This window comes from Cololabis saira, chromosome 3, assembly GCF_033807715.1.
Source record: "Cololabis saira isolate AMF1-May2022 chromosome 3, fColSai1.1, whole genome shotgun sequence".
Taxonomy (NCBI): Eukaryota; Metazoa; Chordata; class Actinopteri; order Beloniformes; family Belonidae; genus Cololabis; species Cololabis saira.
In genome coordinates, this window is record NC_084589.1 from 46,365,459 (window position 1) to 46,437,547 (window position 72,089).

The following is a 72,089-nucleotide window of genomic DNA, read 5'->3' on the forward strand; positions in this document are numbered from 1 at the left end:
TGTATTCTATTCATGCTGCTGTTTATTTGCTTTGCCTTTGTTTTTAGACTGCAATCATGTATTCTGCATATTTTAAATCTTTGTACAATATTTTGCTGTATTTTACAGGTAGAGGCCTCGTATAAGCCCCTTGGGCTTTTTGCCTCAGCCTAGCACATTACCAATCTCTCTTTTACATTTGTATGTTACTGGTTCTGTTTTTATACTGTGCTGAATAAATGAATAAAAAAAAAAATCTACACGGAGCCAGTGTGATCTATATCTTTTCTACTAAATAAAGGATTAAGTTTAAAGTCTGAAATACCAGTCTGGTCCAGAGTCTGAATGGACCATGAAAGGCAGCACCACTCTTATCCCCCCTGGCATTAAATGAGATTTCTATGTTCTGTTTCAGATATATAATTTGTAAACTTCATGTTTTTGTGAAATAAAGTAAACATAAAGAAAACATAAAGTAGGAACAACAATGTGCAGCATGTGCATATGGAACTGTGGAGACTCTGTGGAACAGTTTGGAGCTGGAAATGAAAAGGTACTAACATAAATCTGTTTAAAAAGAGATATAAAAAATGATTTATAAACAGGTATATGGAAGAGGAAATGGGGGTAACGAGTGTGAGAAACAAATAAAATAGGGAAAAATGGTAAATTATAGTTGCTTAAGATATGTTTAGATATTTATGTGGATATTTATGTAGTATATATTATATGTTGAGAGGGATAGTTATAATTATGTAATATATGTTATATATTTATTAGGTATGTAGCATATATATATTTATAGGGATATTTATGTAGTTATATAGTGTATATTTATATAGATTTATAAAATATTTGTATTTTCTATATTGATATAATATTCATGTAATATTTATATTTTCTATATACTTATATGGATAATTATGTGGTAATAGGCATGTTTTACATAGTATTTATATAGACTGTATTTATATGGATATTGTGTAGATATAATAATAGCAATAATGTAAATTCATAGAGTTATAAAGGGGTAGGAACTAGGAAAAAGTGTAGACTTCTTCCTACTCCTTTTTTCAAACATATGTGAATATGAAGATGTTGATGTTTATTTTTTATTTTTTATATACATGTTCGAAATAAAAATGAATTCATTCATTCATTCATAAAGTGTGAAATCTCAGTCTGGTCCAGAGTGTGAATGGAGCATGAAAGGCAGCACCAAGTAAACAGAACAACAAGTTAGTTCGGGATGTTTCCGAATCCCACATCAGCAGCTGCTTGAGCTGGGGAGTTTCCCATTTAGTTGGTTTGCTTCATCACCACGGCTTTTAACTGGAAACAAAGGGATCTTGTAGGAGTCATACTCATGTGTTCATTCATTCAACTTTCCAGGGTTACGTACCGACTCTGTGGAGTCTGATTTCAGGTTTCCAGGCGAGGTCCAACAGTCTGCGCTGACGGTCGAGCTCTTCTTCATACTCCAAGATGCTTTTTTCAAACACTGACAATATTTCTACAGCAGCTGCTGTTAGTCGCTGACCGATAAACTCTCTCAGATGATTCACCTTAGACATTGTTGAAGAGGAAAAAGAAAGGAAACAACAGAACCGTCCTCTCCTTCTTCTTCTCTAGGATTAATGGCGGATCACAACCAACGTTATTAGGTTCTACCGCCACCTGCTGTACCGGAGTGTGTAACATCAGGATCATTATTACACCAGGTTACAGTCTAACTTAAAAGGGGGAAAAAAGGAAATACCTAAATAAAATAAGATAATCACATTTAAATCTTATTATCTATCCCTGCATCTTTAAGAAAGACAAGGATTTCCTTATAACAATCCCTCATCACCTCACTCCTCCCTAATAACCTACTAAACTCCATTCCCGTCCCAGCTCGTACATCCTGTCTCTTAAAGCGTTCCTTTCTACCTCATACTTGCCACATTTAAGAATCACATGCTCTACATTCTCTGTGACATCACACTCATCACATTTATCACACACGGACTTTGACATTAAATATAGAATAGTTCCGTCTCGCAGTTACAGTAAGTATTTAATTTACCAACGAAAGTAATTAGAACAAAATGCATACAACATTCTTTCCATCACTGGTTTACTACTACTTCTGTCATTTAGCAGACGCTTTTATCCAAAGTGATTTACATCTGAGAAAACAACACAAGCAAGAAGGTTTAGAAAGAGTTTTATTTTTTCCGACACAATGAGAGCTGACACAATTTATACAGGACTGTCTCAGAAAATTAGAATATTGCAATTTTCTGTAGGCTAATGCAATTACAAAAACAAAAATGTCATACATTCTGGATTCACTACAAATCAACTGAAATATTGCAAGCTTTTTATTATTTTAATATTGCTTAAGCTCACAGCTTAAGAAAACTCAAATATCCTATCTAAAAAAAAATATTCTGGGAATCTTAATCTTAAACTTAAGCCATGATCAGCAATATTAAAATAATAAAAGGCTTGTAATATTTCAGTTGATTTGTAATGAATCCAGAATGTATGACATTTTTGTTTTTTTAATTGCATTACAGAAAATAAAGAACTTTATCACAATATTCTAATTTTCTGAGAAAGTCTCGTATGATAAGTTTCTGATTGTTAATATCAATAAAAAAAAGAAAATATTTTTGAATTCATGTGTACTTTATTATTTGTCATGAAACATTTATATTGTTAAACTTTTATTGCAATGGGCCTCAAAATAATACACATGTTAAGTCTTTGAGACATCAAAACATTTAAATATCCAACTTAGTTTAGTTCAGCGCTTCCAGTCGGTGGATTTATTATTGACGTGCACATGCAGGACTCATGAGTCACCGTTTGGCATTAAAATAAAAAAGTAAGTTAAGTCAGAGGGAAGGTAAACTTCGGATGGTACGACCAGAGGGAACACAGGGAAGGAAATGAGGATCAATTAACATGATTTTGGTGTGAAATATATAGATATACAAGACACATTTAAAGCTGCAGTTTCCAACATTTAACCACTAGAGGGAATAAAGATCCCAAACTAACCCCCAAACTCAGAATGACGGTTCATTCATGCATGAATCACCCACAGGTTTTCTGCAGGGGTTTGAAGCCTCTTTTTCCTCGTATTGTGGCAGGTTGGAATTATATAAAGCAAGAAGTTTAATGCGTAATTAGTGGCGTGGACTTTTGATTGGCATTAATTTGTCTAACCTGTAAATAAATACTTTTTCTACGATCTTAGAAAATGTTGGGAGTAAAGAATCAGGCCTGTAATTAGTGAATTGGTGTCTGTCTCCAGAAACATTTTCATTAAACCTTCTCCAGAGACCAACAGAGCAGATCATCTTTTTTTAACCCACATCAACTCCATGGTTCCTGACACAGTGGATTCCTATCAGTTTTCCTACCGTGCCAACAGATCAGTGGATGAAGCGATGGCTTCGGCTTCACTTCACCTTCCAACACCTGGACAGGATGAACACCTATGCACGGCTTCTGTCCCTGGATGTGTCATTTGATGAAGCCAAGACCAGTTAAATAAGAAACTGGATCAAAATGACGTGATTGAGGAAGTTGAGGATAAAGGACAAAAGTGCATCTCCACTTTTCAACTTCATTTGATGACATTTCTCTTTCAACATTGTTTTCTGAGCTAAATGCTGGTTGTACTGATCACGCTGTACCAATAATCTGCGTCACTGACAACTTTCCTCTTGTTGATGCATTGAAGTCTTTTTTTATTTGTGTTTTTATTATTATTACGATAGATTGTTCACTCTTGGGTTTATGTTGAGCTTTTATAACTCACCACCAGGGGGCACTGCTGCTCTTTCTACATATGGAGAGTGTAATATTCCAGAATTATAAACAATAAAATAATTAATCCATCTAAAATGAAAACTTAATTACATTTGTCATGATTGTTTCTGACTAAATATGAGTTGAGATAAAAAGACATTTTCTTGTAAACAGAAGTCTGATATAAAAGGGTTAAATCCAAAGTCTGTCCTCTTCCTGGAATCTGATCCCGATGATCCTCCCTCTTCTTCCTGCTCTCCAACCTGCAGATCTGCAGCTTCAACACGGATCTCAACATCAGCTTTATAATAAATCATGTGTCAGACGAGTTGTAAATCTAGTACAACTTGATTTTATACATGTGATTTAATAATATTGTTAATTTCATATTATTCAAATAATATGAAAAACATACACAAATATGTTGTAACTTATAGTTACAATAACACAGCATGGATCATTTGAATAACATTGTTTTGACTTAGTTTGTCCCATGAATTATCACGATAATCCGATGTACGCGCAGCTCAGATTTTAAAATGTATAAAGACTTTTACAGTTTTCACCGAACTATGTATAACATCACAATATATAACCTCTGAACGGAGTAGATGGAGAGAGTTTAACAACATGGAGCTGCAGATTAATTTTACAAAGAGAATGCGAGTGAAGAGGAAACAGACGGGAAAAAGGACGTGTGAGAGAGGCTTTGTAGATGAACGAAATAAACTGTCACGTTTAAAGAAACTTCAGCACATACTAACAGCTCTTTATTTGCACCGTGGAGATGGCAAGTTACCAACAGCAACAAATAATACGATTTTAAGAAGGAACAGGGATTCAAACAAACTCAATGAAGAACTTAAAAAAAAAAACCTCATCGCAACACAACCTCATCGTTCCCTCTGCGTCAAGTTGACGGAGAAGCATAAATCTGTGTTGAACCTGCAACCCTTGTGGGGAGGGGATAAGGCTCATCAGCCACAGGAGGTGGTGGTTGGACTTCTGCGGGTTCTTCTTCTGTGGGTCAGACAGGAGTGGACAGCTGCCCCCGGAGGACGACAACATGAGCTTCATTTGTCACGAGTAACCAAACTTCTCCTCCGGGTGATTTTTCATGTGACTCAGCAAATAAATTCTGCGGCTAAAACCTTTGTTGCACGTCTTGCACAAATACCGCTTCTCGCCCGTGTGTGTGGTTATGTGGCTTTTAAGATCTGATGATCTAGTATAGGTTTTGCTGCAGGTGTTGCACAGGTACGGCCTTTCGCCGGTGTGGGTCCTCAAGTGAATCACCAGGGTAGAACGTAGCCTGTAACTTTTTCCACATGTTTTGCAGATGTAGGGCTTCTCGCCCGTGTGCGTGGTTATGTGCCGTTTAAGATCCGATAAAAGAGTAAAGGTTTTTCTGCAGGTGTTGCACAGGTACGGCCTTTCACCGGTGTGGGTCCTCGAGTGAACCACCAGGCTGGTACGTTGCCTGTAACTTTTTCCACATATTTTGCAGATGTAGGGCTTCTCGTCCATGTGGATCATTTTATGGTCCTTGAGCATTCCTGAGTTTCTAAACGATTTTCCGCAGGTGTTGCACAGGTACGGCTTCTCGCCCGTGTGTATCATTTTATGGTTCTTGAGCGTATATTGTTTTCTAAACGATTTTCCGCAGGTGTTGCACAGGTACGGCCTTTCGCCAGTGTGGATCTTCATGTGATCCACTAAAGTACTTCTTCTACTAAACTCTTTCCTGCAAGTGCTGCAAGAAAATACCTTCCTCCCCGTGTTTGTCCTGGTCAGCTTTGATTTACAGTTGCTGTCTGACGGGACAGCAGCATCTTCGTGGTCACCGTGTCGTCTCATTGGCTCCGGATCTGCAGTTTTACTGGAGTCTGAGCGTAAACTTTCAGTCCCTTCCTCATCTTTGTTTTGAGCTTCAGGAGAAGTGTGCAACAGCAGCTGGCCACAGTTTGGTCCTGGTTCACCATTTTCAACTTTCACAACAGCGACATTGACCAATGAGACATCCACCTCTACGTCCTCGTGCTTCATCTCCTGACCGCTGGAGTCTTCCTCCAGTTCTGTAGTCTGTGGATGCCCTGGTTCCTCCTGGTCCGGGCTGCAGCTCCTCTCCAGGTTATCCAGGTGCTGGTCACTGAAAACCCCGTCCTCCTCCACCTTACAAACATTTTCTTGTGGGAGTTCTGGAATTACAAAAAGGGACAAAAAATCAAAAGTGCTTCCCAGTGTTGATTGTTTGGTTGTATTTGTGAGGTTTAAACTTTGTCCTGAACCTTCGGTCTTCCACTTCATCTATGTAGTATATTTGAAAACAAGTGCATTACTCTGTGTGACCATTAGGTGGCACTGTGACTGTACTCTTGAGTTACTGCGTTGGTATCGAGACAGTTGAAGAATAAAGTCGTTGTTCTAGAAATGGCTTCTTCCGCGTCATATATAACGATCTAACTACAAGTACTGCATATGAACACCTATATGAACATCCTCCAACCGTCATATTTTTGCCAGTGTCATCTCACATCTTACAAGTCTTTAGTTCTTAGGTATAGAGTGTATAACAACAGAAATGTTGACCGGTTTGAGAAGCAGGTTGATGACATCCTATGGGATGATGGATACACCCATGATGATGTTGAACAAGCATATCAGTCATTTTTCAAGTCTTTCAACTCTGTATTCAACAGGTGCTTTCCTCTTGTCAGCAAAAAAGCAAACAAGGTCTCTGCATTTAGAAAACCCTGGTTTACACCAGATCTCTATAAGTATCTGAAAGCTAAGAATAGATTGTATAAGAAATTCACCAGTAATTCATCCCCAATTAATATAGAAAATTATAAGACATTCCGTAACAATTATAATCATCTTGTTAGAACTGCCAAGAAAAAGTACTTTTCCAACAAATTCAATGAGGCTTCTAATAACATAAAAACTACCTGGGGAGTCATTAACCACTTCTAAATATGGATAAGTCTACAGCTACTCTTCCATCTCAATTTGTTGATGAAAATCGAGTCTACTCTGACCCATCTGACGTTGCATATGTTTTTAACAATTATTTTGTCAATCTTGGTACAGTTCTTTCAGAAAGGATAACTCCTATAGCCGGGTCTCCATCTGAGTTTCTGACAGGTTCCCATCCTTCTATTCAGAGCTTCAAGCCTCCTACAGAGAAGGAAATCTTGGACATAATGATGTGCCTGAAAGACTCTGCTGCTAGTCATGATGAGGTGAGATCTAACTTAATTATGAAAACTAGACATTCAATTGCTAAGCCTTTGACCCATATTTTCACCAAATCTCTAGAAACTGGAATAATACCCAATGACCTCAAAATGGCCAAAGTAGTCCCTGTTTACAAATCTGGAGACCATAGTGTATTTAGTAACTACCGGCCCATTTCTGTTCTCCCATGTTTCTCAAAGATCCTGGAGAAATTGGTCTATAACAGAATGATGAAACATTTGCAAGACTGTAATATACTGTATAAACACCAATATGGATTTAGGAAAAATCCTTCTACAGAAATGGCTTTACTTCAATTGGTTGATAAAATTCACACTGCAATCAATAAAAATGAATACACTTTGGGAATCTTTCTTGATTTATGCAAAGCTTTTGACACAGTTAATTTTGATATTCTTCTTCAAAAATTACTACACTATGAATTTGCTGGAATCATTCATGTGTGGCTTTTCAATTATATTCATAACAGTCAGTAATTTGTCATCATTGACCGTAAATCATCAGAGAGGGCCACCTTAAAATGCGGGGTCCCGCAGGGGTCTATACTAGGGCCCCTGTTGTTTTAGATTCATATAAATGATTTGGCCGCAGCCTTGTACTCCTTGTTTCCTGTACTTTTTGCCGATGATAGAAACGTATTTATTTCACATAATGATTTTCATCTCTAATGGGAAAGGCCAACCATGATTTACAAAACATTTCAAAATGGTTTAATATTAACAAAAATCACTGAATATAAAAAAAATCTAATTTCATTATACTTGCATCAAAAAAAAAAAAGGATATTGTAAATCTTTTTTTTTTTTTTTTTTACCTTGTCTGCACACATATTAATGATTGATACCATGACGGTAGAAACCAAAGGTATATATATGTGCATTATTACTATATTTAATATATATACATATATATAAGCATGCATATTCATACACATACATAAATATACACATACAAACCCAGTCATTTTTTTTATTTTTTTTGGGGGGGGGGGCGGGGGGGTGGGGTGACGACATCCACTGCCAATCCAGGAAGAAGGAACACACGGAAACACACGTCAAGCTCTGGAAATCTGCAACAAAAAACCACAAACAAAAGACGAAACCGGCACGGAGCCGACCAAAACATGAACAGCAATCGACCCAAATCTTGAGATCTGATCGCAGTCTGAGCTAAGCTACCGCTACCTAACCCCAAAAACTACAGAGCAAGCATGCAGGTGAACAAGCCAGTGTGTATGTCTATGTGTGTGTATGCTTGTATGTATATGATCATGCGTGTGTGTGTGTGTGTGTGTGTGTGTGTGTGTGCGTGCGTGCGTATGCTTGTGTATATGTGTGTGACTGAGTGGCTATGTGTGTGTGTGTGTGTGTGTGTGTGTGTGTGTGTGTGTGTGTGTGTGTGTGTGTGTGTGTGTGTGTGTGTGTGTAATAAACCAAACAAAGCTCCACCTGAAGTGTATCTATAGTGGGGGAGGGGGGGGAGCAACCCCGCCACCCGCGAGACCAGAGGCCGACACGGAAGAACCCGGAACCCAGGCCACCAGCAACCCCACAGAGGGGAGAAGTAGGAGGGAGGCAACCCACCGCCTGCGAGGCCGCCCCCGGCGGCCCGCAGGGGATGCCCCCATGGCGCGGAAGGAAGCAGCCAGGCGACCCAGGCAATCCCCGGCCACCCGGTCCGGGCCGGACACGTTCAATTTCAATTCAATTCAATTCAATTTTATTTATATAGCGTCTAATACAACAGAGTTGTCTCTAAACACTTTCCAGAGACCCATACCCAGAACATGACCCCCGAGCAGTTATTACATAAACAATGGCAGGTAAAAACTCCCCTAGTGGGAGAAAAACCTTAAGCCAAACAGTGGCAAGGAAAAACTCCCCTTTAGGAGGGAAGAAACCTTGAGCAGGACCAGGCTCGTAAGGGGGGACCCTCCTGCCGAGGGCCAGACTGGTGGGTCAGGGACGGCAACAACACAGCAGGCAGGTGGAAGCAGCAACAGGATGACCGGGGGTGGGGACCGCAGGCCAGCAAGCAGCTCCCGAAGCTCCGGCCCAATCATCAAGTCCCAGGTTGGGGTGCAGGGTCGGGGAAAGGTTGAAAAGGGGCAGGGCCAGGGAGAGGAGTCTTGAGGGACGAACCTTCCCCCCCGCCCAAAAGGGGCCGTTACCCTGCCCCCCTCACTCCCACACTGCAGGTTTCGGTGTCCGGCAAAGGATGCTGCAACATGGACAAAAGAGAGAAAAGGGAGGAGAAGGGGGGGCCAGCACAAGAAACTACAGGAGCGACTCTGACACACTAAAGTTTACACTACCTAGAGATTTACCAACACCAGCTAGAGGTTTACTAAACACTAACTATAGGCTTTACTAAACAGAAATGTTTTAAGTTTAGTTGTAAAGGTGGAGGTGGTGTCAGCCTCCTTAACCCAGATTGGAAGTTGGTTCCATAGTAATGGTGCCTGATAGCAGAACGCCCGCCCTCCAAATCTACATTTGGATACTCTAGGAACTACGAGTAAACCTGCACTCTGAGAACGGAGAGCTCTGACAGGAACATAAGGCACTATCAGGTCTTGCAAATAATGCGGAGCTAAGCCGTTTTGGGCTTTATACGCAAGTAATACAATTTTAAATTGGATTCTGAATTTTACAGGTAACCAATGGAGCGACGCTAACACTGGAGAGACGTGGTCTCTCCTGCTAATTCCTGTCAGTACTCGTGCTGCTGCATTTTGGATCAGCTGAAGCCTATTCAGCAAATTACTTGGACATCCTGCTAACAACACATTACAGTAATCTAGTCTAGAAGATACAAACGCATGAACTAGTTTTTCTGCATCACTATGCGAGAGGATTTTCCTAATCTTTGCAATATTACGGAGATGGAAAAAGGCTATTTTACAAACCTGATTGACATATGGTTTAAACGACAAATCCTGATCGAAAATAACACCAAGGTTTCTCACAGTTGCACTGGAAGCCATCGCAACACCATCTAGTCCCTTCCTAAGATGCTCTGGACCAAGAATGATAACCTCTGTTTTATCTGAATTTAGAAGCAAGACATTTCTGGACATCCAGTCCTTGATGTCCCTAAGACATGCCTAAAGTTTAACTAACGGTTCTGTTTCATCCGGCTTCATAGACAAGTAGAGCTGCGTATCATCAGCATAACAATGAAAGTGTATGCCGTGATTCTGGATTATACTTCCCAATGGCTGCATGTATAAACTGAACAAGATTGGCCCTAGCACTGAACCCTGCGGAACACCATAACAGACCCTTGACTGTTCTGAAGAAACCTCATGTACATGAACAAACTGGAACCTGTCAGATAGATATGATTTAAACCAACATAGAGCTGTCCCTTTAATCCCAACAACATGCTCTAACCTGTGCAGTAAAATGCCATGATCTATAGTGTCAAAAGCAGCACTGAGGTCCAGTAGAACCAGTATGGAAACTAATCCCTTATCTGAGGCCATAAGGAGGTCACGCACCACACGTGGCCAGGAGGCCCTCACCCTCCAGGCCAACGACCCCCACCCGGCAGGGGGCCAGCCTGCCCGGAGAGACAGAGCCGCCCCGGCCGCCGACGCGGGCAGGCGCACCCGCCTCCACGAAAGTGGCCCTCCAAGACCAGAGGGGCGCCCCGCCGCAGAGGCAGCGGGGGGGACCGGAGACGGGCCCGGAGAGAGGGAACCCCCCAACAGAGCGACACCCGCGCAGGCCCGACAACGGATGGCCCCAGACCCAGGCATCCCATTCATTCATCCATTCACCTATCTGTTACCTATACTAATAATAAGATATACTATACATAATAATGATAATAATGATAATAATAATAATAATAATAATAATAATAATAATAACCATCTTTGTATAATATAATGTAATAATTGTAATAAATTTATATATTATATTAATACATTTGTAATAATATAATTGATGAATTATTAAGTTTTGTTGTCCTGCCAATGGAGGCTCAAATCCTCCATGGCAGGACACTTCCACACCGCAGTCTCACCGACACAGACACACAATCACGCACCGTTTCCCCCTCCCCGGGGGGGGGTCCAGCACCGCCAGAAGGCACCCCAGGCTGCACGGCGGGCCCCGCCGGGCCCGGGTACCCCGACCCACCTATCCCAGGCCGGCGAGGGAACGCGGGTGATGTGGGACCCCCTCCCCCGCCCCTGGTGTTGAGTGCATGTGATCAACAACAAAAACAGGGAGAGGGAGGGCCAAGTATCGATTTGACACCGACCCCCCCCTCCCGAACTACGTGTCATTGTCAAATGTATTTATTAAGTGTTGAATGTGCAGTGTCTACTTTGCTGTTAAAACCGTGAGGCGGGGAGTGCCGGGCCACACGGGACAATGTCCCCTACGACTCGGATCCCCCGTCCCTCGCCTATGTGCGTATGAATCGTGTAGGGGGGGAAGGAGGGGGAGCGGAGGCCGAAGCCAGGAAGCAGGACCAGCAAAGCCGGCCCTGGTAAGACACCCGCGCCCCCCCACCGGCCATCCAGTAGATGGGGGCCGGCCCTCCGAGCCGGGCCAGGGCCCCACCGTACCTCCACGGGCGCCCTCGGCGCCGCTGGAGCCCTCAGACGGAGGGGGAAACGGTCCAACATCCCCCCATCCATACTGACAACATAAGACATAGACACCTGGGAATGGTGCCACCCCGCCGCCGCGCCCGCCCGTGCACCCCCCGGTCAGGGGAGGCCCGATCCCCGGACCCGCCCGCCCCCCCCCCCGGGGCCACCCCGGCGGACACCCCAAGGGTCACGGAGTCCCCACATCCGCAGGGGCACGCGGCCCCCGCCCAGCTAAAGAGGACCAAGGCAGCAATGCCCCCCCAGCGCAGACAGCCTACCCCCATCAAGGCAGGGCCGGGCCCTCCGAGTGGGACCCCCACGTCCACGGCCCAGCCCCCCCCGGGAGACCCGGGGACGCCCTAGCCACAGCCCCTCGCCCGAGCCCCCCCCCCACTGCCATGAGGTAACCCCCCCCATAGGCCCCCACCGGCCAGGGACAGGGCCCCACCGCCCAACCCACCGCCCCCCAGGGGCCACCAGAGGCCCGCGCCCCAGATCCCCCAAGCCGACCCCCAACCCCAAGGGCCACGAGATCACCACACCCCCCCCCCGCCCCCACTAGGTAACGAAGCCAATAATCGGGGACCAGAGAAAGTTCAATTCAGCCGAATGTTGTTCAGTGGAGGCAGACATTATCTCACTACTAATATGATCTGATAAAAGATTCCTAAAATGGTTGATACATAAACTGGATTTTTGTTTCCAATTTACTAGAATGGTTTTCTTTGCGATACATAAGGCAGTGAGGACCCGGTTTGTCCAATTAGGTTCTATTTGAATGTCTCCCAGTTGACCTAATATACACACCGTGGGGCACACTGGGATTTTGTAGTTGATCCATGTGGATAAATCCTCACAAATCTCCTTCCAGAACCTCTGTACCGGTGTACAGAACCATAAAGCATGCATATAATTATCTGGGGTGTTCTCTGTGCACTGTGAACAGATATTAGAGGTGACAAAGCCCATCTGGAACATCCTTTGTCCAGTATAATGTATTCTATGAAGAACTTTGTACTGTATAAGTTGTAAGTTTGGGTTTTTAGTCATAGTAAACGTATTTAAGCATATTTGTGACCAAGAAAACTGGTCGGTATTAAGAGAGGATATTATTAAATATGTAAATCTAACACCGTCTGTCTATAGGAGACGACCCACTCACTCAGGTTAACAACCTTCCTTGGAAAAACCACATCAACCATGTCTGTAAAAAATATCTAAATCTATTGGTATTATTGGCAAATTCCGTTGTTTGGTTAATGAAAATTGTCTCCCAACTCTTTATTATAGCTTGATATATCCATATCTCATTTACTGTAATATTATTTGGGGAGCTAGCTACAACACACATCTTCATAAACTTCATGTTGCAAAAAAGATTCTGTGGGATTGCCACTAGGGGTGGGCGGTACACCGGTGTCATAGTCATCACCGGTGTGACACTGCGCCACGACATGGATTTTGCAATACCGTCAATACCGTAATAAATCAATTATAAAATAATAAGCCTAAATAAGGCATTAAATTTTCTTCAAACGTTCAGCTGTGGTCTGAATTATCTGAAAAGAGATGAGTGGAATGGAGACCGAGGCCGTGGGAGAGGAAACTCTCGTTCCAAAACGGAGGAGGCACCTCCGTTATTTGGAACTGGTTCAGTTTTAAATCATCCGACACGGCGCAAACTTCGGTGATATGTAAGGTTTGCCGCCGTGTTGTGACAGCAAGAGGTGGAAACACAAGCAACCTGTTTCATCACTTAAAAAACACGCACGCCCGTGAATATGAAGAGGCAACCCGGGCCAAAACGAGCGCAAGTGGGACCAGCAGCACCAGTGCCAGCGGAGCACATCCCAAGACTACACAGCTTTCACTGCAGGCATCGTTTACTGCTGCTACACCTTACGACAAGAGTAGTAAGAAATGACAGGGCTTAAAGTATTCCGGCACTGTGCCGGATCTCCGGCGTACAGAGTTTTTTTTCTCGGCGTGCGAGTTTGACTGCTTTAAAAAATAAGAGTTTGAGAGAAAAAAAAAGTTTGAGTCAACCGAGTTCGTATACCAATGGAATGAGAGGAAAGCAGCTCTGGCTCAACCAAACTAACACTAGCCAATCAGAAGTAGAGCTGGGCGGGTCTTTGACGGCAGCAGAGCGCAGAGCGCTGTTTCAACCTGCTGCAATACGAATCACCGACTTCAAGATGGAGAAAAAATTAATGAATGTCGGTTTATAAGAAACTTTTTGCCCAGAAGAAAAAAAGAGTGACAAAAAAATACCCATAACCATGTTCTTCTCTCGAAAAAACACACCTGCACCGCGGGCTTTAGAAGAAAAAGACATCAGCGGCATCAGAAAAGCAGTGAAATATGTGCGAGGCGGGGCTGATCTCCGCAATTTGAAGCTTTGTATAATAATTATTAAAAAAAAAAAAGGGTTGCTACTATGTGAATATCACTTATCATGGGTTCTTTTTGGAACGTAATCCTCACGAAAAAGAAAGGGATTTCTGTATATGAATACTCATGGCATACCTGTCAAGTTTTGGATTTAAAATTAAGGGAAATTTTCCACCACCCGCTGTCCAACCAGCCCAACCGAGGTCCAGTATTACATTTTAAGACAGGTTTACAAAATATTTAAAATATCTACCTGTCAATCACTTACAAACTACAATTATGTGCTCTTTATGTACCTTTGTTGACACTGAAATGCTGTGGACATTCCTATGTATGTAGTTCCTATAATAGAGTCTAAATGAAAACAAAGGGGAAATAAAGCACATTTATTTATACTAAATATTTTCAGTTATATACAAATTGATTGTATATATATTAATATTAACCTTATTCACATAAAAGGGACAGGACAGGCTACTCCTCCCAAAACGTACCAAAAAAATACCATGATATTATACCGTCACCGTTCAAAAGATGAAAAATACCGTGATATTAATTTTAGTTCATATCGCCCACCCCTAATTGCCACACACAGTAATTGGTCTGCTCATTCTGCCTCTCTTTTCAAACAACTCAATATTTTACCCATCTTTAAGTTAAATACATATCAACCCTGCAATTTTATTTTCAAAGTATTGTTCCTTCCACTTTCATTTTCTTTGCCATGTAAAGATTTTTTTCAGTTCAACAGTGATATGCACCATTTTAATACAAGACAGGCTAATCATTTAAATCTCCTGAAGTTCCGTACTGGTTTGTGTCAGTTCTCCATCAGATACAGTTATGGAACACCTATATGGAGCTAAAACAGTCTCATAATTCACAAATGCACAGGACAAGTTTTACAAATGCACAGACCGATTTGCAAATACACACACCGTTTCACACGTGCACAGAACAATTCACACGTGCGTAGGACAAGATACACAAATGTATTTTCGATGCACACACAAATATAACCTGATTTACAAACGTTTTTTTGTCTGTGAGCTGCGCTGGATTTGCGTGTGACTTTTGAGACTCCTCTGACGTGAATCGATTCACAAATGCATTTTTTTTAACACGGAAGGATCTGCAACCAATCAGATGTCTTCCTTTGTTTCAGCCAATCATAAGAGCGCACCCACGTGGGGGACGCAGAGCAGTGGATAAAACACGATTTACTCTAAACCAATCAGATTAAAGAGGCGACAAAAACTGTGTGCATTTGCAAATCGGTCTGTGCATTTGTAAAACTTGTCCTGTGCATTTGTGAATTATGAGACTGTTCTAGCTCCATACACCTACAGCAATCTCGTCTACCTCTACTTCATTCAATCATTTTAAACGTAAGCTCAGGACACATTTGATTGATCAGGTTATCTAATGATATTTCTAGATGTGTTATTTTTTTCTTTAATCAAAAAAAGATACCATGTATTCTATTCATGGTGCTGTTTATTTGCTTTGTCTTTGTTTTTAGACTGCAATCATGTATTCTGCATATTTTAAATCTTTTGCTGTATTTTACAGGTAGAGGCCTCGTATAAGCCCCTTGGGCTTTTTGCCTCAGCCTAGCACATTACCAATCTCTCTTTTACATTTGTATGTTACTGGTTCTGTTTCTTATACTGTGCTGAATTAATGAATTAAAATAAAAATCTACACGGAGCCAGTGTGATCTGCATCTTTTCTACAGAATAAAGGATTAAGTGTAAAGTATGAAATACCAGTCTGGTCCAGAGTCTGAATGGACCATGAAAGGCAGCACCACTCTTATCCCCCCTGGCATGAAATGTGATTTCTATGTTCTGTTTCAGATATATAATTTGTAAACTTCATGTTTTTGTGAAATAAAGTAAACATAAAGAAAACATAAAGTAGGAACAACAATGTGCAGCATGTGCATATGGAACTGTGGAGACTCTGTGGAACAGTTTGGAGCTGGAAATGAAAAGGTACTAACATAAATCTGTTTAAAAAGAGATACAAAAAATGATTTATAAACCATAAAAGGTATATGGAAGAGGAAATGGGATAACGAGTGTGAGAAACAAATAAAATAGGGAAAAATGGTATATTATACTTGCTTAAGATATGTTTAGATATTTATGTGGATATTTATGTAGTATATATTATATGTTGAGAGGGATAGTTATATGTAATATATGTTAAATATTTATTAGGTATGTAGCGTATATATATTTATAGGGATATTTATGTAGTTATATAGTGTATATTTATATAGATTTATAAAATATTTGTATTTTCTATATATTGATATAATATTCATGTAATATTTATATTTTCTATATACTTATATGGATAATTATGTGGTAATAGGCATGTTTTACATAGTATTTATATAGTCTATATTTATATGGATATTGTGTAGATATAATAATAGCAATAATGTAAATTCATAGAGTTATAAAGGGGTAGGAACTAGGAAAAAGTGTAGACTTCTTCCTACTCCTTTTTTCCCAACATATGTGAATATGAAGATGTTACTGTTTTTTTTATATACATGTTCGAAATAAAAATTAATTAATTTATTTATTGATTCATACATAAAGTGTGAAATATCAGTCTGGTCCAGAGTGTGAATGGAGCATGAAGGGCAGCACCAAGTAAACAGAACAACAAGTTAGTTCGGGATGTTTCCGAATCCCACATCAGCAGCTGCTTGAGCTGGGGAGTTTCCCATTTAGTTGGTTTGCTTCATCACCACGGCTTTTAACTGGAAACAAAGGGATCTTGTAGGAGTCATACTCATGTGTTCATTCATTCAACTTTCCAGGGTTACGTACCGACTCTGTGGAGTCTGATTTCAGGTTTCCAGGCGAGGTCCAACAGTCTGCGCTGACGGTCGAGCTCTTCTTCATACTCCAAGATGCTTTTTTCAAACACTGACAATATTTCTACAGCAGCTGCTGTTAGTCGCTGACCGATAAACTCTCTCAGATGATTCACCTTAGACATTGTTGAAGAGGAAAAAGAAAGGAAACAACAGAACCGTCCTCCTCAAAGGAATCACTGCTCTTCTTCTTCTTCTTCTTCTTCTTCTTCCTCTTCTTCTTCTTCTTCTTCTTCTTCTTCTTCAATGGTGTTTATTGGCGGTTGGCAAACCAACTTGAAGGTGCATTACCGCCACCTACTGGACTGGAGTGTGGAACAGTAGACTAGCAGACAAAATAATAAAAAAGTAAAAAATAAAAATAAACAAATAAAATAAAACAAAAACTAGATAAGGAAATCAAATCCTCTCCAGTAGCCCTGTATCTTTCAGATATCATCAAATGCTTGAGCATAACTCCTGACTCTGCTCCTAGCAAGTTCCCCACATTTAAAGCCATCCTGGCTTCCTCTGCTGCTGCTGCTAATGTCCTTCTTTCCACCTCATATCCTCCACAATCCAACAACACATGCTGAACACATCCAGCCTGCCCACATTGGTCACATCTGCCATCAGGGGGTTTTCCTATTTTGTGCAGTGTCTTGTTCAGTCCTGTGTGTCCTATCCTGAGTCGTGTAATGATTGCCTCTTCCCTCCGGTTCCTGCCCCTCCTTCTTCCCAACCCAACTGTTTTCTGTATATTGTAAAGGTGTTTTCCCGTGTCTTGGATGTCCCAGTATTCTTGCCGCACTTTCCCCACATGTTTCTTGATTATTGATTTACCCTCTGCCCTACATAATGGAATTTCTGTATCTACAGTGTGTGATTTGAGTGTTTGTTTGGCCAGAATATCCACTCCTTCATTCCCTTCTATCCCTACATGGGCAGGAACCCAAATGAAGCAAACTTTCAACCCCCTCTTGTGCATTCTGTGAAGTAGATTATGTATTTTATATATGAGATCTTGCCTACATGACTTCATGGTTTTAATACTTGTAAGAGCTGCCCAACTGTCTGATGCTTTGCTGTATTGCTATGGTTGTTTTCTTCTATCCATTCCAAACCTAAAATGATAGCTCCAAGTTCAACTGTATATACTGATAAATGGTCTGTGGTTCTTTTCTTGATATGTGTTTTGTAGTGTGGAATGAAAACTGCAGCTCCTGTTCTTCCAGTATCAGGGTCCTTTGACCCATCAGTGAAAATTAATATTTAGTCTGAAAAGTGTTGTTCCAGATAACTTTCAGCTACCCTTCCCTCGGAAATCTGCCTCTTCCTTTTCTTCAATTGTTGCTGTATGTCAAAGTTTACTGACGGTTCTATGAATACCCAGGGAGGAGTACATGAATATGGGACTGTCGGACTGAAGTGTATATGACCTAAACCTGCTTGTACTGCTTTTATGTTTCCTACCCACCCAAAACTCATAATATTTGATTTATTATGTTCCCAACAGTCCTCCAGGATGGCTTTAGCAGGATGGGAATCACTGCTCACGTGTTCCGGCCATCTTTTATGTTGTGTCTGCTGGAGCAGCAGCATCACTGCAGCAGAGAGGAAGAGACTGGACAAGGTGGTGAGGAAAGCCGGCTCTGTCCTGGGCTGCAGTCTGGACCCGGTGGAGGTGGTGGGGGAGAGGAGGATGGTGTCTAAGCTGTCCTCCATCATGGACAATGTCTCCCACCCCCTTCATGAGACTGTCAGAACCCTGGAGAGCTCCATCAGAACCCTGGAGAGCTACATCAGAACCCTGGAGAGCTCCATCAGAACCCCGGAGAGCTCCATCAGAACCCTGGAGAGCTCCATCAGAACCCTGGAGAGCTCCATCAGAACCATGGAGAGTTCCATCAGAACCCCGGAGAGCTCCATCAGAACCCCGGAGAGCTCCATCAGAACCCTGGAGAGCTCCATCAGAACCCTGGAGAGCTCCATCAGAACCATGGGGAGCTCCATCAGAACCATGGGGAGCTCCATCAGAACCCTGGAGAGCTCCTACGTTGTTTTCTGAGCTAAATGCTGGTTGTACTGATCAGCCTGTACCAATAATCTGCGTCACTGACAACTTTCCTCTTGTTGCTGCACTACACTGCAAAAACTCAAAATCTTAACAAGAATATTTGTCTTATTTCTAGTTAAAATGTCTCATTTTTAGTCAGAAAATCTCATTACACTTAAAACAAGAGTGACAGTCATTATCAGAAAAATAACTTATTTGACAATTTTCACCTGTTTCAAGTAAATTTTCACTTGTATAACATCACAATATATAACCTCAGATCGGAGTAGATGGAGAGAGTTTAACAACATGGAGCTGCAGATTAACTTTACAAAGATGGTAGTGAAGAAGAAACAGACGGGAAAAAGGACGTGTGAGAGGCTTTGTAGATGAACGAAATAAACTGTCACGTTTAAAGAAACTTCAGCAAATACTAACAGCTCTTTATTTGCACTGTGGAGACAGCAAGTTACCAACAGCAACAAGTAATACGATTTTAAGAAGGAACAGAGATTCAAACAAACTCAATGCAGAACTTAAAAAAAAAGTACACAACCACATCGTTCCCTCTGCGTTAAGTTGACGGAGAAGCATAAATCCGGGTTGAACCTGCAACCCTTGTGGGGAGGGGATTAGGCTCATCAGCCACAGGAGATGGTGGTTGGACTTCTTCGGGTTCTTCTTCTGTGGGTCAGACAGGAGTGGACAGCTGCCCCCGGAGGACGACAACATGAGCTTCATTTGTCACGAGTCACCAGACTTCTCCTCCGGGTGATTTTTCATGTGACTCAGCAAATCAAATCTGCGGCTAAAACCTTTGTTGCACGTCTTGCACAAATACCGCTTCTCGCCTGTGTGCGTGGTTATGTGCCGTTTAAGAGCTGATAATGTAGTAAAGGTTTTTCCGCAGGTGTTGCAAAGGTACGGCCTTTCGCCGGTGTGGATCCTTGAGTGAACCAGCAGGCTGGAATGTTCTTTGTAACTTTTTCCACATGTTTTGCAGATGTAGGGCTTCTCGTCCGTGTGCCTGATTATGTGGCGTTTAAGATTCGATAATTTTGTAAAGCTTTTGCTGCAGGTGTTGCACAGGTACGGCTTTTCGCCGGTGTGGATCCTCAAGTGAACCACCAAGGTGGAACGTAGCCTGTAACTTTTTCCACATGTTTTGCAGATGTAGGGCTTCTCGCCCGTGTGCGTGTATATGTGGCTTTTAAGATGTGATGATCTAGTAAAGGTTTTGTTGCAGGTGTCACACAGATAGGGCCTTTTGCCAGTGTGGATCTTCATGTGATCCATTAAATTACAACTTCTACTGAACTCTTTCTTGCAAGTGCTGCAAGTAAATACCTTCTTCCCCGTGTGGGTCATGGTCAGCTTTGATTTACAGTTGCTGTCTGACGGGACAGCAGCATCTTCGTGGTCACCGTGTCGTCTCATTGGCTCTGGATCTGCAGTTTTACTGGAGTCTGAGCGTAAACTTTCAGTCCCTTCCTCATCTTTGTTTTGAGCTTCAGGAGAAGTGTGCAACAGCAGCTGGACACAGTTTGGTCCTGGTTCACCATTTTCAACTTTCACATCAGCGCCATTGACCAATGAGACATCCACCTCTACGTCCTCGTGCTTCATCTCCTGACCGCTGGAGTCTTCCTCCAGTTCTGTAGTCTGTGGATGCCCTGGTTCCTCCTGGTCCGGGCTGCAGCTCCTCTCCAGGTTATCCAGGTGCTGGTCACTGGAAACCCCGTCCTCCTCCACCTTACAAACATTTTCTGGTGGGAGTTCTGGAATTACAAAAAGGGACAAAAAGATATGATTTTAACAAGTCAAAAGTGCTTCCCAGTGTTGATTGTTTGGTTGTATTTGTGAGGTTTAAACTTTGTCCTGAACCCTCGGTCTTCCCCTTCATCTATGTAGTATATTTGAAAACAAGTGCATTACTCTGTGTGACCATTAGGCGGCATTGTGACTGTACTCTTGTGTTACTGCGTTGGTATCTAGATAGTTGAAGAATAAAGTTGTTGTTCTAGAAATGGCTTCTTCCGCGTCATATATAACGATCTAACTACAAGTACTGCATATGAACACCTATATGAACATCCTCCAACAATCGTGTTTTTTGCCAGTGTCATCTCACATCTTACAAGTTCTAGTTCTAAGGTATAGAGTGTATAACAAAATAAATGTTGACCGGTTTGAGATGCAGGTTGATGACATCCTATGGGATGATGGATACACCTATGATGATGTTGAACAAGCATATCAATTATTTTTCAAGTCTTTCAACTCTGTATTCAACAGGTGCTTTCCTCTTGTCAGCAAAAAAGCAAACCAGGTCTCTGCATTTAGAAAACCCTGGTTTACACCAGATCTCCACAAGTCTCTGAAAGCTAAGAATAGATTGTATAAGATATTCATCAGTAATCCATCCCCAATTAATATAGAAAATTATAAGACATTTCGTAACAATTATAATCATCTTGTTAGAACTGCCAAGAAAAAGAACTTTTCCAACAAATTCAATGAGGCTTCTAATAACATAAAACTACCTGGGGAGTCATTAACCAGCTTCTAAATATGAATAATTCTACAACCAATCTTCCATCTTAATTTGTTGATGAAAATCGAGTCTACTCTGACCCATCTGATGTTGCATATGTTTTTAACAATTATTGTGTTAATATTGGTACAGTTCTTTCAGAAAGGATAACTCCTATAGCCGGGTGTCCATCTGAGTTTCTGACAGGTTCCCATCCTTCTATTCAGAGCTTCAAGCCTCCTACAGAGAAGGAAATCTTGGACATAATTATGTGCCTGACAGACTCTGCTGCTGGTCATGACGAGGTCAGATCTAACTTAATTATGAAAACTAGACATTCAATTGCTAAGCCTTTGACCCATATTTTCACCAAATCTCTAGAAACTGGAATAATACCCAATGACCTCAAAATGGCCAAAGTAGTCCCTGTTTACAAATCTGGAGACCATAGTGTATTTAGTAACTACCGGCCCATTTCTGTTCTCCCAGGTTTCTCAAAGATCCTGGAGAAATTGGTCTATAACAGAATGATGAAACATTTGCAGGACTGTAATATACTGTATAAACACAAATATGGATTTAGGAAAAATTATTCTACAGAAATTGCTTTACTTCAATTGGTTGATAAAATTCACACTGCAATCAATAAAAATGAATACACTTTGGGAATCTTTCTTGATTTATCCAAAGCTTTTGACACTGTTGATTTTGATATTCTTATTCAAAAATTACTACACTATGGATTTGCTGGAATCACTCATGTGTGGCTTTTCAATTATATGCATAACCGTCAGTAATTTGTCATCATTGACTGTAAATCATCAGAGAGGGCCGCCTTAAAATGCGGGGTCCCGCAGGGGTCTATACTAGGGCCCCTGTTATTTTTTATTCATATAAATGATTTGGCCGCAGCATTGTACTCCTTGTTTCCTGTACTTTTTGCTGATGATACAAACTTATTTATTTCACATAATGATTTTCATCTTTAATGGGAAAGGCTAATCACAATTTACAAAACATTTCAAAATGGTTTAAAATTAAAAAACTATCACTGAATATAAAAAAAATCAAATTGTACTATATTTGCATCAAAAAATAAAATATATTGTAAATGTAACACCGGTCTGTCTATAAGAGATGATCCGCTCACTCAGGTTACATCAACAACCTTCCTTGGTGTAATTATCCATGAAAGTTTAAGCTGGAAAAACCACATCAACCATGTCTGTAAAAAATATCTAAATCTATTGGTATTATTGGCAAATTCCGTAGTTTGGTGAATGAAAATTGTCTCCCAACTCTTTATTATAGCTTGATATATCCATATCTCATTTACTGTAATATTATTTGGGGAGCTACCTATAACACACATCTTCATAAACTTCACATTTTGTAAAAAAGATTGTGCGGGATTGCCACACACAGTAATTGGTCTGCTCATTCTGCCCCTCTTTTCAAACAACTCAATATTTTACCCAACTTTAAGTTAAATACATATCAAACCTGCAATTTTATTTTCAAAGTATTTTTCCTTCCAGTTTCATTTTCTTTGCCATGTAAAGATTGTTTTCAGTTCAACAGTGATATGCACCATTTTAATACAAGACAGGCTAATCATTTAAATCTCCTGAAGTTCCGTACTGGTTTGTGTCAGTTCTCCATCAGATACAGTTATGGAACACCTACAGCAATCTCGTCTACCTCTACTTCATTTTAAACATAAACTCAGGACACATTTGATTGATCAAATTAGCTAATGATATTTCTAGATGTGTTCTTTTTTTCTTTAATCATGTAGATACCATGTATTCTATTCATGCTGCTGTTTATTTGCTTTGTCTTTGTTTTTAGACTGCAATCATGTATTCTGCATATTTTAAATCTTTGTACAATATTTCGCTGTATTTTACAGGTAGAGGCCTCGTATAAGCCCCTTGGGCTTTTTGCCTCAGCCTAGCACATTACCAATCTTTTTTTTTACATTTGTATGTTACTTCTTCTGTTTTTTATACTGTGCTGAATTAATGAATAAAAAAAAAATCTACACGGAGCCAGTGTGATCTGCATCTTTTCTACTAAATAAAGGATTAAGTTTAAAGTATGAAATACCAGTCTGGTCCAGAGTCTGAATGGACCATGAAAGGCAGCACCACTCGTATCCCCCCTGGCATGAAATGAGATTTCTATGTTCTGTTTCAGATATATAATTTGTAAACTTCATGTTTTTGTGAAATAAAGTAAACATAAAGAAAACATAAAGTAGGAACAACAATGTGCAGCATGTGCATATGGAACTGTGGAGACTCTGTGGAACAGTTTGGAGCTGGAAATGAAAAGGTACTAACATAAATCTGTTTAAAAGGAGATACAAAAAATATTTATAAACAGGTATATGGAAGAGGAAATGGGGTAACGAGTGTGAGAAACAAATAAAAAAGGGAAAAATGGTATATTATACTTTCTTAAGATATGTTTAGATATTAATGTGGATATTTATGTAGTATATTTATATGTTGAGAGGGATAGTTATAATTATGTAATATATGTTATATATTTATTAGGTATGTAGCATATATATATTTATAGGGATATTTATGTTGTTATATAGTGTATATTTATATAGATTTATAAAATATTTGTATTTTCTATATATTGATATAATATTCATGTAATATTTATATTTTCTATATACTTATATGGACAATTATGTAGTAATAGGCTTGTTTTACATAGTATTTATATAGACTATATTTATATGGATATTGTGTAGATATAATAATAGCAATAATGTAAATTCATAGAGTTATAAAGGGGTAGGAACTAGGAAAAAGTGTAGACTTCTTCCTACTCCTTTTTTCCAACATATGTGAATATGAAGATGTTAATGTTTATTTTTTACATGTTCGAAATAAAAAATTGATTGATTCATTCATTTATAAAGTCTGAAATATGAGTCTGGTCCAGAGTGTGAATGGAGCATGAAAGGCAGCACCAAGTAAACAGAACAACAAGTTAGTTCGGGATGTTTCCGAATCCCACATCAGCAGCTGCTTGAGCTGGGGAGTTTCCCATTTAGTTGGTTTGCTTCATCACCACGGCTTTTAACTGGAAACAAAGGGATCTTGTAGGTGTCATACTCATGTGTTCATTCATTCAACTTTCCAGGGTTACGTACCGACTCTGTGGAGTCTGATTTCAGGTTTCCTGGCGAGGTCCAACAGTCTGCGCTGACGGTCGAGCTCTTCTTCATACTCCAAGATGCTTTTTTCAAACACTGACAATATTTCTACAGCAGCTGCTGTTAGTCGCTGACCGATAAACTCTCTCAGATGATTCACCTTAGACATTGTTGAAGAGGAAAAAAAAGGAAACAACAGAACCGTCCGTCCTCCTCCTCTGTCCGTCCGTCAGGAACCAGACTCTGATCATCAGTTCCGCTGCTGTTGCGTGGCTCTTCGTGGGTCTTCGTGTGTTTTCATCTGCAAAACTGAAAGTAAAAACTCAGAAACAGACGATCGGGTTTTTACCAGCAGTCTAATAAATATGTTTGTTCTCAAGCTGATGTCGGGGTTTCTGCTCCTCCACCTGGTGATGAGTTCAGGTAACAAATACTGCTGGAAACAGCTGTGTTTCTTTATTTACAGTAGGATAAAGTCCTTGTAGGAACTAATCGCCCCCCCACGGGCCAAACCTCAGACACAAATGCAATTTTACAATTTTAAAATTATAGTATGCTTATAGTTTATAAAAAAAGTAAAACTAGTGTTGTTTACCTAATTCAGAGTAAGACTAACTGTAAAAAGGCTGTTCTCACACAGACATGTAATGTTCTAGATGAGAGCTGCACAGAGCTAGATAATAGCCTGTTTTTACACTGCTTTATGTGTCAATATGCATTATCCCATCTAAATAAATTTAAAAAAACATTTTAATATAATTTCCAGTGTAATGTTATGTGTGTGTTCTGAGACAGTAAAGTTTAACATTATTTAGTTAGTTGGCCCTTAATTCTGTCAATAGCCTGCCCCTCTTTTTGGTTCTGCTGCTGCTTCCTCCCTCCTTTCTTCATCTCTAACTTCGGAGTCGCTCTCCCTTTTTCTCTTAAATATGTCCTAAATCTTTCTCTGCATTTTGATGGCGATTCTGTATCGTACCTGTCAAGTTTTGGATTTTAAAATAATAATAATAATAATCTGCCGCTGTCCCGCCGGTCCAACCGAGGTCCAGTATTATATTACATTTAAAGACAGATTTATGAGAAATCTAAAATAACTACCTGTCAACCACTTACAAACTACAATTATGAGCTCAGAATCTGCTAATTCTACCTTTGTTGACACTGAAATGCTGTGGACATTCCTGTGTTTGTAATTCCTATAATAGAGCCTAAATGAAAACACTAGTGAATTATAGCACACTTATTTATTTTAAACATTTTTAGTTTATATATGCATTGATTGTCTTCAAGTGAAACATTTACATTTTATTTTAATTCGTCATTTTCACTCATGTGGCTCTCTGCCATCAATGACTGATGACACAGACGCATGTTTCTGTGTCTCCAGCTGAAATAACTTTCAGAACTCGTAACTGTTCATGGTCCTGCTCCTCTTTAGGAAAGTTTTTTTTAGAGATATTTACACAAAGTTTGCTTTTTTGTCAGAAATGTCTCCTCTCTCTGGTTACATCCATCCATCTCTGATTTGTTCCGAGTTTGTTCCCGTTGTTTCCACTAACCTCGTGAGAACTGCCCCCAGGCTGCAACAGGAGGCAGTTTCTGGCGAGACTAGTGACAATTCAGTTTGCGGTTTAAAAATGATTATATTATAAAACGGGAAATTTACAGGAAAATACTAATACGGGAAGACAGCGGGAAAGAGGGGTGAAATACGGTAGTTTCCCACCTAAATGGGAGACTTGACAGGTGTGTTCTGTATATGTTCACTGTATATTCCTGTGTTCTGCCACCAGGAGGCGCTGTGGGCAGCTCGTTACATTAGAGCGGTGTAAATGTAACGTTACACCGCTGTAGTGTAGTTTGCTCGTCTGAAGGGACAAACTGTCAGCGTTAGATAAAGGGATACGTTTGTCTTCTAGTTAACATTTGATTAGTTTCTGCTCGTGTTGTGAGCATCAGTAAACTGGGAATAACAGCTGGATCATCTGTCCTCTCCACTCTTCTCTCTCCTCCCACTCTGCTCAAAACGCCTTCCTGTGGGATCCGGGTCTATATTTCTTTCCAGATTCCTGTTCCGGACCGATCCGGCTTATATTCACCCCTGGTCTTACCCATAATTCTGTGCATTGTTTTAGGCTCCGGGCACTCGCTGTCGGTGTTGCTCACCTACATCTCAGGACCAACCCAGTTCCCAGAGTTCTCTGGGGTCCTGATGCTGGACGACATCCAGGTGGGGTACTATGACTCAGAGACGAACAGAGTGATGAAGGTCGGTGCTGGAAGTGAGAAAGGGGAGGAGCTTGACGTGGACCAGTTCGCCTTGGATGGGCTGAAGAACAATATGAAGGGGATGAGGATCAGGTTGGACGTAGCCAGAAAACAGCTGAACCTGACCTCTCCAGGCATCTACGTTCAACAGAGGATGGTGGTTTGTGGGGACCAGGAAGACGATCAGCATAATTTCCTCATGGTCAGGGATGGTGTGAATGGTCATGATGCCGAAAGCGTAGTGTGTAACCCGACCCACTTCCTGTACGGCGGCGGTGATGGTTGGGAGTTCCAGTTGGACACCATGTAGCAGATTTACTTTCAGATGCGCTTCTCAAACATCTACCTGCCCTTCTGTGCCCGGACTCTGCAACACCTGCTGGAGATCAACAAGCACCTGGTGATGCGTCGTGTTCGACCTCGACTACGCCTCCTATCACAGCCGGGGGGGAAGGGGGGCAGATCACCTGTCTGGCCACAGACTTCTACCCTCGCCACATCAACCTGACGCTGCTGCGGGACGGTGAACCCGTGGACGAGGAGGAAATGACCGTTGGCTCGGTGCTGCCCAACGGCAACGGTCTCTACCAGCTGAGGAAGACGCTGGTGGTGGATGAAGAGGAGCTGCAGAGGAAGTACAAGTACACCTGTGCAGCGTCTCACCTGAGTCTGGACAACCGGCTGGACGTGAGCTGGAGGGCGGAGTCTTTCCGCTCATTCAGAGTCCACGTCATCTCTGCTCCGTCGTCCTGATGGTTGCTGTCATCCTGCTGCTGTGCTGATGATGAAGATGAGGAAGAGGTCAGGGTCAGAAGGCATCTCCATGGAAACACAGGAGAGTCCCGGAACAGACACCTGAATCTTGATGACACGGTTCCTGAAGTTTGCTGGTTCGTCCAGATGCAGTTTTGTGATCTTCAGTCCTGCTTCCAAGTTCTCTCTGCTCAGTTTAAATTCCAGTAAATGTTGAACTGACGACAAGTTTGATTTTCAAGTGTCAGTACTGGATATTTACAGTAGTAATCATGTTCTACATCGTAGCCCAGTCGTCATATCAGGTGGGAGTGTGGGGTTCAGTGTCCTGCTCAAAGACTCCTCAGACTGGGGTCAGTCCACGACCTTCAGGATGGAGGACGACCTGCTCCACCCAACCACATGTCCAGACGGCTGCAGCGTAGTTAAGATCATTATTATCTGAAGCTGTTCAAGACACCTTCAGAAGATGCACGGTCCTTCCTTGAGCCAGCAATAGTGCATAAATGTTATTTATATACAACTTAGGTTTTTTTTTTAACAATAAAGTTGCCATTTGTGAAAATTCAGTGTTGTGATTTATTTACAGTTAACATGATTCATTTGTCTTGTAACATAATAAAATGAAATGATGAGGAATCGGAGTAAATAACTGTGGTGTACCTGTTTAGAATTCAATTAAATCTTCCTGTGTGAAGACGAGGTGACTAAAGGCTGATTTATGGTTCTGCGTTTCACCAACGCAGAGCCGCAGCGTAGGGTAGCGAGGCTTTGTTCCCTCCCTTGCTACACGTCATTCAAGCAGCCAATCAGCACAGAGCCTCATTATCATAACCCCGCCCCCCCTCATAATCCCTCACAGAGAAGGAGGTTAGAAGCGGTAAAACTAGAGACATGGCCCAGAGGCTGAATTTCTGATTTATGTAGAAAAAACTATCTTTAGATTGTTTTTAAGACATTCAATGCCTGTTTAAAATATACATTAAATGCCATAATAGGTCCCCTTTAACGCACATCCTAAGTCACTTTTGCACAGACTCATATCCGGCACTTTAAAAACCTCATATTGTACATTTTTGCTTATACATTTTCTCTCTTATATATTTGCTTTTATATTTTATATTTGTATTGTATTGCACCAATCACCACAACAAATTCCTTTTGTGTGTTTAACAAACTTGGCAATAAACCTTTTTCTGATTCTGATGAGCTTTTATAACTCACCACCAGGGGGCACTGCTGCTCTATGGAGAGTGTAATATTCCAGAATTAACAATAAAATAATTCATCCATCTAAAATGAAAACTTAATTACATTTTCATGATTATTTCTGACTATTTATGAGTTGAGGTAAAAAGACATTTACTTCTAAACGGATGTCTGATATAAAAGGATTAAATCCAAAGTCTGTCCTCTTCCTGGAATCTGATCCCGATGATCCTCCCTCTTCTTCCTGCTCTCCAACCTGCAGATCTGCAGCTTCAACACGGATCGACATCAGCTTTAGAAGAAATCATGAGTCAGACGAGTTGTAAATCTAGTACAACTTGATTTTATACATGTGATTCAATAATATTGTTAAAATCTCATTATGTAAATAATATGAAAAACGTACACAAATATGTTGTAACTTTAGCTTGTACAGGACTGTCTCAGAAAATTTGAATATTGTGATTTTCAGTAATGCAATTACAAAAACAAAAAAGTCATACATTCTGGATTCAATACAAATCAACTGAAATATTGCAAGCCTTTTATTATTTTAATATTGCTGATCATGGCTTACATATAAAGAAAAACTCAAATATCCTATCTCAAAAAAATTTGAATATTCTGGGAATCTTAATCTTAAACTGTAAATGGTGACGGATGATTGGCTGTTCTGTTTCTGACGTGTTGATGGTTGCATTTCTTCTTTTGTCCTCGTTTCTCTGAAGTTTCTTCGTGTTTTTCAGAGGAACGTTGTAAAAACTGAACATGTAAATATATCAAACTTGGACTAAACTCTGAATGGAGTAGATGGAGAGAGTTTAACAACATGGAGCTGCAGATTAACTTTACAAAGAGAATGTGAGTGAAGAAGAAACAGATGGGAAAAAGGACGTGTGAGAGGCTTTGTAGATGAACGAAATAAACTGTCACGTTTAAAGAACCTTCAGCACATACTAACAGCCCGTGGAGACGACAAGTTACCAACAGCAACAAATAATACGATTTTAAGAAGGAACAGGGATTCAAACAAACTTAATGCAGAACTTTAAGAAAAAAAGTACACAGCCACATCGTTCCCTCTGCGTCAAGTTGACGGAGAAGCATAAATCCGGGTTGAATCTGCAACCCTTGTGGGGAGGGGATTAGGCTCATCAGCCACAGGAGGTGGTGGTTGGACTTCTGCGGGTCAGACAGGAGTGGACAGCTGCCCCCGGAGGACGACAACATGAGCTTCATTTGTCACGAGTCACCAGACTTCTCCTCCGGGTGATTTTTCATGTGACTCAGCAAATCAATTCTGCGGCTAAAACCTTTGTTGCACGTCTTGCACAAATATCGCTTCTCACCCGTGTGCGTGGTTGTGTGGCGGTTAAGATGTGATGATTTAGTAAAGGTTTTTCCGCAGGTGTTGCACAGGTACGGCCTTTCGCCAGTGTGGGTCCTCAAGTGAACCACCAGGGTGGAACGTAGCCTGTAACTCTTTCCACATGTTTTGCAGATGTAGGGCTTCTCGCCCGTGTGCGTGGTTATGTGCCGTTTAAGATGTGATAAATCAGCAAAGGTTTTGCTGCAGGTGTTGCACAGGTACGGCCTTTCGCCGGTGTGGGTCCTCGAGTGAACCACCAGGTGGGAAGATAGCCTGTAACTTTTTCCACATGTTTTGCAGATGTAGGGCATCTCACCCGTGTGTATGGTTATGTGGCTTTTAAGATTTGATAATCTAATAAAGCTTTTGCCGCAGGTGTTGCACAGGTACGGCTTTTCGCCGGTGTGGATCCTCAAGTGAACCACCAAGGTGGAACGTAGCCTGTAACTTTTTCCACATGTTTTGCAGATGTAGGGCTTCTCGCCCGTGTGCGTGTATATGTGGCTTTTAAGATGTGATGATCTAGTAAAGGTTTTGTTGCAGGTGTCGCACAGATAGGGCCTTTCGTTAGTGTGGATCTTCATGTGATCCATTAAATTACAACTTCTACTGAACTCTTTCCTGCAAGTGCTGCAAGAAAACGCCTTCTGCCCCGTGTGGGTCCTGGTCAGCTTTGATTTACAGTTGCTGTCTGACGGGACAGCAGCATCTTCGTGGTCACCGTGTCGTCTCATTGGCTCCGGATCTGCAGTTTTACTGGAGTCTGAGCGGAAACTTTCAGTCCCTTCCTCATCTTTGTTTTGAGCTTCAGGAGAAGTGTGCAACAGCAGCTGGACACAGTTTGGTCCTGGTTCACCATTTTCAACTTTCACATCAGCGACATTGACCAATGAGACATCCACCTCTACGTCCTCGTGCTTCATCTCCTGACCGCTGGAGTCTTCCTCCAGTTCTGTAGTCTGTGGATGCCCTGGTTCCTCCTGGTCCGGGCTGCAGCTCCTCTCCAGGTTATCGAGGTGCTGGTCACTGGAAACCCCGTCGTCCTCCACCTTACAAACATTTTCTAGTGGGAGTTCTGGAATTACAAAAAAGGGACAAAACGATTGGATTTTAACAAGTCAAAAGTGCTTCCCATTGTTTATTGTATTTGTGAGGTTTAAACTTTGTCCTGAATCCTCGGTCTTCCCCTTCATCTATGTACCGTATTTTCGCGACCATACGACGCACATAAAATTCTTTTTTCCTTTTATAAATGTGCTGCGCACCCCATGAAACGGTGCGCCGTATCTATTACCTGTATTACGGTAATGTAAGGCGGACGGCCATCATGAGAACGGTAAAGGGAGAAGGGGGCCTGTGAAGCACCCGTGAGTTGCGGACGTGAATGAGACCATCCTCAAACTGAAGCAGTAGCGCTGGCGGAAGAAATTAAAATTGAACATTTTCATGGAGGTCTGTCTTGGTGCTTTCGCTTCATGAAATGGTGCCTGCGCCAGGGAAAGACGGGATCCGCGCCGGGGAAAGACGGGGTCCGCGCCGGGTAAAGACGGGGTCCGCGCCGGGTAAAGACGGGGTCCGCGCCGGGTAAAGACGGGGTCCGCGCCGGGGAAAGACGGGGTCCGCGCCGGGGAAAGACGGGGTCCGCGCCGGGGAAAGACGGGGTCCGCGCCGGGGAAAGACGGGATCCGCGCCGGGGAAAGACGGGATCCGCGCCGGGGAAAGACGGGATCCGCGCCGGGGAAAGACGGGGTCCGCGCCGGGGAAAGACGGGATCCGCGCCTTTGAAGGGTTTGATTAATGTAAAAAAATTAAATAAAATACAATCAAACTAAGTTTTGCTCCCGCTCTATTTTTAAATAAGCACACTTGTGTGCTTGTGTGTGTGTTCTGCAGCGGGTGTGTGTGTTTTGCGGCACGCGCGTGTGTGCAGCTCCGTGTCTGTAGACTGCGCCTTTTGGGTCGTTGCGCCGTATGTGTGTTTTTAATCTAAAAATGAGACTGCGCCTTTTCACACGGTGCGCCGAATGGTCACGAAAATACGGTAGTATATTTGAAAACAAGTGCATTACTCTGTGTGACCATTAGGCGGCACTGTGACTGTACTCTTGTGTTACTGCGTTGGTATCGAGACAGTTGAAGAATAAAGTTGTTGTTCCAGAAATGGCTTCTTCCGTGTCATATATAAAGATCTAACTACAAGTACAGCATATGAACACATATATGAGCATCCTCCAACCATCACGTTTTTTGCCAGTGTCATCTCACACTGTGACCTGCATCTTTTCTACAAAATAAACGATTAAGTCTAAAGCAGTGATTCTTAACCATAGGGCCGCGGCCCACACTTGGGCCGCGAGCGCCATCTAGTGGGCCGCCAAAAGAATTCAGTTTTGTACGTGTGGGCCGCCGGACTGCATAGCAACTCTCGACCAAATGAGGAGAAGAAGACACTCAGCTAGCTGTACGTGTAATAGTAAGAGAAATGGTGTGTAGTTACAGAGAAAATCCTTCATTTTGCACAGAGTAGGTTTAGATCCGCCAGGATCAGGGATCGATTAATTGGGTCTGCGCCCAGAGCAAGCGAGCGCGGCGTGATCATTTATCCCGACGCGTCCCCGCGGCCGGGGAGGTCGGTGCCGCTCGGGCGGCTCCGTCGTTACTGGTGAAAGATGCTAGATGTAGATGCGTGGGCTGTCGTGTGTGCTGGACTGGACTGTTCGGGCTTTCGCAAAAGCATCGGAAAGTAACTGCTGCAGCGACCAGAGAGCTGCGGTGCTGGCTCTGCCCGTCGCAGCTGATCAGGCTCCGATGAAACCCGACACACTGAGTCAACTGACAACTTATTAATGTAAATAACTTAAAGTAAAATCAAACTAAGTTTTGTCCTCAGTGTATTTTTAAATATGCAACCCGGAATGGACAAATTCATCAGTCTTCCCACTGGGACAAAACCAGTGTCTCATACGTTCAGGGACCGGGGCGTTCAAAGTGCGAAAGTGAAACGCCACTGAAACAAAACACAAAGTTTTTCATCAAACATATCGACTCAAGTCTGAACTGAAGTCACAGAAAAATAAACTGACCATCTTAAAACATCCTGTTTGGGTCCAGATACAGCTGTGAAGCAGCTTTCTCCACAGTGAACATAATTAAAACTAAATATCGTTTCAGGCTCAACAATGAGCACCTTCACATGTGCATGAGAACCTGACACCATCCAGCCCAGATTTAAGTCCTGACAGGAGAAGTTAGAGCTCAGTTCTCTCACTGAACAACAGAAAGTGGGGGCATAAGATTATAAGAGGGGAAGAAAGAAAAACTGTTAAATTGTTAAGATGTGTTTATATTAATTTAGTATAAAAATGTGTTGAGACAATTAACAAAGAAAAGGGGAAATTCAAACTGCTGGTAGAGAAATAAAATAAGATAGCATTTGAAAAATAAAATAAAATCTACTTTATTTTTAAGAGAAAAAAATGTTTCATTCAAGTTAAACATGTTAATTGGCAAATATGTACTTTTTTTAATATAACAGTCAGATGCAGATGTTGATACAACTATGAGGCTACTTGAATATACACACACACACACACATAGACTTTTGTATTTTGTGATATCCCTGTCCTTTCTGGTCTTCCTCCCACCTTTTCTGCCATATTTCCATTCCTTTCTTATTTATTACTGCTTTACCTTCTGTATGTGTGGGTGTATGTATATATATATATATATATATATATATATATATATATATATATTATATATATTATGATGTTCTGGACCTTCGCTTGAGTAAATTTTCTCTAAATGGACCTCTTAAAGTTTTAGTTGAATACCCCTGCTATACAGTGTTTATATTTAATGGGCCCCGGGCCACTCTGTACTGAAAAAATTGGGCCCCAAGGTCAGAAAGGTTAAGAACCCCTGGTCTAAAGCATGAAATTTGAACGGTAAAGTTGCATCTTAGTAACAGTTCAATGCCTCCCAGTTTATTAAAAATGACTCTGAACTGAAATGATCTGAATCATCTACTGTATTAATGAATGTGTTTACACAGGACTTGATTATATTTATTATTCATTTTTGTTCTAGTATTAATAGACATATGTTAAATGATTTTGAATGATGTAATTTATTGACCATGTGACGGAGGGGAGAGGGTGTGCTGTTGTTTTTATTTTTATTTACTTATTTATTAATTCCTTTTTTAATCTATTTTTTCTTTTTCTTATTTTTCTTTTTTCTCTTATTATTTATTTATTTTGGTTTAATTAATGTTATGAAAAGTAAAAAAAAAGGGGGGAAAATATTGATAATTATATTGTTATTGTAAATCTTCTTTTTTTCTTTTTTTCTTTTTTTTAATGCCCTCAATAAAGATATCTATAAAAAAAAATTACTCTGGGGATATGATACCAAAAGCTCTTATTGTGTAGAAAAGATTTCAACCAGTTCCTTTTTTAGGTTTCCATTAATAAAATCTAAATCTATAACTTGCAGGCCTCCATCTTTGAATTCTTTGGTCAGTTCAGTTTTCCTAATGCAATTCATTTTCTTTCTCCATGTATAATCAAAGTTAACCTGATTAATCTTTTTGATTACGTTATTATTATTATTACTGAGTCGAAAGGCGAAGCTCTCGATTTACCGGTCAATCTATGCACCTACCCTCACCTATGGTCATGAACTTTGGGTAGTGACCGAAAGGACAAGATCGCGGATACAAGCGGCCGAGATGAGTTTCCTCCGCAGGGTGGCTGGACGCTCCCTTAGAGATAGGGTGAGGAGTTCGGTCACCCGGGAGGAGCTCGGAGTCGAGCCGCTACTCCTCCACATTGAGAGGAGTCAGCTGAGGTGGCTTGGGCATCTGTACCGGATGCCTCCCGGACGCCTCCCTAGGGAGGTGTTCCAGGCATGTCCCACCGGGAGGAGACCCCGGGGAAGACCCAGGACACACTGGAGAGACTATGTCTCTCGGCTGGCCTGGGAACGCCTCAGACTCCCCCCGGAGGAGCTGGAGGAAGTGTCTGGGGTGAGGGAAGTCTGGGCATCTCTGCTGAGGCTGCTGCCCCCGCGACCCGGGAACGGATAAAGCGGCGGACGATGGATGGATGGATGGATTACGTTATTGGGAATAGACAATGAGTTTGCTGGATAAATACATCTGGAGAGACTTTCCATTTTGGTTAAGAAGATACAACCTAATAAACTGATGTCTCTTAATAACCAGGAGTTAAGTTTGGTTTGGCATTCATTAATTACCCTCCAGACATTTTTATTTTCACGTTCTGCTGAATCTTCAGAGATGGAAATGCCAAGATATTTGACAACAGATTTTATCATAATAGGCATGTTTTACATAGTATTTTTATGGACTATATTTATATGGATATTGTGTAGATAGAATAATAGCATTAATGTAAATTCATAGAGTTATAAAGGGGTAGGAAATAGGAAAAAGTGTAGACTTCTTCCTACTCCTTTTTTCGAACATATGTGAATATGAAGATGTTACTAGTGATGCACCGATTGTTCGGTAACCAAAATTGTTCGGCCGAAACTGGCAAAAAAACACTTTCGGTGTTCGGTGGAATAAGTGGGAAAAAAACCGAACAATTATGCCGCGTTCCATTTGTCCTCGGAAGTCGGAATTTCCCAGTTCCCAGTCAAAATTTTCAACCGGAACGCCCCTCGAAGTGGGATTTCCTACTGGGAAAGTGGGAGAAGCTTCACCACCCCCGAGTTACCATTCCAAGATGGCTGCCATTCCCAGTCCCCAGTTCCGATTTCCGAGGTAAATGGAACGCGGCATTAATAACGGCGTTAATATAAGGAAATAGACTGGCCGCTCCGTAACTGTTGCGCAGCACATAATTCGTTGGCCAACCAAAAACTAACCACATAACGCTCCCGTAATGGTTGCGCACCACATAAATCGTTGGCCAACCAAAAACTAACCATATGAGAATTGTACCTAACATTCACCAGCAAGTGGAACCAAAACAACATAAATCAATCTATTACAGGCGCGTTTAGATGACGAAATCAAACAGTGAAGAGCGTGGAGTGAAGTGGTGCGGTGCAAACATGTCAGCAGTGTGGAAGTATTTTAGAGTGGCAAAGAATAATACAAGAATGGCTGTTTGCAATGAATGTTCTGCTCAAATATCCAGAGGGGGCACATCTGCAAAGTCTTTCAGCACTACAAGTTTGATTTATCATTTGAAATCAAAACACCCTGAACAGCATGCCGCGTATGAGACAGAGACGACGGGAGTGAAAAGGAAAGCTGTCACTCCATCCGTGGCCGACGTCTTTGAAAAGATAAAAAAGTTTGCCACTGACAGTGCCAAAGCAAAAGGCATTACTACCAAGATAATGGAATTTATCGCTTTGGATGATCAACCTTTTACGGTTGTGGAGGACCTTGGGTTTCGGAGGCTTGTAGAGCACATTGAGCCCCGTTACACCATGCCTAGTAGACGGTATTTCTCAGATGTGTGCTTCTCTGAGATGTATAATGTCGTTGCAACTCAGGTCCACGAGCTCTTGGCTACAGACATTGCAGCCCTCAGCTTCACTACAGATATGTGGAGCTCAGATGTCAGCCCCACCAGTATGCTGAGTTTAACCGCACAGTGGGTCGACGCAGATTTCAAGCTACAAAAAAATGTGCTTCACTCACAAGAGTTCAGGGGGTCCCATACAGCAGTAGCCATCTCCGAGACATTTTCCAACATGTTTCACACTTGGCATATCGACCGATCCAAAGTTCATGCAGTAGTCAGTGATAATGCAAGAAATATGGTAAAAGCGATGGAAGACAGCGACCTGAAAGGCATACGGTGCATGGCCCACACTCTTCAATTAGCAGTCAATGAGGGAGTGTTAAGTCAGCGTAGTATAGCGGATGTCATAGCAACAGGGAGGAAAATTGTCGGCCACTTTAAGCATTCTCCACTTGCTTATTCGCGCCTACAGTCTATCCAAGAGCAGTTAGGAATGCCACCAAAACGGCTCCAACAGGATGTGAGTACACGGTGGAATAGCACCTATTATATGCTGGAAAGCCTTTTTTCACAAAAGCGAGTCCTGGCTGCGTACGTAGTAGATTTTGATCTACCCGCAACATTCACCTCATACCAGTGGCTGTTAATTGAGAACACGCTCTCTCTCCTCGCCCCTTTTGAGCAGATAACAAAGGAGATCAGCTCATCTGATGCATCTGCGGCAGACGTTATCCCCTTACTTGCTGCACTAAAGCGTCTTCTCATCAAAGAAGTTGAAACAGACCACGGAGTAAAAACAACTAAACGTACACTGTTAGAGGCTGTCAACACACATTTTAGTCAGGCAGACTCCGAACCTCTGTTCTGCATTGCAACTGTGCTTGATCCACGATACAAAAATCATTATTTGGATATGGGGAAGAAGCAGACGACACAAGAAATGATCCAGGCTGAGCTGGATCTGGGAAACCCACTTGGTGATGGAGATGGTCACGAGACGCACAGCGCAGGAGATCGGGGAGAGAGTGCAGAAAAAAGGGCCCGTAGCACAGATGCGTTGCGCGTGCCCTCACTCTCAGATATGTTCGATGAGATTCTGCATGAAAACAACCCAGATGCCAGCCAGACGACAAGTGCAACTACTTAACAATTGGATGGTTATCTGTCAGAAGTCCCCATCCCCAGGAGCGAGAACCCTCTCGCATATTGGAGGACCAATCAAGGCCGCTTTCCTGACTTGGCAAAGATGGCACGCAGGTAATGATAATAATAATAAGCTGTATTTAACATAAAAGCAATAAAACAAATAAAAGTACTGAAGCGTGCATAAGACAAATGGAGATATGATACAATAATATTTAAAACAATAATATAAATAATTAGGTAGACTACTTGTATGGGAAAATGATTAATTTCCTTTTTCTTTATTTTGTTATTGCTAAGGCATTGATAAAACAACTGAACCTACAATGTTGTTCCCATCCCAAGGTACCTGTCTGCTCCATGCACAAGCACCGACAGTGAAAGACTGTTTAGTGCTGCATCTCATATCATCGATGAGAGGAGGAACCGACTTGCCAGTGAGAAAGCAGAGAAGCTACTGTTCATGAAGAAGAACCTGCCACTTTTCCTGAAGAAGTAGGATAAGCAGACTTATGCCGAGGATAATTATTCATTGTTATCCTTCATTATTTTCAATTTTTTTTTTTACAATGTGCTTTAATGCATTATTATTGTTTTAAGGCCTATGTTACAATGTTCAATCAGTTAAGCCTAACGTAAGCTCAAAGATGGCAAAAAAAAATATTTTGCTAATTTATTTGTTTTAAGTTATTGTTCTTTGCTGGTATTATATTTGCTGGAATATTTAAAAAATGCTGGGAAATTTAAAAAAAATGTTCAGTTTTTTATTTATGTTCAATAAATATTTTCTTCTACCTTGTAATTTTGTAAAATATTTTTTTCTTTTGAAAGCATGCCTAAATCAAATTTATTTGATTAATGCAATGGTGAAAAAATTGGCAAAATAAATGAAAAACTGCGAAGAACCATGTTCGGTATTCGGCCAAGTGTTTATTATTATTTTCGGTTTCGGTTTCGGCCACAAATTTCCCTTCCGGTGCATCACTAGATGTTACTGTTTATTTTTTATATACATGTTCGAAATAAAAATGAATCCATTCATTCATTCATAAAGTGTGAAATATGAGTCTGGTCCAGAGTGTGAATGGAGCATGAAAGGCAGCACCAAGTAAACAGAACAACAAGTTAGTTCGGGATGTTTCCGAATCCCACATCAGCAGCTGCTTGAGCTGGGGAGTTTCCCATTTAGTTGGTTTGCTTCATCACCACGGCTTTTAACTGGAAACAAAGGGATCTTGTAGGAGTCATACTCATGTGTTCATTCATTCAACTTTCCAGGGTTACGTACCGACTCTGTGGAGTCTGATTTCAGGTTTCCAGGCGAGGTCCAACAGTCTGCGCTGACGGTCGAGCTCCTCTTCATACTCCAAGATGCTTTTTTCAAACACTGACAATATTTCTACAGCAGCTGCTGTTAGTCGCTGACCGATAAACTCTCTCAGATGATTCACCTTAGACATTGTTGAAGAGGAAAAAGAAAGGAAACAACAGAACCGTCCTCTCCTTCTTCTTCTCTAGGTTTAATGGCGGATCACAACCAACGTTATTAGGTTCTACCGCCACCTGCTGTACCGGAGTGTGTAACATCAGGATCATTATTACACCAGGTTACAGTCTAACTTAAAGGGGGAAAAAAAGGAAATAGCTAAATAAAATAAGATAACCACATTTAAATCTTATTATCTATCCCTGCATCTTTAAGAAAGACAAGGATTTCCTTATAACAATCCCTCATCACCTCACTCCTCCCTAATAACCTACTAAACTCCATTCCCGTCCCAGCTCGTACATCCTGTCTCTTAAAGCGTTCCTTTCTACCTCATACTTGCCACATTTAACAATCACATGCTCTACATTCTCTGTGACATCACACTCATCACATTTATCAGACACGGACTTTGAGATAAACGGAGTTTTCAAAAATCTTCACTTTGCCCGGAGTTTTTTTAAACCTTCGTTTATTTGCGTTTTCGTGTGGATGACAGGTCAAAACGTAGGAAAATATCTCCGGTTTAGCAGATATCCGCAGATATCCGGCTACGTGTGGACGGGGTCTAAATATAGAATAGTTCCGTCTCGCAGTTACAGTAAGAATTTAATTTACTAACGAAAATAATTAGAACAAAATACATACATTTTTTTCATCACTGGTTTACTACGACTTCTGTCATTTAGCAGACGCTTTTATCCAAAGTGACTTATATCTGAGAAAACAACACAAGCAAGAAGGTTTAGAAAGGAGGTTCCGGCTGATGGCGGAGGGAACAGACGCACGGTAAACTGCTCCGAGTAGCGAAGCCCTAAAAAAGCGGAAAACTCATTCAAAAAAAATCTATTTTCAAAGTAAACACTACCGAAGACAAATTACAGCCACTCACCGTCCTGTAAGTAATCCCATATTCCTAACAACACGCAAGAATATGGCTAAAACGAATACTAACACTAATGCACGTGCACGTGCACTCCTACAACACGACTACTGCGGACCAGAGAACATGGAGACAAACGCCAAAGGCACTAAAAACTCTTTGACATCACCTTCTAAACCACCAGCTCCACAGAAAAAACAAAGAGGAGTCGAAAACACGACTGCAGAAAGCCATGCTGGAGATGATTCAAATGCTGCAATCCTAGCAGCAATTGGGACACTTCAAAGCATGATGGAGGACTTCAAAAAAGAACAAAAAGAAAACACACTCACCATGGCCAGCATTGCTAAAGCGGTCGAGTTTAACTCGGCTGAAATCAAAGAATGCAAGGGAAAAACCAAAGAGCTGGGAATGGAAGTGAGACTGCTCAAGGAGAAAAACACAGAGCTGGAAAAAAGAGCTGCAGAGTTGGAAAGGTATAAAAGGAGATGGAATCTAAGAGTAAATGGGCTGAAAGAACAGAAAGAAGAAAACACGCGTCAGATGATGGTGGATATCGTCGGAAAAATCGCCCCACATTGGAAGGAGAAAATGGATTTCATAATAGACTCGGGGTTTTGCTACTATTCAGGTTCAGGTTAACTTGCGTCTACTCTTGTTAAATCAGTTCAGTTCCGTTAATTCATCTCAGTTCTTATTTGTATGTTGTTTGTTATATGTTTTTGTTAAAAAATGACATTTCTCTGATGTCTGTTAATGCAAGGGGTCTAAGAGACATAACCAAAAGGAAAAGCTTTTTTTTGTTTTGCAAAGGGAAAAATGTTAATTTTATTTTTCTACAAGAGACTCATTCCAAGGCTGAAGATATCACTTTCTGGTCAAAACAATGGGGAGATGAAATGTATTTCAGCCATGGCACTTCAAGATCAGCAGGGGTCGCCATTCTACTGAAAAACTTTAAGGGTCAGATTATCTCTCATGTGGCAGATGTTAATGGTCATTGGCTGATACTTATAGTAACTATTGATGATTTCAAATTCATCTTAGTAAACATTTATGGCTACAACGGGATCACTGAAAATAAAAACCTATTAGAACAAATAGGCTTACGATTAGATAATATTAAATCAACATATTCAACTGAGAACGTCATTATAGGAGGTGATTTGAATCTAGTCCATGATGAATTCCTTGATAAATGTCCGACTAGATTTTCTTCAAGTCATCCAAACAGTACTTTCACTAACTTCTGTAATGACCATGGATTAACTGATGCTTGGAGACATTTAAATCCAGGAATACTTAAATTCTCATGGTTTAACTCCTATTATAAATCCAGAATTGACAATTGGTTAATTGCAAACAACCTCCTAAATTATAATCTCAGCTCTGATATCTCTGCCGCTCCACTCACTGATCACAGTGTTATCCTTTTATATGTAAAGCCTAACAACAGGAGAACCTGTTCCAACAAATATTGGAAGTTTAACTCTAGTCTAATTAAGAATGATGTTTACTGTCAAAAAATTCAATCACTAATTACAGAAATTATAAATTCAGAAGAACTAACAACACCTGTCAAAAAATGGGAATTTCTGAAATATAAAATACGCCAATTTACCATCTTATTCAGTAAAAAAAGTAAAAAAGATTTTGAGAAAAAAGAACTAAACATTATCAAACAATTAAATGTTTACTGCAATAAACTTAACCCTACGGAAGATGATAAACAGAAAATACTAAATCTTCAACCTGAATTGGATGAAATGTATATTCAAAGAGCACAGGGAGCCTTTATTAGATCTAGAGCTAAATGGATAGAGGAGGGGGAAAAAAACTCTGCATACTTTTGCGGCCTTGAAAAAAGAAGACAAAAGAAAAATAACATTAATACCTTATTAGTAAATGATATAGAAATCACAGAACCAAATTCAATCTCCTTAGAAATACTCAAATTCTATAAACAGCTTTACAGTTCTAAATTCTCTGAGGAAGACTGCCATACATTTTTAAAGGATATAGAAGAATATATTCCCAAAGTTGGGGATAATTTCAAACAAACATGTGATAATCAAATAACCATGGCTGAACTGGATGGAGTGATTGGCCGCCTCTCTCTTAATAAGGCGCCTCTCTCTTAATAAGGCACCTCTCTCTTAATAAGGCACCGGGCTCGGACGCCTCACAGGAGACTTTTATAGACATTTCTGGGAAGACATAAAAAAATTACTTCATCAAGCTTTTGTGGAAATATTTGAAACTTGTATACTTCCACCCACAATGAGACACGGGCTTATTATTTCAATTCCTAAGCCTGGCAAGGACCCCAGATTAATAGAAAACAGAAGACCTATTACTCTTAGAAATTCTGATTATAAACTACTCACCTATATTTTCTCCACCCGTCTTCAAACAGAAATTTCACATCTCATTGCAGAAACACAATCTGGTTTTTTAAAAGGGAGATCAATCCACAATAACATAAGGTTGGTAATGGACATTATTGAATATAGAAATCAAATTGAAAATGATGGTTTTCTTTTGTTTTTGGACTTCTATAAAGCATTCGATTCAGTAGAGCACCCATTTATCTTCCAGGTTCTTGAACATTTAGGTTTTGGAATCAAATTTAGGAATTTAGTTGGTGGATTGTATCAGAATATCAACAGTTGCGTCGTACTCCCTCATGGCACCACCCCCAGCTTTAATATTAGTGTAGGGATTCCACAGGGTTGCCCCATTTCACCATATTTATTCATATTGGTCACAGAAATGTTAGCAATATACATTAAAAATTGTAATGAAATTAAACACCTACATGTCTTAGGTACCGACATTGTAATCAGCCAACTGGCGGATGACACAACAATTTTTGTACAAGACAGACATCAAATTCCAATTACCATTGACAAAATAAAAAATTTCTCTAAAGCCTCAGGGTTAACCTTAAACTTAAATAAATGTGAACTTTTTGCAATTCACGATACAACACTTAAAGACATTTGTAATATCCCTATCAAATCAGAAATCAAATACTTAGGAATGTACCTTACTAAAGACCAAAAACAAAGTCAATACTTGAATGTAGAACAAAAAATAAAAACGAGTAAAGCCATACTGAACTCATGGCTCCAAAGAGACCTCTCAATACTCGGCCGGATTTATCTAACCAAGATGGAGTGTTTATCAAGATGTATTTACCCCGCCTACTCTAGTGCTATCCCAAATAAACTGATCAAATCTATTAATCAAATAAATCTAAATTTTATTTGGAGAAACAAGCCACACTATATGAAAAAAAGTGATATGATTAAGGAAATCAAAGATGGTGGCCTGAAAGTTATTGATTTTGATTGCCTTAATGGAACTTTAAAAATTAATTGGCTGAAATTTTGGATCAAACATAGCAACTCATTTCGGTACTGTATCCCAAATGCCTTATTCAAGAAGATTGGAGGTTTGAATTGTCTTCTTACGACTGATTTCAATGTTAATAAATTACCAGTATCATTATCAGAGTTCCACAAACAAATCCTATTATATTGGAAAATGTTATATGTGCATAATTTTTCACCCCACACCACTATGATTTGGAATAATAGATATATTTTATACCGAAATAAATCTTTATTTTATCAAGATTGGTATGAGAGGAATATATGGTCTATAGTTGATTTAATGGATGCCAATGGTAATCTCTTGAATTATGAACAATTTTGCTCTAAACATAAATTCAACCCCTCAAAATCAGATTTCACTAAATTACAAAAAGCACTTCCCCATGGATTTGTTTTTCTAACAAAAAACATATTGGCACACCAACCTATAATGCCACAACTGGCCCCATTGTCACTACAGGGGATCTCAGTCCTGGACAAGAAATGCAACAATAAATTCATTAGAAACTGCCTAAGTGGAACTTTGTTCCCCAACAAACAAAACAAAAATGATATACTACATAAATTTGATAAAAAATCAATTGATAAATTAAGAACTATGTATCTAACATTTCCTATACCCCCCAAAACGAAAGAAACGCATTTTAAAATTATGAACAACATTTATCCTTCTAAAGAATTACTTAGATTACGCTTTAATATCGGTGACAATATGTGCACATTCTGTGAAAATGAAATTGAAACTACGGACCATATTTTCTTCTCTTGTGATGCAATACAAACATTCTGGAATAACCTTCACAAATTTATTAAACGGAAAATTGCATCGTTCCCATCCTCTATTTCTAGAGATAATGTAACTTTTGGTATGATCTTGAAAAACAAAAATGATGAACTCTGTTGCAATGTAATCCTCTGCTTGGCAAAATTTTTTATCCACAAGAATAGGACACTAAAATCATCCCCCAAATTTTGTGTATTTATGAACGAATTTAAAATGTATTTGAAATCTCTAAAACGTATAACAACAATTAAGGCACGAAATTTATATGATCTCTTAAAGAATTTTCCCTACTGAATTGGATAAAATCAGTCTGAATTTCCCCTTATAAAAGCGGCTTTTTTTCCTTACTAGTTTTATTACTTTATTAATTTAATTACTTATTTATATAAGTTCCTTTTATTTCATTATGTCTGTTTATTATTTATTTTATTCAGTCTGTTGCACCTTATGTTAAAGCATTTTAAAATATGTCACATTAGGGTCAGTTTTATGTTCCCTTGTTACTCTTTCTGGATTTCTAATGCTGTTTTATTCGTCATGCTCAATTCACTCAGCTGTTATAATCTTTTCTATCAATAACGTCATGCCATTATATATACCACATTTGTTTAATTGTTGTTTATTATTACTGTTGTAATGGGACATGTACATTACTACCTGCATTGGGAACACCTGAATGTGTTTCACTAATTGTAACGTCTGACCTTTCAATAAAGTTTCTTAAAAAAAAAAAAAAAAAAAAAAAAAGAAGGTTTAGAAAGAGTTTTATTTTTTCTGACACAATGAGAGCTGACGCAATTTATATGATAAGCTTCTGATTGTTAATATCAATATATATATGTAAAAAAATGTTTTAATTCATGTGTTCTTTATTATTTGTCATAAAACATTTATGTTGTTAAGAAACTTTTATTGCAATGGGCTTCAAAATAATACACATGGTAAGTCTTTGAGACATCAAAAGATTTAAATATCAAACTGATCAAACTATCAAACTATCAAACTGATTTTGGTGTGAAATATATAGATATACAAGACACATTTAAAGCTGCAGTTTCCAACATTTAACCACTAGAGGGAATAAAGATCCCAAACTAACCCCCAAACTCAGAATGACGGTTCATTCATGCATGAATCACCCACAGGTTTTCTGCAGGGGTTTGAAGCCTCTTTTTCCTCGTATTGTGGCAGGTTGGAATTATATAAAGCAAGAAGTTTAATGCGTAATTAGGGGTGTGGCCTTTTGATTGGCATTAATTTGTCCAACCTGTAAATACATAGTTTTTCTAAGATCTTAGAAAATGTTGGGAGTAAAGAATCAGGCCTGTAATTAGTGAATTGGTGTCTGTCTCCAGTTCTGTACAGTGGGATGACTTTTGAAGTTTTCTTTTTTTTTTTTGGAAATGTCCCAGTTCTGAGTGACTGATTACAGCTGTATGTCAGTTAACAATCCATCAATAACCTTTTTGACTATTGTCATATCACCACAGTCAGTTGACACCTTGTTTTTACATTTACTTACAATATCTATGATTTCTCTCTCCTCCACAGCTGTGAGAAACATTGAATCTGGATTTCTACTTATTAATGTTTCCTTCCATCCATCAGCTGATCCAAGATCACACATTTTTCTGCCAGCTTTGGTCCAAAACTCACAAAATACATTTGTATACACAAATTCATATCATTAATGACTTCATCGTTATTGGTTAAATATTGTGGATAATTAGTCTGTCTTGAACTTTTCCTAATGGCATCGTTCAATATATTCCAAATACCTTTAACGTTATTTTTAGTCCTTATTCATGAAGGAATTCATGTCCCTCTCCATGAAGGCAAGTGGTCTCGGCCCTGAAACAGCAAAGCCCTCCCTCCATTATCATATTATTATTTTTATTATTATTGTAATTATTATTACAAAAGTGCATCTCCACTCATTGAGTTTGCACTTTGAAAGAGATGGAAAATGGACTGGTACCAAAAGCCAGGCTTGTTGCACAAGGTTTTGAGGAAGTGCAAGTTTCTGCTACAGAAGGAATCTCCAACCTGTGCTTCAGTCTCTGAGGCTCCTTGTGGCAGGAAGTTATCAAAAACAATGGACACTGCATTTGATGGACATAAAATCTGCCTTCTTTCATGGACTAGAAATGTGGAGAGACATTTTCATTAAACCTTCTCCAGAGACCAACAGAGCAGATCATCTTTTTTTAACCCACATCAACTCCATGGTTCCTGACACAGTGGATTCCTATCAGTTTTCCTACCGTGCCAACAGATCAGTGGATGAAGCGATGGCTTCGGCTTCACTTCACCTTCCAACACCTGGACAGGATGAACACCTATGCACGGCTTCTGTCCCTGGATGTGTCATTTGATGAAGCCAAGACCAGTGAAATAACAAACTGGATCAAAATGACGTGATTGAGGAAGTTGAGGAAAAAGGACAAAAGTGCATCTCCACTTTTCAACTTCATTTGATGACATTTCTCTTTCCACATTGTTTTCTGAGCTAAATGCTGGTTGTACTGATCACGCTGTACCAATAATCTGCGTGACTGACAACTTTCCTCTTGTTGATGCACTGAAGTCTTTTTTTATTTGTGTTTTTAATGATTATTATTACGATAGATTGTTCACTCTTGGGTTTATGTTGAGCTTTTATAACTCACCACCAGGGGGCACTGCTGTTCTTTCTACATATGGAGAGTGTAATATTCCAGAATTATAAACAATATAATAAGTCATTCATCTAAAATGAAAACTTAATTACATTTTCATGATTATTTCTGACTAAATATGAGTTGAGGTAAAAAGACATTTACTTCTAAATGGATGTCTGATATAAAAGGGTTAAATCCAAAGTCTGTCCTCTTCCTGGAATCTGATCCCGATGATCCTCCCTCTTCTTCCTGCACTCCAACCTGCAGATCTGCAGCTTCAACACGGATCTCAACATCAGCTTTAGAAGAAATCATGTGTCAGACGAGTTGTAAATCTAGTACAACTTGATTTTATACATGTGATTCAATAATATTTCATTAATTTCATAATATGTAAATAATATGAAAAACGTACACAAATTTGTTGTAACTTTAGCTTGAACAGGACTGTCTCAGAAAATTAGAATATTGTGATTTTCAGTAATGCAATTACAAAAACGTCATACATTCTGGATTCAATACAAATCAACTGAAATATTGCAAGCCTTTTATTATTTTCACATTGCTCATCATGGCTTACATATTAAGAAAATTCAAATATCCTATCTCAAAAAGTTCGAATATTCTGTGAATCTTAATCTTAAACTGTAAATGGTGACAGATGGTTGGCTGTTCTGTTTCTGACGTGTTGATGGTTGCATTTCTTCTTGTGTCCTCGTTTCTCTGAAGTTTCTTCGTGTTTTTCAGAAGAACGTTGTAAAAACTGAACATGTAAATATATCAAACTGTAAATATATCAAAATATATCAAACGAAAGTTTAACAACATGGAGCTGCAGATTAACTTTACAAAGAGAATTTGAGTGAAGAAGAAACAGACGGGAAAAAGGATGTGTGAGAGAGGCTTTGTAGATGAACGAAATAAACTGTCACGTTTAAAGAAACTTCAGCACATACTAACAGCCCATGGAGACGACAAGTTACCAACAGCAACAAATAATAAGATTTTAAGAAGGAACAGGGATTCAAACAAACTCAATGCAGAATTTAAAAAAAAAAGTACACCACCACATCGTTCCCTCTGCGTCAAGTTGACGGAGAAGCATAAATCCGGGTTGAACCTGCAACCCCTGTGGGGAGGGGATTAGGCTCATCAGCCACAGGAGGTGGTGGTTGGACTTCTGCGGGTTCTTCTTCTGTGGGTCAGACAGGAGTGGACAGCTGCCCCCGGAGGACGACAACATGAACTTCATTTGTCACGAGTCACCAGACTTCTCCTCCGGGTGATTTTTCATGTGACTCAGCAAATCAATTCTGCGGCTAAAACCGTTGTTGCACGTCTTGCACTAATATAGCTTCTCCCCGTGTGGGTGATTATGTGCCGTTTAAGATGTGATGATTCAGTAAAGGTTTTTCCGCAGGTGTTGCACAGGTACGGCCTTTCGCCGGTGTGGATCCTCGAGTGAATCACTAGTTGGGAACGTAGCCTGTAACTTTTTCCACATGTTTTGCAGATGTAGGGCTTCTCTCCCGTGTGCGTGGTTATGTGCCGTTTAAGAACTGATGATCCCGTAAAGGTTTTTCCACAGGTGTTGCACAAGTACGGCCTTTCGCCGGTGTGGATCCTCGAGTGAGTCACTAGGTGGGAACGTAGCCTGTAACTTTTTCCACATGTTTTGCAGATGTAGGGCTTCTCGCCTGTGTGCGTGGTTATGTGGCTTTTAAGGTTTGATGATTTAGTAAAGGTTTTTCCGCAGGTGTTGCACACGAATGGCCTTTCACCGGTGTGTATCCTCGAGTGAGCCACCAGGTAGGAACGTATCCTGTAACTCTTTCCACATGTTTTGCAGATGTAGGGCTTCTCGACCGTGTGCGTGGTTATGTGGCGTTTAAGATCTGATAAATTAGTAAAGGTTTTGCTGCAGGTGTTGCACAGGTACGGCCTTTCGCCAGTGTGGGTCCTCGAGTGAATCACTAGCTGGGAACGTAGCCTGTAACTTTTTCCACATGTTTTGCAGATGTAGGGCTTCTCGCCCTTGTGCGTGGTTATGTGGCTTTTAAGATTTGATGATTTAGTAAAGGTTTTTCCGCAGGTGTTGCACATGTACGGCCTTTCGCCAGTGTGGATCCTCGAGTGAACCACCAGGTTGGAACGTTCTGTGTAACTTTTTCCACATGTTTTGCAGATGTAGGGCTTCTCGCCCTTGTGCGTGGTTATGTGGCGTTTAAGATTTGATGATTTAGTAAACGATTTTCCGCAGGTGTTGCACAGGTATAGCTTTTCACAAGTGTGGATCTTCATGTGATCCATTAAAATACTACTTTTACTGAACTCTGTCCTGCAGGTTCTGCAAGAAAACGCCTTCTTCCCCGTGTGGGTCCTGGTCAGCTTTGATTTACAGTTGCTGTCTGACGGGACAGCAGCATCTTCGTGGTCACCGTGTCGTCGAATCGGCTCCGGATCTGCAGTTTTACTGGATTCTGAGCGTAAACTTTCAGTCCCTTCCTCATCTTTGTTTTGAGCTTCAGGAGAAGTGTGCAACAGCAGCTGGGCACAGTTTGGTCCTGGTTCACCAATTTTCACATCAGCGACATTGACCAATGAGACATCCACCTCTACGTCGTTGTCCTTCATATCCTGACGACTGGAGTCTTCCTCCAGTTCTACAGTCTGTGGATGCCCTGGTTCCTCCTGGTCCGGGCTGCAGCTCCTCTCCAGGTTATCGAGGTGCTGGTCACTGAAAACCCCGTCCTCCTTCCCCTTACAAACATTTTCTTGTGGGAGTTCTGGAATTACAAAAAGATAGGATTTTAACAAGTCAAAAGTGCTTCCCAGTGTTGATTGTTTGGTTGTATGTGTGAGGTTTAAAGTTTGTCCTGAACCTTCGGTCTTCCCCTTCATCAATGTAGTATATTTGAAAACAAGTGCTTTACTCTGTGTGACCATTAGGCGGCACTGTGACAGTACTCGTGTTACTGCGTTGGTAACGAGACAGTTGAAGAATAAAGTTGTTGTTCTAGAAATGGCTTCTTCCGCATCATATATAACATGGTGTCAGAGTAAAAACTTGAAGGAAAACAAAGATAAGAAGGCAAAATGGAGCAGATGAAACCTCCAACCTCATTAAATCTAGGAGGAAATCTAGCAGAAATTTGGAGAGTCTGGATCCAGAGATTTGAACTGTTTCTTGTCGCCAACGGAATCGACGAAAAGTCTGATGCAGTGAAAAGAGCCACGTTCCTACATGTGGCCGGGGACGAAGCATTTAAAGGTATATAAAAATTTTGACTTCGATGAAGACGTAGATGACTATGATACACTGAAAGAACTTTTCCGCCAACATTGTGAGCCAAGGAAAAATGTGACGTATTTGAGACACCTATTCTTTATTCGAGTGCAAGGAAAATCAGAGACTTTTGATGCATATGTGACTGGTTTAAAAAACAAAGTGAAAAACTGATACGAGATAGAATCGTCTGTGGAATCACAGATGACCAAGTGAGAGGACGACTACTGAGAGACCTGGACCTCGCGCTAAATAAAGCAATAGACATGTGCAGAGCCAGTGAGTTGACTCAAGGAAACTGCGCAAGATGCAGCTACAGGCATGAGCCAAGGAAGTGCCCTGCCTACGGACTAGAGCTGGGTATCATCACTGACCTCCTGATACGATACGATTCCGATACACTAGGTCCCAAGACGATACGATTTCCGATCCGATACGATTCGATATCGATATTCTGGTTACAATAAGGGAATAACATGATCCTTCCACGCGCCACGTCCGGCCAGGGAAACCCCACCCTGCCTGGTGAAAAGAAGCAGCCTGCTCACTCCTCAAGTAAGGAGGAGACTTGAGCTCAGTGCAGGGCCTCCCGGGGTTGGTAGATGGAGCAATGCCCAGGACTGACTTAGGTAGGAGCACTGGGTGATAAAATGGGGGATAAAATCGGGATTAAAAAAAAAATAATAATAATATATATATATATATATTTTTTTTTTTAAATCGATACTTGGATTTATGTATCGATAATCGTTCCTACACATGCATATCGATAAAATATCGATATATCAATATTTTTAACCCACCCCTACTACGGACAAGTGTGCAAAGCCTGCCACGGGAAAAATCACTATGCCAAAATGTGCAACTCACGCAAGCACACAAATAATCATAAAGTGCATCATATAAACAAGGCCGAGGGAGATCAGGACTTCTTTATTGGCACAATCCAAGCAGAAAAACAAGTCTCACAAATCGATGTAGGGGATGCAAAGAAAAAAAAAGTGGCATGAAGATCTGAGTGTCTTCTTTTTTTTTTTACCTTGTCTGCACACATATTAATGGTTAATATCATAATGGTAAAAACCTAAGGCATATATATGTGCATTGTTACTATATTATATATATATATATATATATATATATATATATATATATATATATATATATATATATATATATATACACATATACACACACACACACACACACACATCACATATACACATACAAACCCGCTGCTGAACCAGGAAGCAAGAACACTTGTGTGTAAGTAAGTAAGTAAGTAAGTAAGTAAGTAAGTAAGTAAAATTTATTTATAGAGCACTTTTCGTAGATACAATCACAAAGTGCTTTACATCAGGGATAAAATGCAGTAGAATATAAAACACACAATAGCACAACAGGTAACTTCACAGATGTGTGTGTGTATATAAATGTATGTGTGTGTGCGCAAGTGTATGTGTGGCTATGTGTATGTATATGTGTGGCCATGTGTATGTATGTGTATGTATATGTGTGGCCATGTGTGTGTATGTATGTGTGTGTGTGTGTGTGTGTGTGTGTGTGTGTGTGTGTGTGTGTGTGTGTGTGTGTGTGTGTGTGTGTGTGTGTGTGTGTGTGTGTGTGTGTGTGTGTGTGTGTGTGTGTGTATGTATGTATGTATGTATGTATGTATGTATGTATGTATGTATGTGTATGCATGAATATGTGTGCCAAACTGCCTGGAGAGTCAGGGCTGCCCCGGGCGCCGACGTGGGCAGGCCCACCCGCCCCCACAAAAGCGGCCCTCCAGGACCAGAGGACCGTCCCCCGCAGAGGCAGCGGGGCACTTCTCTGATTGTCAACAAGTTTTGAAAGTCAAGCTGGACACTGGGGCTGATTGCAACGTAATTTCTAAGAAAGACCTCAGAAAGCTGAGACTGGATAAAAAAGTGAGCAAATCTCACTCCAAGCTTGTTGTTTATGCAGGACACCACATTCCAGCCAAAGGTAAAGCAGGGCTCCAGACTGCGACCAATTGGTCGCATTTTGCGACCTTTTCTGGAGGCGGTGCGACATAGTTTTTTAACTAGGAGCACCAGCGCGACTTACAAATCCACCCTTCTCCCCCATTTCTTTATTTTTTTTTCATAATAATGTGGAGGAGCCGAAGCAAGCGTCTGTGTCTGTGTCTGTGTGTGTGCGTGCGTGTGTACGTGCCTGTCATGTGTGTCTGGATGCGCACTGCGAGGCGGGGGGGGCGCGGCGCGCGCCAGTGCCAACTCTTTGCCAGGTGTCATGCGGTTCTTGCGACTTTATTTGATGGTGCAGTGAAAGACAGACCCGTAGGAAGTGGGGGCAAAATATCCCGCGACTGGAATCGAACATGCGTCGCTGTACAGGGGAAGGTTTACATAAGTCTGCTCAACCCGTTGAACCAGACGGGCGCGCGCTCCCATTGAATTTTGCGTTTGTGGTGCACACTCAAAATGGCAGGGAAAACTGCACGGCCAAACGAAAATATGAGGATAAACACAGGACGATTTTAACGGAGTGGGAGAGTTTACAGCTCCGCATGTCGTCTTTTTTTTTCGGAGACTGGCACTCGTCAATCCATTCATCCATCGTTAGCTCCTCCCCGAAGATCAAAGTTTACCGGCAACATGCCAAATTACTTGTTCACGAAAATAAAAAATAAACTTTAACACCAGCTACTTTTTGCTACCTGCTGTAACCGTCAAAAATATGTAACAGTTGGTTGTTGTCACGGATACATTGTTGCTTCCCTGACGCGGAATGATCTGCTGTGATGAGGCTGTAGAATAGAAGCCGTGGTTTTAATGAAAAAAAAAAAAAAACCCTTTCCGTCTGAACAACCGCAAGGTCCTGAGGTCCAAAGGCCTGCGCAAAGTCGACAAACTAATAACAATACCATCTATATAACTTAAAGACAAGACTACCTCCCAATGTTTCAAACCAAAAGCAAAATAAAATTGGATTAAACTGGGCAGGCATGTCATATTTGCTTCCATGAAATCCAGCTCTCAAGTGAATTATAGCTTCTGCAAGTTGTGAGGTATCTGCTTAAAGGAGCTTGAGGCCGGATTGTGGCAGGATTTATGAAAAAAATCCGTATACGTTTTAAGTTTTCTAGTAATAATGTCAGATGAAGCGTTCCAAACCCAAAAGAATGAGCCCTCTAGTGTATCTCTCCTTTGCCTTGAACAGGCTGTGTGCTGCAAAATGTGCTGCAATTCGGTCCCGAATTTCCCGTGCTGTCCTGCGGATGTGACGTTACATGACGCTGCATGCACGTTCTCCCCGTTCTCCAGTGCCGGCTTCACTGTTGGCTGCAGTACCCCCGACTGCCGTCGTGGTGAAGGGTGGCGCTAGAGAGTCTCATTTTTTAAAAGGAGCTTCAAGCTCCTTTAATTCAGAAAAAGCAGATTTTTTTTTTTCATTAAAACTTCTCAGAATTCTGAGATAATTCTCGTTAATTCAGAAAAACAGAGCAGATTTATTTTTTCATTAAAACATTTCTCAGAATTCTGAGATAAATATCTCTTTAATTCAGAAAAACAGCAGATTTTTTTTTTCATTAAAACTTTTCTCAGAATTCTGCGATAATTATCTTCGTTAGTTTTTTTCTCATGTGAATGGAATACGCTGTTCGCAGTTCATTGGTGTTATTGCTGATGCAATGAAAAAGCAGTACATTGCTATTACTGTAAATTGCCTGTGTTTATTGCTAAATTATCAGTAATGCAGTTAATATAGACAAAAAATGAATATGTTGTGTTGATATGGATGCTCCTAAATTTTGTGCTGGTGCTCCTAAAATTTTCAGTAAGGAGCACTGGTGCTCCTAGTGGAAAAAGTTAGTCTGGAGCCCTGTAAAGTCATGTTGACATGTCAGTACAAAGATAAAAAAGTATGACATGGAGTTTGAGGTCATAAAGAACAATGCACCTGCATTTCTAGGAGGAGAGTCATGTGAGAAAATGGGGCTTGTCAAAAGATTGCATGCGCTTAGAAAAGAGAGTGACATTCTAAGTGAATAAGAGGATTTATTCACTGGATTAGGCTGCATACCAGGAGTATATCACATTTAGACGAATCCAGATGTCACTCCAGTAGTACACGCTCCCAGGAAAGTACCTGTCGCGCTAAAAGATAAAATTGAAACAGAGCTGAATAGAATGGAAAACTTAGGGGTGATAACCAAACAGAAATAAACTACAGATTGGGTCAATAGTATGGTGACTGTAACAAAACCCAACAAAGTTCGGATCTGTATCGATCCACAGGACCTGATACTTTTCAGTTGTAGACGCTAACCACGGATTTTGGAAAATCAAGTTGGACCAAGAAAGCTCTCACCTGTGTACATTCAACACGTCATGTGGGGATACAGGTTTGAAAGGCAGGTTTTTTCTATTGCATAGCCAGACATCTAGAAGGGCTAGAGGGTGTAGTCAATGTAATAGATGACATCCTGGTCTGGGGAGAGAACATAGAGCAGCATGATCGCCGCTTGAGACAACTGCCGGACCGCCTAAGAAGCGTCAATATGAAACTGAAAAAAAGTAAGTGGAAGATAAGGATGACAGAAATCAGTTACATTGGACATGTGCTCAGTGAGAAAGGACTCAAGCCTGATCCTGAAAAAGTTAGAGCCATACAAAACATGCCTGCACCAGAGGACAAAGCTGCCCTCCAGAGATTCACAGGGTTACTGCAGTACCTCTCTAAATTCATCCCTAACCTTTCAGATCTGAGTGCTCCACTAAGGAAGTTGGAAGGGAATGTGAACTGGCACTGGGGGTCACAGCAAAAACAGAGTTGTGACAAACTGAAAGCTCTCGTCGGCAAAGCATCAGTACTCAAGAACTATGATGTCAGAAAGCCAGATATGGAAGACATGTCAGTGAAGAAAGTGATCATAAGCCGCTGGAGGTGATATTAAAAAAAGAAATAAATAAATCACTCCTCAGCGCCCCAGCCAGTCTACAAAGAATGCTCATGAGACTATAAAAGTACAGTCTTGAGGTCAAGTACAAGCCAGGCAAGGAGATGCATATTGCTGATGCTTTAAGCAAAGCATTTCTAAAAGAGCCCCATGAGAAACTCCTTGATGAAGAGCTGGAACTCAAGGTTAGTAGTACCACACACATTGAGAAGTGAAATGCTCAGGAAAATCCACAAGTCCCATATGAGCATGGTTAAGTGCAAGGAGCGAGCCCGTGATGTACTGTACTGGCCGGGCACGACCAAACAGATAGAAGAAGTCGTGGCTCAGTGTGCTGTACGTAACACACACAAGAACAATAATCCCAGAGAGCCACTTATACCACATCCAGTGCCTGAGAGAGAATGGGCAAAGATAGGTGTGGATTTGTTTCACTTCAAGGATGCAGAGTATTTATTGTGTGTGGATTATATTTCAAAGTTTCCAGAGATCATAAAACTGACTGGAACCACAAGTAAACACATCATCATTGGGCTGAAGTCTATATTTGCAAGGCATGGTGTGCAAGATGAGTTGTTCTCCGACAATGGCAGACAGCTGGTGAGCCAAGAGATGGTGGACTTCAGTGCTGAGTGGGGTTTCAAACACACCTCTTCAAGTCCCACTTTCCCACAGTCAAATGGCCAAGTTGAGAGAGCAGTTCAGACAATAAAAAACATGCTGACAAAAGCACAGGACAGTGCTGGTGACCCGTACCTAGCACTGCTTGAATACCGGAACACACCACTGAGTGGGGTTGGACTCTCACCTGCTCAGATGCTCATGGGAAGAAGGCTCAAATCAAAGTTACCTGTGACAAAGACATTATTGCAGCCAGCTTTCTATAAAGATGCCAGGGGCCACCTCGTGCATAGAAAACAAAGACAGAAACAATATTTTGATCAAGGAACCAGGACACTGTCTGACCTCCAAGTTGGTGAAAATGTGCGGGTTAGACAAGGCAACAAGTGGGAACCAGCCACTGTGGTAGAGAAACACATTCAGCCCAGGTCATACATTATCAAAACCACAAGAGGAGAAATGTACAGGAGAAATCGCAGACACCTGCTCAAAACTAGAGATGCACCGATTGATCGGCCACTGATCGGGATCAGGCCTATAATGCCCCTATCGGTTTTGATCGGAGATCGGAAAATAGTTCAGAGCGGGTCAATCTGATGACGTTTACAACAACAAACACCGCCCGCTCGGGCATTCCTGCATCTCGGACCGAGCGGTCCTAAGGGGGCGTGGCCGGCCTCGCCGGTATAGCAGTTTTACAATGTCCAAAAAGGACAACAAATTTTGTTGTCCATTAAGCATTCTGATAAAACATCAATTTGTAGTGTCCCAGTCAAAAATTAAGTTGTTTACTTGGGTATTACAATAACTAAGGACCAACAAAAAATAACTGAATTTCAATCCTATTATCCAAAGAACTCAAAAAAAGTTAAACCAGTGGCTATTACGGGATCTCTTTCTTAGAGGTAGAGTTCTACTCACCAAGAAGGAAGGAATATCACGTTAACATATGCATCTCTGTCTCTGTTCATGGACAACAAACGTATTACTCAGATTGACAGGCTGCTTCTCAACTTCTTGTGGAAAAATAGAACTCATCATCTGAAAAAAATCTGTTCTAATGAATGACTATGAAAATGGTGGACTACATTTTCTAAATTTCTGCACCCTAAATAACACATTTAAGATAAAATTGGTTGAAACAATTCTTCAAAAATCCTAACTCTATCTGGAATGTCTACCCTTCCATATTCTGTCAAAACTGGGTGGATTAAACTTTTTTTTTTCCTGTAACTACAATATTGATAAAATCCCGATAAAAATGTCTTCCTTTCACCATCAGGCCTTCCTGTCATGGTTTCTTATTTTCAAACACAACTTTTCACCCCACAAATACCTCATATGGAACAACAAAGACATACTCTTTAAACATAAATCCCTATTTATTTGAGTACTGGTTTAATAACAACATTGTATATGTAGCTCAGTTGTTTAACAGGGACGGTCTTCTCTACTCCTATAATGAGTTTCTAGCAGAATACAATATTCCTGTGTCACCTGGCGACTTTGCAAAAGTATTTGGAGCAATCCCTTCTGGTGTTTGCATGTTTTTTAGATCTCAACCAAGAGTGGAAACCCAACAATTATCCCTGTTATCATTGACTGATACTCCAATTGGCAAAATCTGTTTGTCCTGTAACCATGGTAAGAACAATAAGTTGATTAGATTCTTGTTTAGACATGATGTCACCACAGTTCCTTACGTGGTCTCACACTGGAATAGGTACATGAATCATATTGGCTGGAAAAAGGTCTGGCTCTTACCCAACCGATACCTGTTGACCAACAAAGTTAGAGAAATATTGTTTAAAATAATTCATAGATTTTATCCTTCTAATGATGATATTGTTAAAAGGTGCTGTTTGGACTCTTTGACTTTAACAAAACCCAATGAAATGAAACATTCATTATTAACCTCGTCATACTGTTGGCAAAATTTCACATTCACAAATGTAAATTTACACATAGAAAACCCTCTTTTGTTGCTTATTACAATGAGCTCAAACATCGACTGCATTAAATTTTCTCCTAATCAAAAGGCGATCAAAACTATTAATATCTATGCTCATTTTAATGTTTTCTTGTAAACTCTCATCCCCCCTGGCATGAAATGTGATTTCTATGTTCTGTTGAAGATATATAATTTGTAAGCTTCATGTTTTTGTGAATTAAAGTTTTTGAAAAAAAATAAAACAAAAAAAATAAAGATCTAACAACAAGTCCTGCATATGAACTCCTATATGAACATCCTCCAACGATCAGGTTTTTTGCCAGTGTCATCTCACATCTTACACGGAGCCACTGTGATCTGCATCTTTTCTACTAAATAAACGATTAAGTCTAAAGAAATGTCTGGATCTGGTTAAGAAATTTAGGGATCTGTTTAAATACAAAACAGCGCAAATAATGTTCAAAGCAAGGAATAATCTACTACCGTCTAATTTTAGAAAACATAAAGTAGGAAAAACAATGTGCAGCATGTGCATATGGAACTGTGGAGACTCTGTGGAACAGTTTGGAGCTGGAAATGAAAAGGTACTAACATAAATCTGTTTAAAAAGAGATACAAACAATTATTTATAAACAGGTATATGGAAGAGGAAATGGGGTAACGAGTGTGAGAAACAAATAAAATAGGGAAAATGGTATATTATACTTGCTTAAGATATGTTTAGATATTTATGTGGATATTTATGTAGTATATATTATATGTTGAGAGGGATAGTTATAATTATTAAATATATGTTATATATTTATTAGGTATGTATCATATATATATTTATAGGGATATTTATGTAGTTATATAGTGTATATTTATATAGATTTATAAAATATTTGTATTTTCTATGTATTGATATAATATTCATGTAATATTTATATTTTCTATATACTTATATGGATAATTATGTGGTAATAGGCATGTTTTACATAGTATTTATATAGACTATATTTATATGGATATTGTGTAGATATAATAATAGCAATAATGTAAATTCATAGAGTTATAAAGGGGTAGGAACTAGGAAAAAGTGTAGACTTCTTCCTACTCCTTTTTTCCAACATATGTGAATATGAAGATGTTAATGTTTATTTTTTATATACATGTTCGAAATAAAAATGCATTCATTCATTCATTCATTCATTCATAAAGTGTGAAATATCAGTCTGGTCCAGAGTGTGAATGGAGCATGAAAGGCAGCACCAAGTAAACAGAACAACAAGTTAGTTCGGGATGTTTCCGAATCCCACATCAGCAGCTGCTTGAGCTGGGGAGTTTCCCATTTAGTTGGTTTGCTTCATCACCACAGCTTTTAACTGGAAACAAAGACTGCGGTCACGCCATCTACGCTTCGGAGAGGCGCAGTCGCGCTATCTGCGCTTGGAAATCGATTGCGCGTCTACAGCGCGTTGTACGGTAAAGCGTGTGGACGGCTTCAAAACGGTTATTATTATTATTTTCACGTCTTGAAATAGATATGTCATTCCTTTTTGTAGTTTTACTAAAGTCTAACAAAATGATAAAAAAAAACAAAAAAAAAAAACAATCCCATTCAGAATCCCCTTCATTTCTATATAGGCAGATTAAAAAAATTCATAAAAAGATCAAATCAAATACTAGTCAGCACACTGTAAGATATTCTTGTTCAGCATGTCCTCAAGTACCTCTGACATCATTTTCAAGTTCTTTTACCCTAGCATTTTCTAATAATTACATCCCAAAATCATACCGAATACACAGGAATATAGGCAGATTAAAAAAATTCATAAAAAAATCTAATCAAATACTAGTCAGCACACTGTAAGATATTCTTGTTCAGCATGTCCTCAAGTATCTCTGACATAATTTTCAAGTTCTTTTACCCTAGCATTTTCTAATAATTACATCCTAAAATCATACCCAATACACATGAATATACGCAGATTTCAAAAATTCATAAAACATTTAATCAAATACTAGTCAGCACACTGTAAGATATTCTTGTTCAGCATGTCCTCAAGTACCTCTGACATCATTTTCAAGTTCTTTTACCCTAGCATTTTCTAATAATTACATCCCAAAATCATACCGAATACACAGGAATATAGGCAGATTTCAAAAATTCATAAAAAAATCTAATCAAATACTAGTCAGCACACTGTAAGATATTCTTGTTCAGCATGTCCTCAAGTACCTCTGACATCATTTTCAAGTTCTTTTACCCTAGCATTTTCTAATAATTACATCCTAAAATCATACCCAATACACATGAATATAGGCAGATTTCAAAAATTCATAAAAAAATCAAATACTAGTCAGCACACTGTAAGATATTCTTGTTCAGCATGTCCTCAAGTACCTCTGACATCATTTTCAAGTTCTTTTACCCTAGCATTTTCTAATAATTACATCCCAAAATCATACCGAATACACAGGAATATAGGCAGATTTCAAAAATTCATAAAAAAATCAAATCAAATACTAGTCAGCACACTGTAAGATATTCTTGTTCAGCATGTCCTCAAGTACCTCTGACATCATTTTCAAGTTCTTTTACCCTAGCATTTTCTAATAATTACATCCTAAAATCATACCCAATACACATGAATATAGGCAGATTAAAAAAATGCATAAAAAATCAAATCAAATACTAGTCAGCACACTGTAAGATATTCTTGTTCAGCATGTCCTCAAGTACCTCTGACATCATTTTCAAGTTATTTTACTGCAGAAGTTTCTAATAATTACATGCTAAAATCATACCCATTCCTGCTGAACTCCAAGCACATTTACTGCTCTAGACTCAAATTCCCATTCCATACCACACATTTCTCACAACACTACACACAATTCCCAATATCCTGCACACTCTTCCTGAATTCCCTCCCTTGCTGTTCACACAGAACACACAGTCAATCACATTTCTAAACTCCAAAGGCTGTTGTGCAATATGCAATCAGCAATTTGCCATAAAAGGGTCACAGATGAGCTCCTGGTTTGTTTGCTTGGCCAGGGAGAACATCGCCTGTGACGTGGATGAGGTCCTGTGGCCAGCCAGGGATGAAAGGCAGGATGCAGCCTAATTCTTTTGTTTATTTTTTTCTATTTTCTGTCAAGTTTTCATCCAGTAAAGAATTGTGTGTTGTTTTCTATTTGAGTAGCCTATACATAAGAATACTATATGGTGATATATTACATCCAACAGCTGAAGGTGTAACACTGAACATACAAATGCATGATTCTACTGAGACATTCATATAGTGTTTTCCATTCATACTATAGTGTCTTCCATTCTGCACATCAGTGTTCAGTGGGTGCTTAGAAATGTCTACTCAAATGATGTATGTGTTTGGCATTTGAGAAGGAAATACCATTTAGTGAAGAGTTAACACTGTTTTGAGGATAGAGTGTGCTTTTGCAAGAGAAGTGTAGGATTTTGCATTTTGTGTGTGAGTTTTGGGAAAGTGAGGTAGTCTATCAGGAAATGTGTTTAAACAATTGTGAAAAACTGTAAATCCGATTGAAGAGTTCTTTTCTGCCTGGCGCTGGAAAGTCCACGACCGCCATCCCCATCAACACGCAGCCCTTTTACAGGCAATGGAGAAGGCATGTGGAGATATTGAGCAGGCATCATGTCAGGCCTGGATACGGCATGCAAGGAGGTATTTTCCCCGGTGCCTTGGACTGGAGGACATTGCATGCGATGTGGATGAGATTTTGTGGCCGGACCCAGAGAGACGGCTTGATGTAGGCTGATTGTCTTTTTTTGGGGAATTTATTATTTTGTGTTCTGTGCTGTGTCTTTGTTTTGACGAGTGTGAATAAACACCAATAAATACTTGAAGTTTGGATCCCTGTGTGTTTACAGAACTATGACAAAAGTATGACCTCAAACTGACCTAGCCTACCTTGTGCACAGAAAAAGCAAAAGTCAGATGTCTTTTGTATTCATACCATCAGTGTGTAGTTGGCACATTATGTGCTTAATAAATGATGGGATGTGTTTACTGTTTGATATGAAAACACCATTTTTACTAAGGTGTGAAGAGTTAATCAAGCTTTGTTTGCTTTTGCAAGAGAACTATAACATTTTGATAATTTGGTGAAAGGTTTTCTCATTTGTGTGTAGAGTTTAGCAAAAATAGCCAATGTTGCAAAAAATTTGCTTAAGCATTCAGAAAAAACTGTAAAGACTTCCCTAATTCTCATCATGCCTCTGCCTTGTGTGTGCTGTAGGTGTGGCTTTACCATTGTAACAATAGACATGTGTACCCAAGATCAGGGTAAAAGGATGGATAGCAGATCTGGTTTTTAGTCTCTTCATCAGATTTGAACGTAATCACAAAAGCACAGAAAAAACTACTGCCAAACAGGGAAGAGACTTAACCAAATTAAAATTATCACCAGACAGTGAGCAGTCTAAAAAGTAAATAATGTAATTAAAAACTCTTTAGCTCATGAGTGTCATGTTGAATGACTGCTGATTTTTTTTAAATATTTGGATTATTTGGATGGTAAATTGATATCAGATGCATATTCAGTTCTATATATTACAATATCATTAGAAAATTCAAGTAAAATCTTTTATAACTTGTCCCCAGGTAATCCAGATGGGTCAAAGACGTGACGCTTACTTTTTCTGTCCGATGGAACTTTTTACCTAATAATAAACATAAAAATGAATAAAAAATATAACATGTATGTCTAATACGTTCCTTCTACATGTACCCACTCTTATTTTATTTAAACATGTTGGTTATTGGTCATTTTCTGCCATCTGAAGTGTGAAAACATCATGTGGGGTGACCGTCCGGCCTTGACTTCTGTTTGGACAACTGGTTTTAAATCACATTAAAACAATTTAAAAATAATGCTTGCCCTATTGGGCATACTTTCAAACTCGTTTTAGATTTATTGACAAAGTTATGGAACATTTGTACACACATTTCAATCATAATACACAAACTAATCTTGTGCGAATATGTTCATTGTCTGAATTATCATCTGGGGTGACCATGAAAAAAATACAATTGAGGGACTTTTATATTGACAATCATCTCAAAGAGGATGTTGCATCAGCCAGTTACTCCATGAGGGTCCCAGAGAGACAACCTGCAGGTCAGTAGTCTCTCTCTCCTTTACAAATAAATCCTCTTTCTAACTGCTGCAGTGTATACGTCACATTTTGATATCATGTGGGGTGACCACCCTAAAACTGTAAATAATTCGTTTTATTTGCAAATCTATATTTTGAAGGTAAATTTGTTAGTGATATGTGGTGAGAAGTAGCTAGCTTAGATCATATAGCTAACTGTTAGCCTGTTATATTTGATTAAACTTGAAAGCATCATGTGGGGTGACCACCTGTCATGTGGGGTAACCAACAAATCTGGCAATTCTGTATCAAATTCAAAATTGAATGTCTATCAGTTTTGGTTCAAATATAAATTATTGGTATAGCATGCATAAGTGGATACACCTTGTACACATTTTAAATCAGTTTTATGAATTTTAGAGTAAGTAAGAGGGTGACACTGCCATTATGGATAGAATGTATTTAAAAATGGTTTTCAAAAAATGAAAGGAAAAATGTGTCTATCTTTCTTGAACAGTTAATTTAATTACTGATACTTATTAAAATATACATTTTGTTATGGAAATCTATTAATTTTGAGATAAATGGTCGCCCCAAATGACGGTTTAAAGGTTTAAAAACACTAAAATACCTTTGTTTGAAGTTTTCACATACATGTATGTGTACACTACATTTCAAGTGTTTGGAAAATGGCCAAAAATATCTTTATTTTAAGTATTTTAAAAATGGGCTACTCAAAGGCCTTATACGTCTTTGACCCAGATACAAATTTCATGTTGAGCAACTGCTGGAATTTTCAATAACAAAGTAGGCCAAGTATTCTAAAATGGTCATTTAAGTCTAACCATTGTCTGATTATAGTATTATTGTTTTTATTATTATTATTTTATTATTATTATTATTATTATTATTTTTGAAATCTGCCTATATTCCTGTGTATTGGGTATGATTTTAGGATGTAATTATTAGAAAATGCTAGGGTAAAAGAACTTGAAAATGATGTCAGAGGTACTTGAGGACATGCTGAACAAGAATATCTTACAGTGTGCTGACTAGTATTTGATTTGTTTTTTTTTTATGAATTTTTTTAATCTGCCTATATTCCTGTGTATTGGGTATGATTTTAGGATGTAATTATTAGAAAATGCTAGGGTAAAAGAACTTGAAAATGATGTCAGAGGTACTTGAGGACATGCTGAACAAGAATATCTTACAGTGTGCTGACTAGTATTTGATTTGATTTTTTTATGAATTTTTTTAATCTGCCTATATTCCTGTGTATTCGGTATGATTTTGGGATGTAATTATTAGAAAATGCTAGGGTAAAAGAGCTTGAAAATGATGTCAGAGGTACTTGAGAACATGCTGAACAAGAATATCTTACAGTGTGCTGACTAGTATTTGATTGGATTTTTTTATGAATTTTTTTAATCTGCCTATATTCCTGTCTATTCGGTATGATTTTAGGATGTAATTATTAGAAAATGCTAGCGTAAAAGAACTTGAAAATGATGTCAGAGGTACTTGAGGACATGCTGAACAAGAATATCTTACAGTGTGCTGACTAGTATTTGATTAGATTTTTTTATGAATTTGTTAAATCTGCCTATATAGAAATGAAGGGGATTCTGAATGGGATTGTTTTTTTTTTTTGTTTTTTTTATCATTTTGTTAGACTTTAGTAAAACTACAAAAAGGAATGACATATGTATCTATTTCAAGACGTGAAAATAATAATAATAACCGTTTTGAAGCCGTCCACACGCTTTACCGTACAACGCGCTGTAGACGCGCAATCGATTTCCAAGCGCAGATAGCGCGACTGCGCCTCTCCGAAGCGTAGATGGCGTGACCGCAGTAAACAAAGGGATCTTGTAGGAGTCATACTCATGTGTTCATTCATTCAACTTTCCAGGGTTACGTACCGACTCTGTGGAGTCTGATTTCAGGTTTCCAGGCGAGGTCCAACAGTCTGCGCTGACGGTCGAGCTCTTCTTCATACTCCAAGATGCTTTTTTCAAACACTGACAATATTTCTACAGCAGCTGCTGTTAGTCGCTGACCGATAAACTCTCTCAGATGATTCACCTTAGACATTGTTGAAGAGGAAAAAGAAAGGAAACAACAGAACCGTCCTCTCCTTCTTCTTCTCTAGGTTTAATGGCGGATCACAACCAACGTTATTAGGTTCTACCGCCACCTGCTGTACCGGAGTGTGTAACATCAGGATCATTATTACACCAGGTTACAGTCTAACTTAAAGGGGGGAAAAAGGAAATACCTAAATAAAATAAGATAACCACATTTAAATCTTATTATCTATCCCTGCATCTTTAAGAAAGACAAGGATTTCCTTATAACAATCCCTCATCACCTCACTCCTCCCTAATAACCTACTAAACTCCATTCCCGTCCCAGCTCGTACATCCTGTCTCTTAAAGCGTTCCTTTCTACCTCATACTTGCCACATTTAAGAATCACATGCTCTACATTCTCTGTGACATCACACTCATCACATTTATCAGACACAGACTTTACCATTAAATATAGAATAGTTCCGTCTCTCAGTCACAGTAAGTATTTAATTTAGCAATGAAAATAACTAGAACAAAATACATACATTCTTTTCATCACTGGTTTACTACGACTTCTGTCATTTAGCAGACGCTAACTTACAAAAGCAACTTACACCTGAGAAAACAACACAGCCAAGAAGGTTTCATTTTTTCCGACACAATGAGAGCTGACGCTATTTATATGATAAGCTTCTGATTGTTAATATCAATAAATAAATAACAAATCTTTTATTTAATTCATGTTTACTTTATTATTTGTCATAAAACATTTATGTTGTTATGAAACTTTTATTGCAATGGGCTTCAAAATAATACACATGGTAAGTATTTTAGACATTAAAACATTTAACATCCTGTAGGAGCCATTTTATATGTTGTGCAGGTATTTGCTTTTCCTCTAGGGTGCATTATGATTTCAGTTACTTTCTTTTACCCAAACCCTTGCCCAGCTGCTGTTGATCAGAAGTGTTGATTAGTTTGAGGTGAGTTTGATGGTGGTGGGAGACACACACAGTTTTTACACGGCAGCCAGAGAGACAATAGAAACCCTTTTTGTTCTGTCAATTTAGCTTTTTGTTCAAATAAACGGGAACCTCACCCAAAGATATTACTTTTGCAACCTTTCCTTTTTATTCATGCTGGAGTCGAGTCAAAAACAAACCATCCCAAACCACCATCAGTGACAATTTTTGTTTTTTGAGTAGTCACCAAAATACTTTTGTTTTACTAATTATGATTTCTGTATTGCCATAGTTCATTCCACATGTTAGGTCAGTTTAAATCCAGGTGTTCAGGTTGGGAGTCCTGGGTGGTTTTAACTTAGTAGACTCAGAAGACAAAAACAACTTGATGATACCTCCTATAAATTATTCCTTCATGGGAAATTGGTATAGATTTTCGAAATGAAATCCTTGAAACTTAATTAAAATCATTTACTGGTTCATTTGATAGAGAAATCCAAACGTCAAATGTACCAGATAATAACCAATAAACCAAAATTATATTTGTTGAACCCAGCCATGTCAGGATGTAAAAAGACATTACTAACTATTGTGTCCCAGTAAGTGGCGCTATAACACACTGAACGATCTGGTATCAGCATCCTTTAACGAGGAGAAGAATATTAGGTCCATCCCTGTCTTCTAACACGTCCTCAGAAAGGAGCTAAATGATGTGGTGGACGGAGTTCCAGTTCAGTTGTTGACTAACTTCATATTCAACATGAGCGGACGAGGAAAAAAGTCAAATGAGAGTAAATAAAAAGTAATTAGGAAATATTTCAGTTAAATTGTTATCTTTTGCAAGTTTTGGATAAAAACATTTAATTCATTGATTTAATGTATTTTCTTTGTCCACGCAATGAGGGTTTACGTCACTGAGTAGCGGGAATAGAGATTCTGTAACGTAACGGTCGGTTGTGTGTCGATACCCAGCTGCTCCAGAGAGAACAGTCTAAAAAAATACGTGCAGCGTGGGGCAAATGAAGTTGCAAAACAGAAAACGGAACACGCAATTAAAGTATTGTGAATAAAAGACATATAAGATGAACATACTAGGTGTGTTAAAAGCAGCAGCTTTTACAGCGGCTGTGCTGCGTCACAGCCCCGTCTGCCGCCGTCCAATCACCGACATGCTGAACAACCAGCGGAGTCTCGACCAATCACAGAGGAGCGACGGCGCAGCGCGGTTTGCTGGCAGCTGTATAAAAGCAGCCTCTCTGACCGAACCAGCATTATTGTCCTCATCCAGAACCAGTCGACATGGCCAGAACCAAGCAGACCGTCTCCCCTGGAACCCACAACGGCTCTTTTAAGAGCCACCTCCATCAACTCTAAAGAGCTGCTTCCATCAATCTCATTACTGTAATAGTTACTACATAAATGGTCACAAAGCAGAACATTATTCCCTCAATTATTACTATTAATAGGCTACATCTAATATGAGTGAGCGGTATACGATCTAAAACATTCCCTAGTAGTATCACTTTTTTGTTTGTAGCCTACTTATATGACCTACGTTCCCCTCATCTTCCATCTTTCAGCCCTTTATTCCACATATATATATATATATGTAAAAAAAGACAGATTTTCAAGTTTTAAATTCTGTAAATTTCACATGAAAAACTATATCACAATTGTCAAAAATTGTACATGTGAGTTTAGTGGAATTTATTAATAATAATAATTGGAGGAAGAACAATAGTGAAAAATATATTTTCATGTTTATATTTATCCATTTTTATTCCACTGCCAAACCAAGACTTTTTTTTCCCCCTCTACAGCTATCATGTACTAATCCAGTAGGTTTCCATTGCTGTGCTGCTGTACTCTGACATTTGGGTTAAATAAAAGTTGTTCTAGAAACAGTTTTTTTTTTAATCCAAATATGTCATCAATAGAAGATGACTTAATTTGATTCAAAGTGCTCAAGGAAGTGTTTAACCAAAAAGAAAAAACATGTAGTACTACATGATGTGTGAGAGTTAGATTAGATTAGTTTATTTGTTCCATACGGAGATTTGTCTTCACTGGCAGTAAATTTCATCAACAGCAACAATAAATGACATAACAAAGGCCACTTGAATGACAGGACAAAAGCAGACAGACAGCTCAGCTGTTTAGGGAAACTATGGCTGTTTGTAGAATTGAAGGTCATCTCAAGATATTAAGACACTCATGGACTGTTTGATGACTTGAACTGTAATCAAGAAAAAACAGGAAATATCAACGTTGCATACCAAATGACAACTGACATAATGGAATAATAATGGAAAATGGAATAATGGAAAATGAGTAACTGTTGTCCTGCGTTACTGGTTTTTGAGTAATATTTTCAATGTTTCCAGAGGATTATCAATACATCTGCCAGCAGAAACGTAGCGGGGACCGCTACATAAACAAAACAAAAAAAAATACTCTCTCAGTTTCCCTAGAGGTATTTTCTTTTATTTTTATAACAAACATTTAGGCCAACTTTTAACACTGCTCAAAAATAATGAGAGAAATACAATTGATCAAGTAGTGTGTATATATATATATATATATATATATATATATATATATATATATATATATATATATATATATATATATATATATAATTACTTGATGTTCACCTAGGTGCATAGAATTGTTTATTTGTTTTTTTTTCCTACATTTTCTACATTGTAAATTCTTTTTTTATCTCTTATATATTTTCAATTTCATACTTTTGTTTTACAAATTTATGATTTCTGTTTTGCCATAGTTCATTCCACATGTTAGGTCAGTTTCAAATTCAGGTGTTCAGGTTGGGAGTCCTGGGTGGTTTTAACTTAGTAGACTCAGAAGACAAAAACAACTTGATGATACCTCCTATAAATTATTCCTTCATGGGAAATTGGTATAGATTTTCGAAATGAAATGCTTGAAACTAAATAAAAATCATTTACTGGTTCATTTGAAAGGCCACACCAAACGTCAAATGTACCAGATAATAACCAATAAACCAACATTATATTTGTTGAACGCAGCCATGTCAGGTTACTAACTATTGTGTCCCAATAGGCGGTGCTATAACACACTGAACGATCTGGTATCAGCATCCTTTAATGAGGAGACTAAATATTAGGTCCGCCCCTGTCTTCTAACACAGTGTTTCCCAACCCTGGTCCTCGAGCCCCCCCTATCCTGCATGTTTTAGATGTTTCCCTGCACCGACACACCTGATTCTAATTAAAGGTCCTCATTAGCTTGTCACCAAGGTCTGCACAACTCTGTTGATGACACAGGTACTTTTATCACGGTGTGCTGAAGCAGGGTAGCATCTAAAACATGCAGGACAGGGGGGGCTCGAGGACCAGGTCTGGAAACACTGTTCTAACACGTCCTCAGAAAGGAGCTAAATGATGTGGTGGACGGAGTTCCAGTTCAGTGGGGTGCTGGTGGAGTTTGGAGACCGGAAGCGGATAGTGACGTGGCGAGAGTGGTAGCGCGGTAGGATTGGAAATTTGTTTTGGCGGATTCGCATAAACTGTACTCTGACTGTAAAATCATGACATCTAGCTCAGATGGATTTGATAATGACATGGCTTGGACGATTAATCAAGAGCCTACGGCGTAGGGTTACGCGGCGACGCGCACCGTACGCTGAACCCTACGGCGTAGGCTCTGCGTCGATTTAACGCGGAACCATAAATCAGGCTTAACACGGAGCTGTTTAGAGCCTCTTCTGTTCTCATCACCGGGAGGACAACTGCTAAGAAGACCCGCGGCCACTGACTGGACTTAAGATAAGGGGACACTGCTGCTTGCATGCCTTTTTTTTATGATTGTTTGCTGTGGTTCGCCCTGCTGCTTTTCCGTGCATGCTTCGCCTGTCGCTCCCGGCTTAACTCTCCGACGCTGCTGTGAGCGTATGGCTGGGTTGGAGGAGGTTTGGAGGAGGAGCGGCGCAATGATTGACAGGAAAGGGGGAAAAGGAAGCGTTTTTCACGGCGCAAAAAAAAAATGTAATAAAAAGCCAGGAATGGAGTACTAGAGTGAAGTTTTTCTTGTTACACTCTTTTAGACACATTTGAGGGATGTTGGCCAAGACTTTTAATAGTGTTAAAAGCATGTTAAAAATGATGTCACAATACCTTTAAAGAAAAGTCTCTCAGCGCCATGGCCGAAACCCAAGAGGAAGTCGGCCATTTTGAATTAATTGTGTAATTTTGGCGCAATTTATGCCATTCCTTCGGCAATTAATACGGCCCAAACCGTAACGTGCACCCAGGTGTGTTATACATCAAAATGTGCGTCTCCTCCCTGCGACTACGCGCATTACTTTTCTCTTTCAAAAGTGTTACCATGGCGACGCTAGACGCCAAAAAGCGTGCCCCCCCTTCATCTGATTGGTCCATATTTGATAGTTCTCCAAAAGTCACCAAATTTTGCATGCAAGCCAGGCCTGGCGATAAATTTGATATTTCATGGTTTGCATTAATGGTCGTGGCCTAACGGGTCAACAGCGCCCCCTAGAATACTTTTCTCTGCCATAACTTTTGAATGGTTTGACATAAAGAGTCGTGGGTGGTGTCATGGGACTCGGTATTGAGTCCTTGACCATAATTGGTGAAAATTACCCCCGCCCCTTCTTTTGATTGGTTGTCCCTATTTCCTGCTATAACTTTTGAATGGTTTGACATAGAGAGTCGTGGGTGGTGTCATCGGACTCTGTATTGAGTCCTTGACCTTCTTTGGCCTGAATTAGCCCCGCCCCTTCTTCTGATTGGTTGTCCCTATTTTCTGCTATAACTTTTGAATGGTTCTTCTTCTTCTTCTTCTTCTTCTTGTTCTGACAAAAAGGGAGGCCTTTTTGCCCCCCTAAACGTGCTGAAAAAGTCACCAAATTGTACACGCAAGCCAGGCCTGGCAAAAAATTTTATATTTAATGGTTTGCTTTAATTGGCGTGGCAAAATGGCTCAACAGCGCCCCCTTGAAAACTGTGCCTCAAGCCCCACGATATGGTTTGACGTACATGCACGAAAATTGCTACACACCTGTATCATGGCGCAACTTAAAGAAAAGTCTCTTGGCATCATGCCCAAAACCGAACAGGATGTCGGCCATTTTGAATTAATCGTGTCATTTTGGCGAAATGTATGCCATTCCTTCAGCAGTTAATACGGCCCGAACCGTAACGAGCCCCCAAGTGTGTTATACATCAAAATGTGCGTCTCCATCCTCCGACACCACGCATTACTTTTCTTGACCATAATTGGTGAAAATTAGCCCCGCCCCTTATTCTGATTGGTTGTCCCTATTTTCTGCTATAACTTTTGAATGGTTTGACATAAAGAGTCGTGGGTGGTGTCATCTGACTTAGTTTTGAGTGCTTGACCTTAATTGGTGCAAATTGCACCAATTTTTATTATTATTTTCTTTATTTAACCAGGCAAGCAAATTAAGAACAAATTTCTTATTTTCAAGTGCAGCCTAGGGGGGTAAGGGGAGGGGGGAGCTAAGATTGAAAAAGAACAAAGTTATATAAATACATAAAAAGACATTAAAACACAATACAAAAGATAAAACAATTAATCAAGTAATTAAAACAGTCAGTATGCATGAATGAGGACTAAAGGCAAGTGCAGGAGTCGGTTCTACTTAATAAAAACATATTTGATTATTAGTACAAATGTGGGACTTCATGATTTGCTAAGTGTTATGGGGGTTGAGTTTCATATAAATGGGACTTGATTTGAAGATGTTTCATGACTGCTACTAAAATGTTACATAAGCAATCATTTGAAAATTGGAACAAACTAAATGAATTAAGAATGAAAAATGTTTCGTTTTGAAATATGTTTCCTAGCATGATAAATCAATTTGATAATTATTGTGAGGAAATGTTGAGGCAGCGCTTTTAATGAGTGAATATCAAATATTGTCATCAAAGGGGAACTTTATTCAAAAAG

At 39.8% G+C, this 72,089-nt stretch overlaps 3 protein-coding genes across 3 annotated transcripts; 1 reads left to right on the forward strand and 2 right to left on the reverse strand.

Annotated features, from left to right (window-relative positions):
- Positions 1 to 19,413: 19,413 nt before the first annotated feature.
- Positions 19,414 to 24,859, reverse strand: LOC133440407 (zinc finger protein 664-like). The gene is made up of 2 exons (XM_061717667.1): positions 24,687 to 24,859; positions 19,414 to 20,756 (listed from the first exon to the last, which is right to left on the reverse strand). The coding sequence occupies exons 1-2, from the start codon at positions 24,856 to 24,858 to the stop codon at positions 19,723 to 19,725; spliced, it is 1,206 nt and encodes a 401-aa protein (XP_061573651.1). The 5' UTR covers position 24,859; the 3' UTR covers positions 19,414 to 19,722.
- A 2,423-nt stretch (positions 24,860 to 27,282) lies between these two features.
- LOC133440691 (hereditary hemochromatosis protein homolog) lies at positions 27,283 to 27,710 on the forward strand. The gene is given in 2 exon segments (XM_061718009.1): positions 27,283 to 27,415; positions 27,418 to 27,710. Coding segments are annotated over 2 exon segments (426 nt in total).
- A 2,400-nt stretch (positions 27,711 to 30,110) lies between these two features.
- LOC133440692 (zinc finger protein 420-like) lies at positions 30,111 to 49,928 on the reverse strand. The gene is made up of 3 exons (XM_061718010.1): positions 48,454 to 49,928; positions 40,639 to 40,729; positions 30,111 to 31,351 (listed from the first exon to the last, which is right to left on the reverse strand). Exons 1-3 carry the CDS (start codon positions 49,780 to 49,782, stop codon positions 30,162 to 30,164), a joined length of 2,610 nt encoding a protein of 869 aa, XP_061573994.1. The 5' UTR covers positions 49,783 to 49,928; the 3' UTR covers positions 30,111 to 30,161.
- Positions 49,929 to 72,089: the final 22,161 nt, after the last annotated feature.

What these genes read in the sequence shown, in the direction of transcription:
- LOC133440407 (XM_061717667.1), bottom strand. Translation starts at nt 24,858, where the DNA reads ATGTCTAAGGTGAATCATCTGAGAGAGTTTATCGGTCAGCGACTAACA. An exon ending in AATCAGACTCCACAGAGTCG is followed by an intron (nt 20,757 to 24,686) that starts GTACGTAACCCT and finishes TTGTAATTCCAG; the next exon opens with AACTCCCACCAGAAAATGTT.
- LOC133440692 (XM_061718010.1), bottom strand. Translation starts at nt 49,782, where the DNA reads ATGAAGGACAACGACGTAGAGGTGGATGTCTCATTGGTCAATGTCGCT. An exon ending in TTTTAGCCGCAGAATTGATT is followed by an intron (nt 40,730 to 48,453) that starts TGCTGAGTCACA and finishes CTCCTTGAGCAG; the next exon opens with TCTCACTTCCATTCCCAGCT. An exon ending in CTTTAGCAATGCTGGCCATG is followed by an intron (nt 31,352 to 40,638) that starts GTGAGTGTGTTT and finishes AACTCCCACTAG; the next exon opens with AAAATGTTTGTAAGGTGGAG.